Source organism: Vicia villosa, linkage group LG1, assembly GCF_029867415.1.
Source record: "Vicia villosa cultivar HV-30 ecotype Madison, WI linkage group LG1, Vvil1.0, whole genome shotgun sequence".
Classification (NCBI taxonomy): domain Eukaryota; kingdom Viridiplantae; phylum Streptophyta; class Magnoliopsida; order Fabales; family Fabaceae; genus Vicia; species Vicia villosa.
The window spans coordinates 244,265,750-244,337,838 of NC_081180.1; the positions used below are offsets into that span (position 1 = coordinate 244,265,750).

The 72,089-nt window shown below is 36.2% G+C and overlaps 2 protein-coding genes across 2 annotated transcripts; both read left to right on the top strand.

Moving 5' to 3' along the window:
* Positions 1-3,109: 3,109 nt before the first annotated feature.
* Positions 3,110-4,000, top strand: LOC131598189 (uncharacterized). The gene has a single exon (XM_058870815.1). It carries the CDS (start codon positions 3,110-3,112, stop codon positions 3,998-4,000), a length of 891 nt encoding a protein of 296 aa, XP_058726798.1.
* Positions 4,001-14,706: 10,706 nt separating this feature from the next.
* Positions 14,707-41,744, top strand: LOC131624853 (MADS-box transcription factor 23-like). The gene is made up of 6 exons (XM_058895778.1): positions 14,707-14,914; positions 40,750-40,828; positions 40,908-40,969; positions 41,116-41,215; positions 41,309-41,350; positions 41,436-41,744. The coding sequence occupies exons 1-6, from the start codon at positions 14,733-14,735 to the stop codon at positions 41,721-41,723; spliced, it is 753 nt and encodes a 250-aa protein (XP_058751761.1). The 5' UTR covers positions 14,707-14,732; the 3' UTR covers positions 41,724-41,744.
* The last annotated feature ends 30,345 nt before the right edge of the window (positions 41,745-72,089 follow it).

Sequence of the window (72,089 nt, forward strand, 5' to 3'; positions counted from 1 at the left end):
ACTTTTAGAGATTTGAAGCGAGCCAAAGCATTAAGACACGATTCCAAAGATTATCCCCTATACCCAAAACCACCCCTAACCAGCCGGAAATTACCCTCCAAATCTCTTTAGCAAAGAAACAGGAAAGCAAAACACGCTCAAGAGATTCCTCACAATTGTTACAAAAAACACGGAGGAGCTCAGATTGAGAAGAGAAAAGACCTCTGATAAACTGCAAACTTTTCGTCGGTAACTTGTTAATAAGACATCTCCATAAAAAAGCTTTTATCCTAAATGAAATCGATGATTTCCACATCAATTCAATAGCCTTCTCGCAATCCCTCTTGAAAACCGGCTGAGTCGCGTCTTCAATAAGGTAACCGTAACAACTTCTGACCGAGAATACCTCTTCCACAATAGGAATCCACAAGACCGAATCCTGCTGTGCTATAGAAGGCGCGACAGAAGACAGAAGAGAGCGAAGGTTCTGCACGAATAGCTAGTCCGCCAATCCCTCCACAGCCTATACCCCGAAATCTCCCCAAATCCATAAATCATTGTTCCAATGCCCTATTTATTTCACTAACTGATGTTTATACACAGAGGCTGCAAACAGGCTAGGAAAAAAGCTTTTAAAATTGACATTACCAAACCAAGTATTATGCCAAAACAGAATATCCTTGCCAAAACCGAAATAGTAGCAACATCTAGCCTCAAACTCGCCTACAGTATATTGTTACTCCACATTGATAATCTCTTTCCACCACGAAGACGCGCCCCTGCTAACCCTCCCAAAATTTCCAAAATTGATCAATAAAATCAAATTACCGTTTCTAGCGGATAAAACCTTCGTCCACATCGAAACCTCCCCTTTGTAAAATATTTCACCTCCACTTTAGAAGTAGCGCGACATTGAACTCTTCAACCAACTTGAGACCAACCCACCCTTCTCCTTTGGTAAGCACATTGTCTCCCATTTCACCCAATGGATTTTCTTACTATGATCAGCTCCTCCCCAAAGGAATTGCTCTGAATTCTCATTATTTGATTACAAACGGATACCGGTGCCCGATAGAAAGACATATTGAAGATATATAAGCTATTGAGGACCGATTTCAGAAGGGTAATTCTCCCCACTAGACTAAGGAATCTACCTTTCCAGTGACTTAGTATGTTCTGAAGCTTGTCCACCAACGGCTGCCAAAAAGATATTTTCTTAGAATTGGATCCGATTTGAATCCCCAAAAATATAAACAGATTATCTTCTATCCTGCACAATAAAAAAATGATAAAACGATTCTCCCTCAAGACTAAGAAATATACTTTCTTATTTATAATAATTTTAACATGATATTTATTCAAAAATGTTTTAATTAAACATTCATATTTTATTTTAAAAGTAATTAAATTAGATATATTTTGACTATTTGATTTTAATATGATATGGTTTTATCCGCCTTCGGGTTAAAAAAATCGTGTTTTTTCTTTAGGGTATGTTTCGTTCGTGGTAGAGCGATGGGAGGGGAGGGAATATTTATAATGAAATGTGTTTGGTTCAAGTTTTAGGAGGGGAGGGGAGATGAGCAAAATCCCTCCAAATGACACTTTTTGCATCCCCCGAATCGGAGGGATTCGGAGGGGATGGAATCTGAGTTTTAATATTAAATAAATTAATATATTTACTAAAATATCCTCAATTTTATTTTATTATTTTAAAATTATTTTTTCTTTCATGTTCCTGTTTTTTTGTGATTTTTTCTCTATTGCCTCCATCAACTTATTATAATTATTCTTCATCTTCAAATTATTTTTTATTTTTTTTTATTTAATAAAAATTATAATTACTATAATTTTTTGTTTTTTATTATAATTTATTTTATGTATTCACAAGTTGTTATCAACGCATAGTTTATTTTGTGTTGAGAGCTATAATACGAATCAAGTGTACTCAATTTTTTTAATGTTATGTGATAAGTTACGACTTTTTAATCACCTAATTATACAAATATTATTTCCAAAAAAATATTTATAAAATTTTCACCTTTGAATATCATATAACTTATATAAAATTACAAGGATAAAATTGTAAATTATTATTAAAATCCCTCCCCTCCCCTCGTGAATCAAACATATTTTTAAACGAAATTCCTCCCCTCTCCTCTCCTCGTTTGAACCAAACATATATATAATTACAAAAAATCTCTCTCCTCCCCTCCTCTCCCCCTCATTTGAAGCAAACAAACCTTAAATGTTTAGCTATATATGGTTAAGGATTAGCCCAAATAAAGAATGGGTAACCAACTCTATATGAAAGTTTTGTATTAGGATGCTTGTGAACATTAATGTCTAAATTTATTTAACGATGAACATCAATGTGGAGCATCAATGCCTCCACTTGCTCACTAATGATGATTAGTGTGTTTTATATATATATATATATATATATATATATATATATATATATATATATATATATATATATATATATATATATATATATATAATCTCAATGCACCGTTTGAAACTCTTAGACACTTGACGAAATTTCAATTATGCCCCCTGCTTCCGTAGATGCACATTTGGAAGCACTTTTTCTTTTTTTACAAAATTTGGTTTTTTTGGAAGGTGCATATATGGAAGCATTTTTAACTAGTGAAGATTGAGAAAACTTTAAACTATTTCAGTTCATGGATTTTTCCGTAGGTACATCTACGAAATGGCTTTGCTCTAGAATTTCCCGTAGATGTACCTACAAAACTATCTCATATAGTTTGAACCAGCATGATCACTCCCTCATTGTTGTTTTTCTTCTTCAATACTCACCTCCACAACCTAAAAACCCTACTTCATTAATATCATTTTTCACTCTAAAACTCTAACTTTTTGGTGCAACATTTCAAAAGGAGCAATAGGAGACAGAATTTTAGGTAAGCATTCACCTTTATCTGTTGCATTGCTCACATTATGAATCAAATTTATGTAAGAAATGTAACGTTCCTTTTGGAGATACATCTACGAAACGTGTTGAAGATGAACAAGTTTCGTAGGTACATCCACGCAACATGTTTGTGTTGTTTTTTTCATCAGTCTTGTGATTTTGTGTTATTTGTGTTATTGTTTACAAATAGGTATGGTGCACCCCAATAATATCTCAGGAGAATTAGTTCCTTTAGACGGTGTTTTCCCAAATGTTGAAGGGGTAGTCGTAAAGGAGGTAGATGTCGGTGGTGACTTTAATAACAATCAAGAGTTTGATGATTGTGAAAGCATGCTCACATGGATTCGCGGGAGTGCAACTAACCTTGGTTTTGATGTGGTAATAGGAATATCGGATAATGGCTCTGAAAGAAGAAATGCTTTCATAACAATGTTGTGCGAAAGAACCAGGAAATACCATCCTCCTCTAAGGAAGTTTAAAAGAGACGACATGGGTAGTAGAAAATGTGAGTGTCCATTTAAAATTCGTTGTTATATGTTGGCTAGAAAGAAGTGGAGATTTAGTGTTATTTGTGGTTTGCATAACCATGATTCGTGCTCAAAGTTACAAGGACATCCTAGTGTATGTCAGCTCAAACCGAATGAGAAGACATGTATTAGTGACATGTCCTTGAATCTAGTCCAACCAAAAAATATACTTTCCACATTGAAACGGAAGGAACCCGACAACGTATCAAATATAAGGCAAGTGTATAACATCTGGTACCGCAAAAATAAGGAGATTAGGGGAGATAGAAGTGAGATGCAACAACTGTTGAAATTGTTGGATGATAACAAATACGTGTCACGGTACAGAACTTGCGACAATGGAGTTACGATTCGAGATATTTTTTTGGCTTATCTGGATTCGATAAAGTTGTTAAATATGTTTTTGACATTGCTCATTCTCGATTCTACCTACAAGACCAACAAGTATATAATTTCGTTATTTGAGATGGTCAGTGTTACATCTACTAAGAAGACATACGGTGTTGGTTCTGATTTTTTGGAGTGCGAAAAGAGGATAATTTTACAAGCTCATTAGAGGTGTGTTGGTCACTTTTGAAGGAACAAGTCGAGATGCCTAAGGCAATTGTTACGGGCCGCGATATCGTGTTGATGAATACGGTGGCAAAGGTATTTCCTTATTCTAATGCATTACTTTGTCAATATCACATAACATGTAATGTGAGAAGTAAGGTTTAACTCGTCGTAGGGACGAAACAAGTAGAGATCGAAGGTGGAAAATCAGTGAAGCCCAATGTGATTGTTGAACAAATAATGGATGCATGGATTCTTATTGTAAATTCTTCGACAAAAGAATTATACGCCAATTCCGTCATTCAATTTCGAAAAGTGTGTGAAAAGTATCCTGATTTAGTGAAATATGTTGAGAGCACCATTCTTGATAAGGTGAAGGAGAAGTTTGTCTGTGCATGGACTGATAATGTCCGACACCTTGGAAATACAACCACCAACAAAGTTGAGTCGGCACATGCTAGTTTGAAAATTTGGTTGGCTAATAGCAAGGGTGACTTGTATCGAGATTGGGACACTGTAAATCTCATGATTAAAAACCAACATAATGAGATATAAACCACATTTGGTCGAAGCATTACGGTGTTGGAACATCTATTTAAGGACAACATTCTTTATTCTCAATTGATCGGCAATATGTCTCGGTCTGGCTTGAACTATATTTTTCATGAGGCTAAACGAGGAAAAACCGTGGGTTCCGATAGCGCAAAATATGGTGTCATATTTCTAAAACATATGGTCTCCTGTTTTCTTGTGTTATTTCTAAGAATATGAAACTAGGTGAGCCAATAAGAATGGACGAAGTTAGCCTTAATTGGAAAAGACTTAGTTTTTATGATGATGGTTGCATCGAAGGAGAAAAATCGAATATCTCTATTGGAAGCGATACAAGATAGATTATCAAAGGCCGATGACAACATGAAACTCAATATCAAAGAACAATTGCGGAAGATTGGATATCCCAAAACAACAAACATGAAACCGTCTTCTCAATCGGTTATGACAAAGGATGCTCCGAAGAAAGTGAAGCCTACATCGAATGACAACTCGACTACATGGGCTCCTTCTTATTGTGAGCACGTCGATAAACTTTTTTCCGACTCACCGACTCCTAAATCTCAAAAATCTCAAAAAAGTTTAAACAAATGAGCTCGCATAAGCAAACCGCCTCCGTCACCTATTCCACCGAAAATTCCATTCATTGAAGAGATTCCTATTCCACCGGAAATTCCATTCATCAAAGATATAACGGTTTTTATGCACAAATACATCGAGCGAATCGTCAATGTTGCGGGAGATAGTAATTGTGGTTAACGGGTCGTCTTAGCGTTAATTGGTAATGGAGAGGATAGCCATACACTTGTCTGTCATCAACTTATCCAAGAGTTGAAGACGCATAAAGACTCGTACACGCGGTTATATGGAGAGAAAGTTAAATTTGAAGAGGTGCACGAAGCTCTTGTTCCTTGGCTGGGCGCTTACGCACCGGTGTCAAAATGGATGAGATTCCCAGAAATGGGATATCTTATTGCATGCGCATATGATAGGGTGTGCATTTACTTGACGCGTACGAGATTTCCCATACTTATAAATCCAAATGATCTCATCATGTGTATTGAATGACTTGTAAAATCGAATCATTTTGTGCAAGTTTACTTGAAACCGGGATGCCCCATACCACCTACGTCGTCAAAATGGGTGCTTCATCATATCGAAGATGCCGAGACGTAGTCGGATCTTTTTTTTGATAAGATGCATGAATTCGAAAGATTGAACAACATTGAAAAGGAATTGAATAAGGAAAAGTCAAAATTGGAACCAACAATATATTTAGCCGATGACAGTTCTTTTGACTTGTTTCAGCAGACTGAATTTCAGAAAAACCATCTAACCAACCTTCAACGGTGGTAAACAGAAGTTGAGTTGTTCCTTTTTGACAAAGTCTGCAGGAGCTGAAGGCCCAACATGATAATCATTTCAAGTACCAACATAATAATACATGTATTACTTAAACTTTACTGATACAAAGCAAAAACTGGTTTATCAGTAGTAGTACGATACTCAGATACTTTGGTCCCCAACTCAGACAATGTTGACATGGCTAATTAATTATCAAGATCAGTATCATACTCTCTTAAGATTTGGACTTTAGATTTGGATTTGTCTTGATTCCTCATCCTCGTATGAACTTGCCGCCTATCAACATGGGTCTGTTGGTTCAAATGAGGGGGATGGGGGGGAAGGGGAGGGGAGATGAGGGGATTTTTTTAATCAGATAGGTGTTTGGTTGAAACGAGGGGAGGGGAGGGGAAGAGAGGGATTTTAATTAAAAATATGTTTGGTTCAGAAGGGGAGGGATTTTATTAATAATTTACATTTTTATCCTTATTATCTTATATAAGTGATACAATATGATATTCAAATGTGAAAAATTTATACATATTTTTTTGTTCGTAAAATTTCTAATATTGAGTGACTAAAAAGTTATAATTTACAAAAAATTGAGTTCACTTAATTCGAATAAAATATTCAAAAAAACAAATTAAACTATATGTTGATAACAACTTTTAAATCGTAATGAATTATTTAACACATCAAATACATAAATGGTTTAAATGTTTTAATAAAATAAATAAAAATTTTAAAATGAAAGATTTAAAGTTTGATATAAAAGAAAACATGATAGGATACATAACAAAATTAGAAAAAAAATATATAAATAAACATAAAAGAGTTATAAAAAAATAAAAAAGGTACAATGATTATAAAATAATTTGAAGGTGGAGAATAATTATAATAAGTTGATAGAAGCAATCGAAAAAATCACACAGAAGAGAACAGTAATACAAAAGAAAATGAATAATTTTGAAATACTAAAATAAAACTGAGGATATTATAGTAATTATAATAAGTTTTAAAATATCAATGTTCAGATTCCCTCCCCTCCCCTCCAAATCCCCTCGATTTGGGGGGACGCAAAAAGTGTGTTTTGGAGGGGTTTTGCTCCCCTCTTCCCTCATAAAATTTGAACCAAACACATGTAATTAGAACTATTCCCTCTCATCCCCTCCCCTCTTCTCCCCTCCATCTTCCTCAAACCAAACACACCCTAAGGAAAGTTAAGCGCATAAACAATTTAATAAAAAAAAAGAACAACCAGGGAACCCAAAAGTATGAGATATGCTTACTTTGTTATTATAAAAATTCATAAGTTTTCATATTAAACTTTCTTTTTTCCAGTCTTGGCTTCATATGGAGGTTTTTCCTTTACATTCAAAAGAGGAAATTTAGAACAACACATTATGAATTATAAGCCAGAAAATAAAAAGAAGCTATAAGATAGTGAGAAACACACACACACACACACACACACACACACACACACACACACACATACACACACATATATATAAACAGGAAGACAAAGAAAGCGATGGGAAGCCTTTTTCGACGGAGACCTTTCATCGAACAAGTGGTGAGCAAAGCGTAAATCAGATAACAAACAATATAACAATCCTTCACCAATTAACAAACCACAATCTAAGCATTAGTCAACAACAACAACAGCAAATCAACGCAACAACGAATCTGTAACATAAATTAGACAAAAAAAGAAGAAGATGATGATGAACATTCAATAAAATGATAAATGAAAAGTAGTATTAAAAAGCAGAATGACAAACCAGAAATAACGAAAAAAATAAAGATGATGAAGATGAACAAAGCCAAGAAACATAAGATATAAATGTGGAACGAATTTCACATTAAATAAAGAAAAAATGGAGAAGGATGTTAAATATGAAAACTGTGAAATATGTAAGGAAGGTGACAAGAGAAAAAATGAGGTTGAGACAACATCTTACCTTAGAGGAAATGGGAAGATCTTTGAACAGGTGAGATGAAAATCACAGGTGATAAACCAAAATTCCACGGAAGATTCAACATATCATTTTCAATGGAGAGAACAGGGGTGGCAGCTAGGGTTGGGGGAAAGAAAGACGAGAATAAAGAACAACGGAGAGAGAAAAGAAGAGGGGAAAATAAAGTTTTAATTTCTCTCTCCCCAAATGATAATATGAAAGGCTTATAACTTTGTTTTATCCGGGTAAAAGGAGTATCTATGTGATTTGAGTGCTTTTTTGAATTTTGAAAAAGAAAAGAGAGGGAAACATTGAAAATGAGATGTAGTTGTCACTTGGCATAATCCTTGGGTTTTATTAGACAACAAATGTGTACTTAGTCAATTACATAAAAAGACATTAATTAGTGTAAATGAAAATTGAGTTAAAGGGTAATATATGGTGTTTGGTGGTATGTCTCAATTTTAGTTAGGTAGTTGAAGTTCAAATTTTAGAAGTATTAGAGTATAGCTACTCTATCAAGTATTAATTATATTGGGTACTCTATAAATAATTGACAATAAGTATGTATTATTTACAAGATTTTATTGGGGTTACAAGACCTATCTACAATATAATAATCTTTTTATTTTTGATATCTCTAAAAACAATTTTTATATACATGAAAGTCCAACTAATTTTACAAAAGACGTGATTCTAATAAACGGAAAAAAATTAGTGTTGATCCAAATATTTTTATAAATAATCTCAAAGCAAAATTAATCCTTACATACGGGAAAATATACGGTTGATCCAGATATTTGTATATATGGAAAAACTATATTTATGCTCCAAATATTAATAAAAATATGTTTTTTTAAAAAATAATAATTTTTGTTGGTTAAATAATTTTGTCTTTCTATTTATTCATTCTTATTACATTTTAGAAACAAATGCGCGTAACACACTAGTACCCGTATGAACGCAAGGGTATTCATACTAGAAGTCGTGTCAACCCACGGGTAATTATAATTTTTTGTACGATTAAAGAAAATAAAAATAAAATATTTAAAATAATATATGAATCCAAACACAGGTAAAATGTGTTGTATTTTAATTATTTATGTTACTAATATTTTATTTTGAAATTATTTTAATTTAAGATACAATGTTTTTTAAGTTAATTTATAAAAAAGTTAGCTATATATTATTGACTTAATTATTTCACTAATATATGTTATTAATGACAAATTTTATTTTTAAATTAATGAGTGAATCTTAATTTATTTATTTTTGTAATTGGGAACAAGTTTTTTTTATCTAAATATTTTTATAAATAATATCAAAACAAAAATAATATTACATATAAGAAAATATATTGTTCATCCTAATATTTTTATATATCAAACATTATACCTCAGTTATATTTTAAAAATAATATTACATTCTTGTTATATTTTAAAAACAAATGCGTGTAATATACTAGTACCTTTGCGACACACGGATATTCCACTAGTTTTTTAAACAAAAAATAAAACATGGTGCGTCTTGAAATTATACCTCAGTTTTTTGTTGGGTGAGGTGAAAGCTTTGTCATGAAATATATTATTTATAGTAGTGGAGATTGAAAACAAGCCTCAGATCAACCACAAATTTGGCTCCCCCTTCAGCAACAGTGTCAGTCAAATTTGACCAAGAGAAATATTGTCAGTCAGTGGTTCACATGATTATGAAAATGGAGCTTTTGTATCGGTGTGGTGTGGAGATGATAAAGCTTTTCGTTGTTGTATTACTGTATTTTAGTCAAGATTTATTCCAATTTATGAAAGCACAAAAGCTTATGATGTTTGCCTTTGTGGGATTTTAAAAAGAAAAAACTGAAAAGTTTTCTTTCCCAATATTGTCTAACCGTGTGCCTGATCAGAGATGATTGAACTTCATGTCAAAACATGAGTTACATACGCATAACATCACATTTTGTAGACAACAATTGGACATTGAACAAGAATACTTTTAATTTTATTCAAGTCTTAAGTCATTCGAGAGAGAGAGAGAGAGAGAGAGAGAGAGAGAGAGAGAGAGAGAGAGAGAGAGAGAGAGAGAGAGAGAGAGAGAGAGAGGTAATGCTAAATATAATTACACAATGATTAAAAAATTCGGGTTTGAACAATGTTTTGAGTGTGACAGTTGACCAGTCGTCGTCAAATGATCGGGGGATCTAAAATCTCAAAAGGAGGATTAGGTTGAGGAAGAATGTGGTTTTGAATGAAGGTTATTACCATACGAGATTATGTGCACATCTCATGCATTTAGTGGTTAAAGCGGGTCTGATAGAAATTGACAATTCTGTTGTTAGAATCCAGGGTTCTCTTAAGTACTCCCTCTGTCTCATAAAAAGTGTCATGTTTGAACAATGCACGGTTCTTAAGAAAATAATTAGATTTGTTGGTTTTGGTGATAAAATTAATATCATGTATTAAAATACCTCTATTAATAGAGTAGTTGAAAAAAGTGAAAAATAATAGATAGGGGTATAATAGAGAATAATAATAATAAACATTACATCGATATTGTAAAAAGACAATTATTGTGAGATAGAAAAAAAATACAAATGAATTACTTTTTATGAGATTGAGGGAATATGTTAAGTTTTCTCCAAGTCGAGAATATAAGTTTTTGACATATTTTAGAGGTAGACAGATTGAATACAAGGATAATGTTCAATTAGAATTCAACATAGGACTTATTGAAGAATTCTCTGCAACTTGAAATGACATTTGTTGATTTTGGGATTATCTATAGCAATCTTGTGAAAAAAATTGAAAATTGAGAATGAGATAGACATTCCTAGTAATTTAGATACTTGAAAAGTTTTGTGACTTTACGACTCATTTAAAATTAGGGTGTTACTAACCAGTGTCTTCAAGACACTCTTTAAGCATACTAAATAAAAACAATATTTTAAGAAAAAATCAATATTTCAATTTTCAATGCATTTTTAATTAATTCAATACTCACATTTTTAAAAAAGTTTACCACTTTAATCAATTAAAGAATATTCTAAAAACACTGGTTAGTATTTTCCTTAAAATTATGACATCAATTCATTATCATATATTTAAGAAATTCATTTATCTATTCTTTAAGAAAATGAAGTTATTTATCTATGAATGGTAGTATCTGACATCATGTTAGTCAAAATTAATATACTTTTACTTAATCACCTAAGCTCATTTAAAGAAGTTTGTCCATTCCCTAAAACTAACAGTTGTTGCATTTAAGTACTTATTACTCCTATTAGCAGCAATCATAAAGCTTGGTCTTAAATATAAGAAAGCTTTTTTACTATATAAAGTATCAAATCCAACAATCATTCTCACCAATGTAATGAGATTACACCAAGTAATACCTACCTTCAAATAGACTCTGCAACATGTATTCTAATCATACAAAATAATTATTAATTTCCATTTTGGAAAAGCAGACCAAATATTAATTATATTCCCCCAAATTGAAAAGGACAAAATTTCCAACAGTGAAATATAAAAAACAATTTTTTTATGCAAACCTTAAAACAGGAAAAAATTTGCGCCCTCGGTTTTAGAAACTCCAGATGTCAATTCTCCATACGTCACATTTTTCACTAATTTTAATGTCCCCACGATTCCTGGATTCCAATGTTGTCATAATATGAACTATTTCACGCGCATGCTTACCACGTTTTCAGCACTCTCCCTGTCAATTCGAAACGTGCCCATTTTATGCAACACAATAAGCGAGTATAGAACACGCGCTTCTCTTTATGTACCTGGTTAAGATAAACTACACAAGAGGAAACCTTAAAACCATTAATATTGGAAAACCACTTTTAAGGTTTGCATCAGAAATCAACTTCACACAATCCCCATCTGCTGTATACAAAGACATAAAAAATTGTTTTTTTTAATTAATAAAAAATAAAATTTTTTAGTACCTATGAGCGCGTGTTTGGTTCCGCGGTGAAGAATTGATAATGTAAAATTGATTTTGAATAAAAGTGAGTTAAAGGTAAATGGATTTATGTTTGGAGAAATTCTTGCAAAAGTGAGTTGAACAATAAATTTTAATATAAAAATCACGTTTGATCAAAAGCTACAAATCATAACTTCAAGTAGAATCTTCAAAGCATAATCAATTCTATTTGAGATCAACCAAACACCTCAAAATCAATTCTAGGCGTCCAGAATCAATTCTGAATGTCTCAAATGTGAAGCCAAACATAGACTGGGTTTTAGTTGAGTACGAATACTTTTAGTGTAAATTAATTTTAATTTTAATCTTTTCTAAAATAAAATAAAATAAAAATATAATGTGGCATTGAGTATTATTATTTAATTAGATAAAAATATAATCTTTTCAAATTCCACAGCAAATGCAAAAAATTGAGTATCACTCACCTCTCTTTTGCTGATGATATCCTCTTATTCAGCAGAGGAGACAAGTCCATTGATATCATGCTTGATGCTTTTCAGATGTTTTCTAACTCAACTGGCCTCATTATGAATCCTAAGAAATGCAAGGCTTTCTTTGGGGGTTTGGATGATAATACAAAATCTGCAATTTTGCTTAACACAGGGTTTACTGAAGGGCATTTTCCCATAAGGTATCTGGGCATTCCTTTAGCCAGTAAGAGACTTAACATCCATCATTATTTGCCTCTCATAGATAAGATTGTGTGTCGAATCCGGCACTGGACTGCTTATCTCCTCAGCACTGCAGGTCGTATTCAATTGGTGAAGAGCATTGTTGTTGCTATCACTCAATATTGGATGCATTGTCTTCCTCTTCCTAAAGCTGTGCTAAAGAAAATTGATTCGATTTGCAGGAGCTTCATCTGGACAGGTAAAGCTACTATTGGAAAGAAGAGTCCTGTTGCTTGGAAACAGGTTTGTCAACCAATGAGAGCAGGTGGTATGGACATCCTTAATCTCCATATCTGGAACAGAGTGGCTTTACTGAAAAATCTGTGGACTATTTGTATGAAGGGTGACAACCTTTGGGTCAAATGGGTTCACACTTTTTTCCTGAAGGGCAAGGAACCCTTGGCTGATATGCAGACTTGGAATTGTTCATGGATACTGAAGCATATCTTTGAATGCAAACTGGAAATCCCTAACATTCTATTACTTTGGAACCAGATGAAAGCCCAAGGTGTGTTTCATATGACAAAAGTCAATAGTTCCCTTGTAGGTGTGTCTGTGAGTGTTGATTGGTATCATGTGATGTGCCATAACATCGCGCGACCTCGAGCAAAAGTTGTGCTATGGATGGCTTTTCAGAATAGATTGGCGACGAATCAACGGTTGTTCAGACTCGGGCTTGTGCAGCATCAATTGTGTGAGCTATGTGGAAAAGAGGAAGAAAGCCTTGATCACCTGTTATTTGCCTGCCCCCATACTGCAGGAATCTGGAATGCTATCTTGTGCTGGATGGGAATTAGCGATTTCAAGAATTTGAATTTCGATTGGATAAAGCAAAAAACCAAAGGTAAAGGTCCTAGAATGAGTCTGCTTAAAGCTGTGGTTGCAAAGGTGATCTATGGCATTTGGATGTTTAGAAATAGAAGAATTTTTGACAACTTGGGTCAGCATAGTGACATTGATTGTATAGTTAGAAGTATACAAAATATAATTGTATATAGAGGATGGGTGAAACCCATCTATAGAAAGGTTTTAGTTGACATGCTTATGTAACTAGTTACTCTTATATATGGCCTTTTGGCCCTGCTTGTATTTGTCTTTTGAAATAATACCATCTTTTATTTCAAAAAAGTACCGGTACCCACTAAATTCAAGAGTACCACATTGTTCACCTTTATATATAATAACTATTAAAAATTCACAATGTAAGATATGAATTAAATTTATTTAACTAGAGATTTTTTATTTGAATCGAACTTTGAAATGTTTCATTGTTAAATTTTTTTGAATTCGAAAAAATTAGTCTCTGTGATATGCACATTTAATTTAAAAAAAACACATATATGTTAGAGTTTAAAGATAGTGCATTGTCAATGTAAAACAGTTTTACATATACAATATATCAAAATGCTTTAATTTGTTATGTAATTTCAGTTTTTTAAAATTAAAAATGAGATTTATTCTAATGCATGTCTCTCATTGATTGATAGTGTAAAAATACTTTACACTGTCAGCATATTTCTTTTTTTTCTAAATATTAATACTATTATTTTAGATATTATCACTCGAAATTGAACTGTAACCTGAAAGTTATAAAATTTACTCAAATTATTATAAGTTCTCAATTTTTTTAATTTTTAAATCGATACACAAATAAATTTATAACCATAATAAACTCACACATAAAATAAGACTCGAGTCCAAAATATAATATCTGATTCTATATTATTGGTAATTTCTTTTTTTTTTTGACAAATATTATTGGTAATTTCTTAGAATGTACTATTAAAACATAATACACTTATCACCTCTCTATTCTAACGGGTTCTTTTTTTTATTGGATTCCTATAAATAGAAAAAATTGAAAATTATATAAATATGGTAGTGACTTTTGTCTTAAAGCTCCTTAGTGTTTCCATATAAAGAATAAAACTGCATCAAATACCTCTTTCTACAAATCTACACCAACATCTATAAACTGTTTCTCAACCTTCTTCATCTTCTTCTTCTTTTCCTCCTTACAACTCACAGCACTCAAGTAAGTCACTTTTTCTTCTCTTTTTTATCTTCCATAGTTTTTCCCCTATTATTTTTTTTTTCGAAAAAAATATTGAATATATATTAGTCAAAGAATATTGAATATGGTCATGGATCTTAATAAGAAGAAGAATATTTGACTACTGATCTAGCAGGTGAAAGAAACCCTAATTCATATATTGAGATGGGAAGAGGAAAGATTGCGATTCGAAGGATTGATAATTCAACAAGCAGGCAAGTAACTTTCTCAAAAAGAAGAAATGGATTATTGAAGAAAGCCAAAGAGTTATCCATTCTCTGTGATGCTGAAGTTGGATTGATTGTTTTTTCAAGCACTGGAAGGCTTTATGATTACTCAAGCACAAGGTATTAATTTATTCTAATTATTATTATTATTATTATTATTATTATTATTATTATTATTATTATTATTATTATTATTATTATTATTTATTCTAATAAATATATATAATTTATATGGTGGAAAATTAAATAAAAATAATTATATATGTTTGTTGAGAGAGATTCATAAGTTTTATTTCATCCTGATCTGCACCTTAACTATAATTAGTAGTTACCATTTCAACTTCTAAAATGAGAATAATCATATACTTAGGACTATATATTATATATGTATCTATAGGTTATGGTAGATTAAAGTGGCACAAAATCTTATATTGTACTATAAATATTAATATATGTATATATAGGTTAAGGTAATGAAGTATAGTTTGGGAATCTGTTTTCTGCACTGAACACTATCACCAGAACGCAGGTGCATATCTTTTCTTTTGAAATTTTCAAAGCAATGGTTAATATTGTTACTGTAAAATAGTGTAGTAGAATAATAAAACTTTAATGTATGTTTTTCTTATCCACGCATGCATTGTCCCTAAATGAGAAGTACAAAATCTACATATTTTAACATGATATTGAAGATGAATAATCACATGTGATATAGTGCACTAAACCAGTAAACTAACTTCTTTTGGAAGTTCATATCATTAAGTTATCAATATTTATGAGAGATGATTTTTGCACCTTAACTTGAAGAGAAATATTTCTTAGCTTTTTATCTTTGGTACTACAATTTTAAATCATGGTGCAAAGAAACAATTGGTGAGAAAAACTAAAAAATTGTGTTAAACTACAAATGTCAATTAAATCAGAATAATAATAAAAAAAATTAAATATCATGAATATGGTACTTATACTTGGTATAGGTACTTTATAATTTTAGAAGTACTCATATTTTGGAGGTTGATGTCCAAGTAGAAAAAAAGGCTTCTTATGACAGAAGTTGAGAATAAAATGGCTAAAAGAAAGGTTAACCTAATTTGAAAATAATAATCTTAGCTTGGTTATAAAATAAAACAAGTTAGATGAACAAGATTGTTTTTGTTTGAATGTTATCAATCAAGGGCTACCTTGGACAAGGAGCTGTAGACATGTTTATGAAGAAAAAGAAACACATCTTGGTGGCTTGGAAAACATACTTATTACTTTTCTTATAAACAACAAAATATTATAAAAGGATAATACAAGAAACTATCCAACCTAAATAAGAAAAACTGTAAAATTGGCGCGACATGAACAAGAAATCATAGAAAAGCATTTACAAGTTTTAGAATGATACTCCATCTTCTTGAATGAATTTTGTCTATTCTTCCACTGTTTCTACTTTTGCAACAGCAGGTGGTCTCGATGATGCTTTCACAAAGATTGGTAAGCCTTCCTTCTGAGGAATTTCGAGTTCCTCTGAAGATGAAAAAATGCGTGACAAGCATGGTTTTAAATTGCGGTTGCGGCTGCGGATGCGGTTGCGGTTGCAGTCACTGCGGTTGCGGCTATTGCGGGTGTTGCGATGCGGAATGCGGTCGTTGCGGCGTGAATTCATATTTATGAATATAAAAAATGATATTTTATTATTTATTTTCGATTTCACATATCTTCGATTTCCTCTCTAAATTTTCATATATATCTTATTAATAATTCGTCACCCTTTTGAATATAACTAATCCTTTTAAAATATATCTTAAATCTATGATATAATAAAAAAGAAGGTAGACCAAATAATTTTTGCGAGCATTGCATAATCTCTTGTGGCCTGATGCGGTCTGATGCGGCTTGATGCGGCCGATGCGGTGTTATGATGCGGCCGATGCGGTGTTATGATGCGGTTTTTATTGTGATTTGCAATCACACCGCAATTGCGGCCTGATGCGGATGCGGACACTACCGCAACCGCAATATTGCGGCCGCATCAGGTGATGCGGTCCGCAATTTAAAACCATGGTGACAAGTATGGTGACTGCGCAATACCCTTCTACGAGTGCATTTTCTCTGTCATGGGCCTTTGTCTTCCCTTTACTACCTTTGAGATAGAGGTTTTGAAACACCTAGTCATGGCTCCTTTACAACTTCATCCTACATGTTGGGCATACATGAAGGTATACTAGTATTAGTGCGAGTATTTGAATAGGAAGCCTTCTCTGATCCTTTTATTTCATCTCTTCAAACGTCGTCATGATCCGACAACCTCGAAAAGGAAAAAGGATTAATTTACCTGAAATCGACTCTTCATGGTTTTGGACCTCTTTAAGATCTGCAGCTTTTTGAGGATCGGTTCTTTTTGCTGACCCCCGTCAGACCTAAATCTCATGTTGTCGTTTGCGACATTATTGGGGGAATGGATGACATATGTGACGGTGTGTTCTTCAAGTATTGGACTGAGGGTCATTTTTTGCCGGGGAACAGTCTTTATGTATATAGGGAGAAGGATCTCCCCGATGAGGCTCGGTACCAGAAGGGCCAATTAATGAACTTTATCAATAATTTAGGATATATATATATATATATATATATATATATATATATATATATATGAGGAGGTATTCTAGTGGAGAAGGTCAACAATAGACGCTTGAAGCGCCTTATTAACGCCCGGTTGTTAATAGGGGCTCGCTCTCAAGAAGAGAGAAATACCATCTTTGGTAAGTTCTGGAACCTTCGAGGCTTTTAATATTTTTAATCTGTATATCCCTAATGTATTTCCTTCAACCATATTTTGTATGCAATATATGAATAATGAAGTGCAGCCCCGACTTCAAAAGCGACGATACAGTCAATTAGGAGTGACGTTGGTGTGGATGCCTTGCCGACTTTACGGAAGGCCACGAACCTGACTGCCCCACCACTTACTAACGAGATTTGGCTCTTGTCATGCCGAGGATCGCCAAGTTCCTCTTTTGGACGATAATTGTTCCTATTTGGCTAACCTTTATGAGCCCACTTTAGAGGAAGAACTGACTACTATGGCTCTATATGTCCGACGTGCCTATGTTGCTTTGGCCCTTGGTGGTTCCATTCACTAGGAGACTTTTTTATGACTGGCATCATGCTGAGAAGCAAAGGATGGAAGAGAGCGTCACGATCTAAAGCTTCAACGGGATAAATACTTGCAGGAAGTAAATAAAGCTTTTATCTATCTTACCGGGGTGGATAATGCTTTGCTTCCTCTAAAGCTTGTTCATTCTCTCCCCAACCAGGTGGCTCATATGGTGAAGATTATGGCGATGAAAGACCAAGCTCTGGCTTCTGTTTAAGGAAGTTTATAATTTACTCATACAGAATTAGAACTCTTGCATCCTCATAATGCTTTGTTTACCCAACATTTGGCCTATTGTACGAGTTCTACCCTTAAGATGGTTTCACTGTCATTTGAAAATGCTTTGCAGAAAGTGGAACACTTCCACCACCATTTGACGCTTTATAGGGAGTGAATTCGGTCGGATCAAGCAGTCATAGATAGTGAAAACGTTTCTCTGTGGAAGTAGATCTGGTGAGGCATTATGTTCCTTTTTTTGTATTGTTTCATAGTACCTTGTAATTGAAGAGTATGTAAATATACTTTTATATGGAATAAAATGCTTTTCGTTATGTGTTTAAGGTATATTTGTATCATCCTGCGTGTATAGTTCCGAATCTTTGAGAACATATTAGGTCTTCCCTCAATGTTAATTGGACGTCATTGAGATCTTTCCCGGACAAAGGTCGGTTCCCTTCCCCCCTACAAGATGAAAACCTGGTCAGAGGTAATTGTGTGGCCAACCCACTGTGGCATCTAGAATGGCTAACAACTAGACAAGGGTTGGTCGTGATTGCCCATGGGGAATTGATTCTTTTAGTCGAACATGCAAAGTGTCTCCGGAAGAATCCCTGACTTTAGGTAGAGAATTGATTGCTTTAGTAGGACGTACAAAGAGTCTTTGATAACACCCATGACTTTAGGTGGGGAACTGATGTCCTAAGGATGTCGAGACAATGATCTCTAAACAACACACAATGACAAGGTATATAAAAGTGCAGTGCATAATCTTAAAGAATACAAGTAATTGTTCAACCAGTTAGGTATAAAAAATACCTACTTTGGGGGCTACCAAGCCAAGGATAAGTTTACTATGATAGTATCATTTTGAAGTATTATGCAAACAACCTCCGGTTCACACGTAAATAACCTCCGGTTTATTTCCTTCTCGCCTAATCACTACCCTTTCTATACTTCTACCTAAGAATCACCTAGGTATGAGGCCCTCCTCAATCCCCCTCAATCACAACCGTGATAACAATTACAAACTTTAGAAGACACACTTCCAAGATATAGTCATTCAATTCTTAAAAGCTTATGAATGAACAATGAACTTACAACTCAATGGAAATGTCCAACTCTTCTATCAAGATGATATTAGAGAGGCTCACAAAATACAAGAATGCATAAACCCTAACACAAACTACAATGTAAGTTCCACAAAATATTCTGCACCTGTAAATAAAACAGACTTCAACCGATACAACTGTTACTTAACAGACACGATGTCGAATGGATCATGGACATGACATGTTTCTCGACATGTCTTCTTCAGTTGAAGTGAATAGAACATCTTGTTCAACATGTTCCCATAAGTAGTTTTACCAAACATAATGCCAATCATAAAATAGAGAATTAAGATATTTCTTTAATCAGACGTTCAAAATGTCTCTGACAGCACCTTTGACTTTAGGTGGGGAATTGATTGCTTTAGTCGTACGTGCAAAACATCCCCGACAATACCTCTGACTTTATAAGAGCACTAGGCATTGATCTCTTTAGTTGTACCCCAGATTTCATGTCGCTATGGATAGTCATAAAGAAAATAATGTTTTAGAAAACATCTCTTTCATTTACTATTGTCAAATGTACATGTATACGAGGATGTAAATGGTACATGTACAACATTTAATATGATTAGACATAAGAAACATAACCAGACAGGTTATCCGCTGCTTATTCCTTTAATCTTCTTAGTCGGATCAACCAATTTTTAGAGGACGGATACCCATCATATTTAGTTGCCTAGTGAGGGAAGCGAGATTGATCTTCATAGCTACTTCTTTTCCCTTATCGTTTTGCAGAGCCTAGTATATTCTCTTTACTTTCTCTAGGTCAGTGTTGATGGTGGCTGGTTCTCCATGTAGGTTGTAATATTTAAGCTTTAGGTACACCAGTGAAGCAACAACATCCAGCGTGGCTGCAAAGGACCATCCCAAGATGCGGTTGTAAATGCTCCGGCAAGGAACAACAAGTAATTAAGAATTTACTTCCCGAATTTCCTTTTTGTCACCTACAGTAACCATTAATTCCACGTATCCCCAGAAATGGGTAGTGGTTTCATTGAATCCCTGGAGACCTGAGCCTTCGTATGGAAGCAAGCCAGTTTTTTCTTGCCCTATCTTCTCGAAAAACTCCGAGTACATAATTTCATATGAGCTACCGCTGTTAATGAGAATATGGGGAACATTGAATTGTCCAATTTAAGCATTAATTATAAGGGGAAATATCTCGTTAGGAATGCCTCTGATCTTCTCTGAATCCCATAATCCCAAAATACGACAGTCGGGGACTTTTGGTGAAATGCATCCTTTCTTGCGGTGGGCGATAATCATTTCTGCGATCTTGTTCTTCATAGTGCCTTTGGAGGGGAGGTATTCTCGGGGTGCTCCTCTGGTTATGGCGGCGATGTAGGGCCGCTTTCCCTTACTTGCCTCCTTGCTCTCCCCGTTCGTTCCGGATGCCACGTTATTTGAGGGAGATTTACTCTTAAGGGCTCGTCTCTATCTGACTTTCCCCTTGACATACTCAGCTAGTTGTCCCCTCTTGATGAGCACTTGGATGGCATCTTTCAATTGGATGTTATCTTCAGTGCTGTGGATTTTGTGGAAGTGGCAATATTTTGATTTATCAGTCTAAGGTGTCTCTCTGACGGGGTAAGGAGGTCAGGTTCCTAATTCTCAAAATTTAGTATTTACACAATCTTAATAAAATTTCTCACGGGAGACTGTCAATGGGTGTACTTGTTGTACTTTCCCATTATACCTCGATCAGAGTCATCCTGACATTTGTGAGATTCCTTCCCGGTCGGGTAATTGGAGTGAGACTCGCTAGATGCAGGGTTATCAAAATGCATGGCCAACTTCTCTCTCATCTAGGAGCATGTAGGGTTCAACCATGGTTAACAACAGCTCGTGGATGATTTTCATTTTCTTCTTTCCTAACTTCTACATGAATGAGTGGTTCCTCAAAAGGTCATTCTCAAATATTCAGCATTGAAGACCTTCTTGGGCCATTTCCACCTTGATGACAACCTGAGTGAATAAGTCAATGTAAGACCATAAGCTTTCTTTCTTCCCTTGGGTGATCCCACTCATGGCGGTTAAAGTTATAGGCCTTTGCTTCAGAGCTATAAAATGCACATAAAATATCTCATGAAAATCCTCCCAAGAATCAATGCTTTCGTTGGGCAAACCGTTGAACCACGATTGGGAATGTCCAACCAGATTTAGTGCAAACAACTTGCACTTGGACGTATCATCGGTGCTGAAATAAATAAGGCACTCGTTCACAATTTACACATGCTCATCAGGATCTCTTTTCCCGTCGTATTCACCCAATTTGGGCGGCTTCCCCATAGATTTCGACATCCGACTTTCTAAGACCTTTACTAATAGTGGGTACTTTGGCTGCTCCTTTTCTAGTCAAGTTTCTGCTTGAGGCGAAGAAGGAGCATGAATGTCCCAGTCTCCCCCGAAACTCTGAGGGAGAGTCTGGTGCTTTTGCTCATGCGTCAATCCTTTGATCGAGGAGCTTTAAAATTTTCAAACATGCTTCTTTACTTAAATTAGTTCTTAATTATTTCATGTATCCCTTTACAACTTCCTTATATTCTAGTAGTTTGTGTTTTATTTCATATTGTGTTATTTTTAAAAAAATTAAACTTGAGTTGTATTTAAGAATATGATATATTATTTTATATATATATATATATATATATATATTATAGTACTGAAAAAGTTTGAAGATTATGAAGCTTTTATTTTAAAATTTTAAATAAAAATAAAGAAATAACTTATTTAGATTCGGGTAGCCCGTTACCCGTATACGGGTGTGTTTGGTTAACATAATTTGAGCCTAGAATAAAACCAATATTTTTAAAACTTATCCTATAAAGTTTACGACTCATTTGGACCGACTCTTCAGACCGACCTGTTTCGACAACTCTTAACTTTAAAATCAAAGATAGTAATCCACAAAGCTAGGAAAAGAAATCAATTTCCTAAGCAAAAAAACTCTTGTATCTATGTGAATTTCCCCTCATCTTGATGTCAATAACCAAGAATAATCTTAGGCATACCAGTTTTATCATGGTTATGCCTAGCTAAATATCATGTCAAGAGATAATACAGTATCATTTACCCATTTGTTTTGACAAAGTTCACATAAACCAATATAAGCCATAATCTCTACCACATCCTAAGAGACATAAGTCTTTTCATCATACTGAAGGAATGGTATATTATATTGTATCACATCCTCCAAAAACAGACTCATGGTGACCAACCTTCCATACTTCATAACCATAACATTATCCAATATTAAGAAAATGAAGAGGGCTATTAAATCCTATTTTTTAATTCCTTCCGGAATATTCATTTCTCTAGTTTGATAGTAATTAACTAGCTACAAGGGTGTCACATCATCATATAAACTTCACAAACAATTGTCCTCCTCCGTAACACGGGTATTTCAAATTTATTTAAAACTAAATTTCATTTATCATCACAACACAAGACAGATTATCTCACAGCGAAATTCACAATTTAAAACACCTTTAGTACTTTTCATAACACATCAATTAATCCTCATGGTTCATGAGTTATAACTCAAAACATCAGCATCAAAATCCTTTGAAATTTAATTCATCAAAATGCAATTCAAATTATCAAAAGCGAACATAAACGTTCTAAAACATAACGACCTCGAACCCGATGTTACACATTAGAGTAAGACTCCCTCCAGTCTAAACAAACGGTAAAAGGACGCCATGAAACTATCCTCAACTCCAACGGACTATTCCTGATTTCCTGCGTGTTACCCACGTGGAGGCAACATTTAAACAAAAAGGGTGAGTATTTCATAAATATTATATAAGACATAAGGAATAGATCTAGTAGTGGTATACAAATAGTCAATCATACACGTACCGATACAACATATCCCTCATATACGCATACTTACCCACACCTGCACATCATCGCCTATTCACAACATCACCTTATGATTCAATCACAATTATCACTTAGGTATTTCACATCACAAATAATCAAATATCATCAAATCACACAATGTCACAACAATGCAATGCAACAACAATGGACTCATAAAAATAAAGAAATAACTTATTTAGATTTGGGTAGCCCGTTACCCGTATACGGTTGTGTTTGGGTAACATAATTTGAGCCTAGAATAAAACCAAGTTTTTTAAAACTTATCCTATAAAGTTTACGACTCATTTGGACCGACTCTTCGGACCGACCTGTTTCGACAACTCTTAACTTTAAAATCAAAGATAGTAATCCACAAAGCTAGGAAAAGAAATCAATTTCCTAAGCAAAAAAAACTCTTGTATCTATGAGAGTTTCCCCTCATCTTGATGCCAATAACCAAGAATAATCTTAGGCATACCAGTTTTATCGTGGTTATGCCTAGCTAAATATCATGTCAAAAGATAATACAGTATCATTTACCCATTTGTTTTGACAAAGTTCACATAAACCAATATGAGCCATAATCTCTACCACATCCTAAGAGACATAAGTCTTTTCATCATACTGAAGAAATGGTATATTATATTGTATCAGATCCTCCAAATGCAGACTCATGGTGACCGACCTTCCATACTTCATAACCATAACATTATCCACTATTAAGAAAATGAAGAGGGCTATTAAATCCTATTTTTTAATTCCTGCCGGAATATTCATTTCTCTAGTTTGATAGAAATTAGCTAGCAACAAGGGTGTCACATCGTCATAAAAACTTCACAAACAATTGTCCTCCTCCGTAACACGGGTATTTAAAATTTATTTAAAACTAAATTTCATTTATCATCACAACACAAGACAGATTATCTCGCAGCGGAATTCACAATTTAAAACACCTTTAGTACTTTTCATAACACATCAATTAAACCTCATGGTTCATGAGTTATAACTCAAAACATCAGCATCAAAATCCTTTGAAAGTTAATTCATCAAAATGCAATTCAAATTCAAATTATCAAAAGCGAACATAAACGTTCTAAAACATAACGACCTCGAACCCGATGTTACACATCAGAGTAAGACTCCCTTCAATCTAAACAAACGGTAAAAGGACGCCATGAAACTATCCTCAACTCCAACGGACTATTCCTGATTACCTGCGTGTTACCCACGTGGAGGCAACTTTTAAACAAAAAGGGTGAGTGTTTCATAAATATTATATAAGACATAAGGAATAGATCTAGTAGTGGTATACAAATAGTCAATCATACATGTATCAATACAACATATCCCTCATATATGCATACTTACCCACACCTGCACATCATCGCCTATTCACAATATCACCTTATGATTCAATCACAATTATCACTTAGGTATTTCACATCACAATAAATCAAATATCATCAAATCACACAATGTCACAACAATGCAATGCAACAACAATGGACTCATGCATGTGGTACCAATTTATCACTGATGACTCAGTCATCGTTCTCCAAAGATTCCCACCATAGGAACGATTCCCGCTTGGAACCGGAGCACATCACAATATTGCACTCAATCCGCACAATGGGATTAAGGACCATCACTGGACCAATGGTTCTACAACATCACTGTAATATCGTCCTACAAATATGCTATGAATGCATGATGCTCAACGTCACAAAATCAACGACCACAACTAGTCAAATGACATCATCATTCATGTATTCATCAAAGTCATGTCATTATTCAAACATACAACTTCACAACATCTCGGTCAACTCAACACACAAACATCAATTAATCATAGTATTAATCAACACAACAACATATACCAAAGTCAAGTATAGATACATATGAAATCACAAAACTAATTTACATACAAAATGTCATATAAACATACCCAAACATGCATAGTAAATTTTAGAAAATTCTCAGAAATTATTATAAAATATAAGCTTCCCTATTCTTAAATCACTTTTCAAAAATAACAATTTTGTCCTAGGAACCCGTGCTAAGCGCCCCCTATACCGCGCTAAGCGTGATACCTACTGACTTGACTCTCTATTTATTTGCATTAGCGCGCTAAGTGGGCTCCACCGGACTAAGTTGGCTCTACGATTCTGCATAAAAATTTTGCGCGGCGTGCATCAGATTAATCTCAGACTTTTGCCCGAAAAATGATTTTAATCGATAATTTTCTTCAATTTAAGGTCTATGATCCTAGTTCTAACATTTATTAATCATTACAAACTCAAAACACAATTGTCCATCTCCATTCCAAGATTCATTATCAGACCCTAAACCTTCAAATCCTCAACAATGTTGGATTTGAAATCTAAATCATGTTATCACACACCATACAACAACCAATCATAGTAGACACAATAATCATATAATATCAACAATCCATCATCATCGTTCATCAATTTCATCAAAATATCACAAATTCCAACATACATTTATCAACCCCTTAAATCAAACATAATACTTATGATAACCCCCTTTACCTTAGATTATTAGCCAAACTGATTCCCTTTTTGAATTCCTACGGTTTTTGTCCTTCTTCTCCTCTTCTTGCCCTAACTCTCTCTTCTTTCACATTTTCTCCAAAATTCTACATTGAATGAATATTCTCTCATATTTCCTCTTTTTACCTAGTTAGTCTTAGGATCCTTATTATGAACTTCCTAATATGCCCTTACTAACTTATCATCATATTATCTCTTTATTTTATTTAGTTAATTAATAATGCTAATTAGAAATTATATTATTCTAACTAACACCTTAATTCCACTACCCCACACACACCAACATAAACGTCACACGTCACACACCTTCATCGATAAATCACCGTAACTCTTATAATCACATCAAAATATCAAATAATCAATTAAATAATGAAATTTAATTATCGGGGTGTTACAAACCTCTCCCACTTAAAGAATTTTTTCCCTCGAAAATTACCTGCCGGAAACAAAAACAGATAAGACTCTCTCATTTGGTCCTCCCGCTCTCACGTCAGACTTTCACCTGTTGGTCCACCCCACAACACCTTCACTAAGGCAATCTTTTTGCCTCGCAATTTCTACACTTCACGTCTTTCTATTCGCACTGGTGACGCTTCAATAGTCAGGTTATCTCTCACCTGAATATCATCCATTTGAATCACATGCGAAGGATCCGAAATATATCTCCACAAACTTATTCAAATACAAATGGAAAGTCCGATTCTTATATTCCATAAAAACACCTAGAGCATTCGACACACCGAATGGCATCAAAGTATATTGATAATGATCATACCTTGTTCGGAAAGCCGTCTTCGGAATATCATCTAGCTTAATGGGGATCTCATGATAACCCGATCTTAAATCAATCTTACTCAAAACATTAGCACCCACCAACTGATCCATCAAATCGTCAATCCTCGGAAGTGGATACTTATTCTTGATAGTCACTTTATTCAACTGCTTGTAGTCTCCACACAACCTCATACTTCTGTCTTTCTTCTTAGCTAACAACACAGGCGCACCCCACGGAGAAACACTCGATTGAACAAACTTCTTCTTGAGCATCTCTTCCAACTGCTTCTTCAATTCATTCAGCTCGAAAGTTGACATTCTATAAGGAGCCATCGATACTGGACTCGTACCTGGAACCAATTCTATAAAAATATATACTTCAAGTTCTGGAGGAAAATCACTTATATTGTCTAGAAACACTTCAAATTCCCAAACAACCGGAAGTTCAACACTTGCAGCTTCATGGTCATTTTGCAACGACGCAAACATTGCAAACATCACAACTTCATCTCTAAGGCTTTCACTCACTTGCTTAACAGTCAACAACATTAGTTCTCTGTTATCACCAAACATGGGGAACCTTAACGTCTTATTATAACAATTAATATGAACATAGTTAAACTCTAACTAGTTCATACCAAGAAACACATCGGTTTGGTGCAAGGGTAGACACACCAAATCCATCAAAAAACTCTTATCAAAGATAGTTAAAGGACATCACTTACAAACAAAAGTAGTAGTAACATAACCACTAGCAGGAGTGTTTATTACCATACTACCATTCATATAAGACAATTGCAATCCCAATGTAGTAGCACAATCAAGTGAAATAAACGAATGAGTAGCACCAATATCAATAATAGTAACCAATTCGATATTGTTAATAAAACAAGTACCTTGAATCAAGTTGTCCTTCTTAGAATCCTCAGTTCCATTTAAAGCAAACACTCTACCATTAGTCTTAGCAGCACTAGCATCCTTCTTCGGCTTCTGGCATTAGGTGCTGATATGAACCTGTTCACCACAATTAAAACAAATCGGACCATCGTCTTTGCAGTCAGGATCACGATGATCGGTCTTACTACATCTGTAACATCTAAGCACCTTGTTCTCACACTTATTGGAATGGTGACCTTGCTCACCACACCTATAACATCTGACAGTAGTAGGTAGGGATGTCAATGGGGTGGGGCGGGGGCGGGGGATACATTCTCATCACAATCCCCGCCCTCGAATCTATTCTCCATCCCCGCTACAGGGAGATTTTGTCCCTCATCCTCGTCCCCACGGATCCTCGCGGGTCCCCACTGATCCTCAAGGTTAATGCAGAGATCCATAAACATGATTTTTTTTATTATTATTTTAAACCAAATTAATAGAAAAAGCTTCAAAAGCTAACCACAAGAAATTTAGAAATAATTCCTTAATGATAAATATATTGTTTTAACAATATTTAATCTATTATATTGAGTGTCATGACCACCAAAATTTCAAACTAAAAAAAAATGAAATAATCATTTAGATCTCACTATTTTACTAACAATACATATATATTATAAATTTGTGTATAAGATTAATTATATGAAATGACAAATAAACTTACATAATAATTTGAAAATTATATATAAATTAATGACATTATGATATTTTAGGCAGGGCGGGGGATATGTACACCACCCCCGTCCTCGAAGTGCTTTCGGGGAGACTTTGTTTCCCATCCCCGTACCTACGGGGGAAAAATTCCCCATCTTTGGGGATCCAAACGGGGAATCCCCATGGGGATCCCTCTAACGAGGCAAGTTGACATCCCTAGTCGTAGGAGCTCCTCCCCCACTTGTCTTCTTCCCATTGGTAACCTTTTGTTTCCCTTTGTCAGCATGAGCATTGTAAGGCTTCTTACGATCATGATGCGATTTTCCTCTCTTCTCGTTCAGACTCTTGTAGTGAGCCGAATGTGCAATATTGTCCTCTTCATAAATCCGACAGTTGTTCACCAATTCCGCAAACCTACGAATCTGCTGATATCCAATCGCCTGTTTAATCTCCGGACGCAGTCCATTTTAAAATTTGATACACTTGGAAAACTCAGCCGTCTCCGTACTATAGTGTGGAAAAAACTTCACAAGCTCCACAAACTTATCAACATACTCAATGACAGTTGAATTTCCTTGTTTCAACGCAAGGAACTCCATCTCTTTCTTTCCCTGGACATCTTCGGGAAAATACTTCCTCAGGAACTCCCTCGTAAACACAACCCAAGTAATCACTTCACCAATAGCCTCCAATCTTTGACGAGTGCCAACCCACCAGTCATCAGCTTCTCCAGCAAGCATATGAGTACCATAGCGTACCTTCTGCGCCGCAAAATAATCCATCACCCTGAAGATCCTCTCGATCTCCTTGAGCCACTTTTGTGCCCCATCGGGATCGTACCGACCACAGAAAGTAGGCGGATTTCCATCTGGAACGTACTCAAGCTACGTGACTTGTCAATCATCCCAGTATTAGGTTGATTTTGCATGGCTTGAGCAACAACCTCCAAAGCAGCAACAACAATTACAGCGTTGTTTCTTCCATTCATACTCTGTTCACACAAAAAATTAGCATCAAAGTTAGAATTAACTACAGACAGTAATCCAATTGTCACACAATAGACTCAATAACCTGGTAGGATGGACCGACCAGCTCTAATACCACTAATGTAACACCCTTCTAACCTACAAGAAATATTCGCAATATAATACAAATTAAAACAATTAAAATCACCAACAAGGGTGTCACATCATTATTAAAACTTCACAAACAATTGTGCTGCTCCATAACACGGGTTCTTAACATTAATTTGAAACTAAATTTCATTTATCATCACAACACAAGACAGATTATCTTGCAGCGGAATTCACAATTTAAAACACCTTTAGTACTCTTCATAACACATCAATTAAACTTCATGGTTCATGAGCTATAACTCAAAACATCACTATAACACCCAAATTCTACCCGGAAAATATAACAAAAAATCAGAGTATTTTAAAATTTCATACTGCACGTGGGATGTCACATTTCAACATTAACAACACAACTAGATCAGATACATAACACTTTTAATTTCGGAGGATCACATAACAACTTACAACAGCTTTCAAACAAAATAACCTTCTTATTACTAAGCAGCAGAATTCATCCACTTAAAACAATTGATCATCTTCATCCACTTAAGACAACTTGAAACATCATGGTACTTTTAATATTTTTCAACTTAAAAATACAACAGTAATAACAACAACTAAAACGACATAGACAAAACATCCCCCCCGAATGCTACGTATCAGAGCAAGACCCTATTGACTTATCAAAAGGCAACTTAACGACTTCATAAAAATACTTCAACATCCACAACTATACTTGAGCACCTGTCCATTTCCCATGGTAGGGGAAACATCAGCAGAAGGGGTAAGATATCTAATAATATAAACAGAAGTATGATAATCAATATGTATTAGATGAGAATCATACAATTTTACTACTATTACAACAATGACAAGGAATCACCAAACAACAACATAATAACAACAACTTTATCACGACAACAACTTAACAACAACAATTTATACAACCACAACAACTTAATAGTAACAACAAAATAACATACAACTCGTTATGCGACTCAACTGTGCATATGCATGTGGTACCATAGGAGCATAACTCCCAACTTAAAACATGTCAGGTTATCGAGAAATCAACAAGGCATAAGCCTTCAACTTAATTTTTTCAGTCCAGGCCAACATGATGAGCATTAGCTCCAACTTAAAAATTGTCAATCCAGGCCAACTTAGTATGAAAATGCAATGAATGCAACAATCACGACAACGACAACAATCAACATCACTACACAACAACTTATCAACACTGTACCAATAAAAGGGTACTCAACATCGCTTCAACACTGGCCAGAGGCCTACAACTTAATCAACAACAACACAACAACAACTACATAACAACAACAACATCTCAACGCAATTCAACAATTCATAGCAACGACATATTCACCATATATTCACTAGGATTCAAGCCATAAGGCTACCCACAGAAACAATCAACACAACCAACACAACATTGGTCATAGGACCTATAATCAACAAATGTCCATAAACCGGACGAATCGACTTACCCACCTGTACCTACAAGTCAGTATATCCCACATGATTTCAACAAAGCAACACAACCACAATCATCTACTAATTAATCTTCGTTACCCCGTCAGTTTTCACTAATTTCCGGACAACTAAGTATACCACATAATTCGGCTAACTCGACCAAACGGGACTGTTATCAACTTCTGTTATTACTAATATTAATTTCTTTTCTTCTAAGAAGTTACTTACTGATACAATATTATTTGCTACTAATTTTCCCAGCCAGTTAACAACTTTGCTACTTTTGTTAATTATACCTACTGTTACCAACTTAACTCTCTTGCTATAACAACCAAAATCTCTATCATTAAAATTCTAGTCTTTGTCAAACTACCAGTTTCTGCTAAAATATTAAAACATGTATTACATTGCCTCTAATACCACTTCACTATTAGTACCTATTATTCATCTGCACCATTATAATTGAGTATACTCGTGTTGAAATTAACTACTGATCTGCTAAAGTATACTTTACTCTTCCAATTCATAACCTACAGGTAATTACTATTGACTCTGTTTAATTCACTGAGTCATGTTATAATTACACTACTACTTTCAAGTCTCAAGTATCCATTCAATATAAAGTTATGACAATTGTATTAACTATGATCCAAGTTGTTTTTAACACGTGCCAACCAAACAAAATGGATCAAGTGGGGCCTCCATGGCCAAGGAGGCGCCCACCTCCTCTTCCTCATGCCCTTGAGGCGCCCGTCTCCACCCTTATGTGGGGTGCCAAAAGCCTTTCTCCCTTTTTGGAAACGATTGTCCTAATTTCCAGTCCTTCTTCATATTTCCTTCATTATATCACCACCATAAATCTCTTATAATTTCTCCTCGGTCTACTTATAATTTCCAGATTTTTGTTTCAATTCAGTACCAAATTCTCATCTTATGCAACACACATTGAATTCCCAGAAGGCAACTATACTATTAGCAGCAACATACAAAATTTGTTCAATACAATTTCAACAACGACGGCCAGAAATTTTATTCAGAATCAAACACTACGATTTCAACACAAACATAGTAGGAAAATCAATAACCCCAATCCCACATACCAACTATCATAATCCCGGTTATAAGATTCGAACCCCACCCTTACCTTGGATTTGGAGATCGCCTCTAATATCCGATCAAGTGCAAGCCTTTGCCATCTTTGCCTTTTCCCAGCAAATCCTCGATCGATTCCTTTTCTGCTCAAAACCTCGTTCCTCTTTGTCGGCAACTTCGTTTCACGATCTGTTTTCCAACAATTTCCAAACCCTTGTTTCTTTGTGCTCAGCAAAACCTAATAATTTTCCTTTTAATCCAATAAATCAAATAATAATATAATTACTATTATTTCTTAATGGGCCTACTAATCGTACACCTCCACCTCGCTATATATATACCACACCACAACTAAACCAAATCAAATAATAATATTATTACTAATCTTATTTCTTCAAAAAAAATCAACTTTATTAATTCTCCGATTAACCGACTAAATAATCCAACTTTAACTTAATAATTCCGATCGACATATCAATCCAATTAGCCTCTTAAAATAATACCGATAACATCCAATTTCGACTAATTCCAATAAATAAATCCTTAATAATTTAATTAAATAATTAATTAAATCTAAGGTGTTACAATCACCATCAAAATCCTTTGAAAGATAATTCATCAAAATGCAATTCAAATTCAAATAGTCAAAAGCGAACAGAAACATTCTAAAATATAACGACCCTGACACAGATGTTACGTATCAGAAAAAGACTCCCTTTAATATAAATAAACGGTAAAAGAACGCCATGAAGCAATCCTCAACTCCAACAGACTACTCCTGATTACCTGCGCATTACCCACATGGAGGAAACATTCAAACAGAAAGGGAGAGTATTTCATAAATATTATATAAGACATAAGGAATGGATATAGTAGTGGTATACAAATAGTCAATCATACATGTAGCGATACAACATATCACTCATATACTAATACTTACTCACACCTGCACATCATCTCACAACATCACCTTATGATTCAATCACAATTATCACTTAGGTATTTCACATCACAAATATTCAAAGATCATCAAACCACACAATGTCACAACAATGCAATGTAATAACAATGGAGTCATGCATGTGGTACCAATTCATCACTGATGACTTTGTCATCATTCTCCAAAGATCCCCACAATAGGATCGATTCCCGCTTGGAATCAAAATACATCATAATATTGCACTCAATCTGCACAATGGGATTAAGGGCCATTACTGGACCAATGGTCCTACAACATCGCTGGACTATCGTCCTACAAATATGCTATGAATGCATGATGCTCAACGTCACAAAATCAACGACCACGACTAGTGAAAATGGCATCATCATTCATGTATTCTTCAAAGTCATGTCATTATTAAAGATACAACTTCACAACATCTCGGTCAACTCAACATACAAACATCAATTAATCATGGTATCAATCAACACAACAACATTCACCAAAGTCAAGTATAGAAACACAAGAATTCACAAAACCAAGTTACATACAAAATGTCATCTAAACCTACCTAAACATACACAATAAATTCTAGAAAATTCTCAGATATTATTATAAAATATAAGCTTTGCATATTATGAAATCATTTTTCAAAAATAACAATTTTTGTCCCAAGAACCCGCACTAAGCACCCCCTATACCGCACAAAGCGCGATACCTACTGACTTGACTCTCTTTTTACTTTCAATAGCGCGCTAAGCGGGCTCTGTGATTCTGCAGAAAATTCTTGTACGACCAGCATCAGACCAGTCCCAAACTTTTGCCGAAAAACTTATTTTAATTGATAATTTTCTGCGATTTAAGGTTTATGATCCTAGTTCTAACATGTATTAATCAATACAAACTCAAAACACAATTGTTCATCTTCATTCCAAAGTTCATTATCAAACCCTAAATCTTCAAATCCTCAATGGTGGATTTGAAATCTAAATAATGTTATTACACACTAATACAACAACCAATCATAGCAGACATCACAAAAATCATATAATCTCAACAATCCATCATCATCGTTCATCAAAATATCACAAAATATCACAAATTCCAACATACATTTATCAACCCCTTAAATCAAACATAATACTCATGATAACCCTCTTACCTTCGATTATTAGCCGAACTGATTCCCTTTTCGAATTCCTAAGGTTGATCCCTTTCTTCTCCTCTTCTTGCCCTAGTTCTCTCTTCTTTCACGTTTTCTCAAAATTTCTACATTGAATGAATATTCTCTCCTATTTACTCATTTTACCTAGTTAGCATTAGGACCCTTATTATGAACTTCCTAATATGCCCTTACTAACTTCTCTTCATATTATCTCTTTATTTTATTTAATTAATTAATAATGCTAATTAGAAATTATATTATTCTATTATTTTAACTAACACCTTAATTGCACTACCCCACATACACCAACGTAAATGACACACGCCACACACCTTCACTAATAAATCACCGTGACTCTTATAATCACATCAAATAATCAATTAAATAATAAAATTTAATTATCGGATGTTACATCTACAATCTAGAAAATTTACATATCTCTTCATCACTTAAGATTTTAAGGAATACTTTGACCTATCATATATCACATTGGCCACTACTAACTTGTATAGGTATCCAAGAAGATAAATTGGACGAAAATGACCAGAGAAATTATGATGATTAATCTTTGACACCAAAGTTAAAATATTGAACCCATACGGGATCAAACTTTTATCATCATCTTATTTAAAACCCACCTTTTCAGTTTCCTACCAAACAAATGAGCTAGACAATCATGTATCATCCCTCTCAAGAAGAATGTAATAATTTTCCTAATTAGATTGATGCCCGTAACAATCAATTATTTGTCAACAATATGATCCTCTAGTTATTCATTCTTACTCAGTCCAATAGCCTAGGTAACTCCCCTAGCACCTATATCCCTCACTTTATTGCTCCGACATCTAAGTCTCAAGATTCCAATGGCTCTTGTATGGCTTATTCTATCTTTGGCATATCTAATTGTAGAAGTGGATGTCACGGTCATGGTCGTGGAAAGTTCATTCAAATGTAATGCCAAATGTGCTTCAAGTTTGGTCACTTAGCTGCCTTGTGTCTTCAGTGTTTCAATCAACTCTTTCAAGCATTTATCATTAGTATTAATCTACATAATTTCATCTAATAATTTCTCTTGTATATACCAACAATTTGATAAATATTTCGGATGTGCTTGTTTTCCATTATGCATTCCCTACAAATCTCACAAGTTGGATTTAAGATCTAACGAATATCTTTTTATAGGGTACTTCATTAGTCACGAGGGTTATAAATGTTTGTCAACTAATGGTAGACTCAATATTTCTAAGGATGTCAGGTTTAATGAGTCTAGATTTCCCTATCCTTTCTTGTTTGATTCTCCTGTCATAATTACTCAGTCTAGTTCTACCTAGGGTTATTTATGGTATGGTTTAGTGAAGAAATTAAATCGAACCGAACCATAATGAAAATGGATTCGAACTGAACCGAACTGTTTAAATTTACTCAGAACCGAACCATAATAATTGGTTTGGTATACCGTTTTGAAATTCCGAACCGTACCAAACCGTTAAAAGTTAAATTTTTTCCAAACCGAACAGTTTATTAAAGAACCGAACCATTAAACTGTTTTAAATTTTTTATATAATTTTTTAACACTTTTTGTTTTTTTTTTATTTTCCATTTTTGGTTTCGGTTTGGTTCGGTTAAAGTTTATAGCCAACCCTATAGACTCCCAATGGCAAGCAATAAAAAGGGTTTTCATATATTTACTGCACTCTTCATCTTCATCTTGGCCTCCAACTTCATTCAGCTGACACTTAGCAGGCTTTTAACTTCATTCAGCTGACACTTAGTAGGCTTTTATATATATAGCTTAAAGGTACTGCACTGTCAATGTAAATTTTTTTACACTGTCAGTGCATCACAACCCTTGAAAATAAATACTTTAGGAAATTTCCTTACCCACCTCCTTACTTTCTTGGTCACCCCTGGTGAAATCTCCAAAATACCCCCTGTTTCGGAAATGCATTTTCGAAGTCACTTATTTTATGAGAAAAAAGGTGGTTTCGGAAATGTACTTCCGAAAACGTGTTTTTTTTATGAAAAAAACTAATTTCGGAAATGTACATCCGAAATAATGTTTTTTTCCAGAAAATAGGTGAATTCGGAAGTGCATCTCCGAATTCACCCCCTTGGAAGAATTCAGAAATGTACTTCCGAAATAAGGTCTGGACAGAAGAAAAATAACAAACAACAACGATTCGATTTATTTAACGGATGAAGATTACATCGATCACATTACATAAGATTAAAGTTACATATTGTTAAACACGGATAGGTGAGGATGAGTCAACATTTTGATAACGTCGGCCCCCGATCTTTGAAGTTTCGCATCCAACTCGATCGGACCCTTCGAAGAAAATCGGTCGAAAGTTGCCCACAAAACCGCTAAATCTTCGTCGTTCTTGACCTCGAATGGTGTGAACTCAACGTCTCCGTCGTCGTTAAGCGAAGGCGAGCGGTACTCAAGCTTGACAACCTTCCGATTTTCCGGATATTGCAATAGCGTGTTGAGCGACGTTATCAAGTCCGCAAACGGCGTGTCGCGCGAGAAGTGAAATTGGAACGGCATCGGGTAGCCACTGGTGAAGTAGACGAATGCTAGGTGGGGGTAGGTTTGTGTCATTTGTGTTTTATGGTGTGAAGAGGATGAAGAAGAGTGTGTTGTATTTATAGACTTATTGGAGTAATAATGGCCCAACAAACCTTATCCTGCATTCAGTGGAAGTTTCGGAAATGAACTGCCGAAATTGGTCTGAAAACATGTATAATTCGGAAGTTCACTTCCGAATTATGCAGAAACAGAGGTGAATTTTGCATTTTGTGCATTGCATTCTGTTTTGGGTTAACAATACCAAAAGCATACAAAATAGGCATAAAATAGGCAATGACAACATAAAACATACTTATATTATATATGTATTGAATCGGTCCGATTTTACATGGTAAACGACAATACATACAAAAAAAAGACACGCACCGGTCATTACAAACAAAAAACGGCACGGTAAAAACTAAAATTCGCCGAACCAATCGGTGGCGCCTAAATCTAAAATCGGTATGTTCTTCGACCGCTCTGTATTTTGCTCACGCTCTTGGCTCATCATTTCTTCAAACTCCGCCTTTCTTGAAACGAAAGGATCCGGCCAAGTCTCCGCCTCATTTGAATGATGTGCCGTCCATTGACAAGAAGTAGCCGGTATAGGACACTCCGGTTTCAAAAAAACTTGCACGAAGTGGCGCGATCTTAGATACCCGATACATATGATGTGGCTCGACGCGTCCAATGGCGGGCGACTATGAAGTGGAAAGAATGTCTCACATAGTCCAAATCTCGTCAAATTGACACACACCCGATCGTATGCACTTGCTATTAAAAGGCCCGTATCGGGGAATGACATCCACTTCGAAACCGGGGCGATACCGCTAAGTGATGGAACAAGTGAATCATGAAGTTTCTCAAAGTTTTCTTGATTTTCATAGAGTCGGGCGTAGATGTCCCGATGCGAAGTCAACTTCGAAAGAAGTTCCCGTCGAATTAAAATGTGATTTTCTTCCCCTTTTCCGAGCAAACCCGCAATGGTCTGATATCCACAATTGTCGTCGCCTCCAACATCAACTATGTTATCGATATATTTGTTCATAAAAAGTGGAATCTCATCAATGTAGATCATGGGTGATTTTTTGATCGGCGGTGCGCGAGGCGGCTTCGAAATACGGCTCCTTTGTTACCACTACACTTGGACTTTGGTGTCGGTGAATCCGGGAACAATGCATCAACATGTTCAAAGTAGGAAGGAGATCGTTTTGTTGATGTGTCTTCTTGTGTATTTTTCGACTTTTTCGGAGCACCTTTCGTTTTAACTTGTTGAGATGGCGGTTTCAAATCGGTGGTCTCCGGAAATGCAATTTTTCGTAATTGTTCTTTTATGTGCATTTTCATTGTGTCATCTGCTTTAGCAACCTTATCCATTATCACTTCCAACTCGTCAGAGATGGTGATTTTGGAATCATTTTCTATCTACGGGTCAAAATCATCAAAACGGAGCTTCTTCCAATGGTCGATTACCTCGTCCATGCGTATCGGTGAATTCAAATTCATTTTTTTAGAAAGTATACAAGCACATGGAAGGCCGTATGTCTTTCTAATGATGCACCCACATTTAGAACTATCCGGACCCGTTGTCTCCGCCCGCTTTGCTTCATGAAACATAAAATTCAAACTCGAACGGGATATGTTGTAAATCAATTGCGAGAATAGATTTTTGCCCTTAAACTGGTGTTCCATAACCGTCTTGCTCCGACCGAACGATGTTTGAATTTCATTGTGTTGATTTTGGAGCATTTGGTTCACGGTGTCCCATCCCCGACATAAATCTCCCTTGCTATCACCTAACCATCTCTTCAACACCGCATGTGCGGATTCAACTCGGTTAGTCATGGTGCAACCAAGATGTCTTACTCGATCCGTCCAAGCACAAACAACTTTTTCCTTTACTTTGTCAAGGATAGTGGATTCGACATAATGACAAAAAGTCTTAATGGAAACGCACAAAGACCTAAAGTGTACCAATTTCTCGGTATACAACTCTTCGGTGTGTGCATCTAAAATCTCAGTCCATGCGGCCATAATCCTATCCACCACAACATCGGCTTTGATGACTTTACCGTTTTCATCCGACCTATCTTTCGTGCCAACCGCGGGTTTGAGCTTACTTCTCACGTTGCACGTTATGTGATACCGGCAAAGTAATGCAGTCGATGTCGGGAAGAGGGTATCAACCGCATTCATCAAAGCATTGTCTCGGTCGGTAACAATGACACTTGGCATAACCTTTTGATCAACCAACAAAGACTTGCATATTCCCGAAGCCCATGTAAAGTTATCTTCTTTTTCACATTCCAAAAAAGAAAATCCGACCGAATATGTCTTGTCCATTGAGGTCACACCGACAATCTCTAGAAGAGGAAGCCTATACTTGTTGGTCTTGTACGTCGAATCCATCACAAGAACGGTTGGAAATATGTTGAACAATTTGATACTTTCGGGATGAGTCCAAAAAATGTCACGCACCGTAACTTTGTCCTCAGACGTTCGGAAGCTTGACACGTATTGGTTATCGCCTAATAGTTTCAAAAGTTGTTGCATTTCCGACCGAGGGCCCATTTTCAAGACTTTAAGATTGTGTCATTCATTGTAAACTTGCTTGATATTTGAAACGCTATCCGGTTTTTTCCGCTTCAAATCGGCAAGTATGTTGCGAGGCGCCACTTTGACTATCGATAAATCCGAAATAACATTCTTCTCTTCGCGGGACAAACGACACGCCATTGGATGCCCGTGTAACTTGGCATCCAAGGCATGATTATGAATTCCACAAATGACGCTTAAACGCCACAAATCATCAACCCTCCGAGTCACGCGCAACTTAAACGGACACCCACACTTTCTCGATCCCGTGTCTTCGTGTTTTAACACCCGGTTTGTTGATACATAACTCCCACCCCTCTCACAATTCAAAATGACAAAAGCTTTCCGTCTACTATTTCTATTGTCGGACCTTAAAATAACAATGCCAAATCCAAGTTTACTAGCTTCGCTACGAACCCAATCAAGCAATTGTTCACGACTAGCGAAGCTCCGATCATTTGTAAATTATTGTCGTACATCTACCGCATCGATCATAGATTTAACGTCGATAACCGGATCGTTATTAACGTTGACAACTTCCGAAACTACTACGTCATTGTCGACACTGTTGTCCGGATACACCATACCTAACATATGCAAAAATTAGCAAAATTGGCCAAAACTGTTTTTTTTTTACTGCCAGGGATGATTTCGGAAGTACATTTCCGAAATTTGTTAGGTAACTTATTTCGGAAATGTACTTCCGAACCATCGTAGTTTTCAGCACAGATTTCTTCAATCAATGTAGTGAAATAGGGGATGAAATGAGAGATGTTTACCTCAAATTGTAGCTTTCTATGCTCCCTTTAACGTGATCAACGGTTTGAAACTTGATTTTGAGACGAAAAATGGTTTGATTTTGATGGAAGTTTTGGAGAAAAATGATGAAATAGTGAAGGAGGGAAAATGGTATATGAACACTTTTTTTCGGAAATGAACTTTCGAAATATTACCTGATTGTAAAAAACAACGTATTTTTTGAATTTTCATGCATTTCGGAAATGCATCTCCGAAAACACCAATTTTTTGGTGTTTTCAGAAATGCATTTCCGAAGTCTAAAAAAATCTAAAAAAAAATTACTTCGGAGATGCATCTCCGAAGCACGGGTAAGTTGGGGATTTCGCTGGGGGTGACCCTCATAGGGAGGTGGATAAAGGAATTTTCATACTTTAACTGTTATTTAAATAAAAAGTCAAATATTTATAAAAGTTAACGGTTTGAATTTCACTGACAGTGTAAAACTGCTTTACACTGTCGGTGTATTTCCATTAAATATATATATATATATATATATATATATATATATATATATATATATATATATATATATATATATATATATATATATATATATATATATATATATATATATATATATATATATATATATATATATATATATATATATATATATATATATATATATATATATATATATATATATAATCGAATTTTTGGAGTAAATGATTCAATTCTCTCTCCTTTCTCTTCACTTAGAATAGGTAGCATTATGTATGCTATGGTATGTTCTAAATATTCTAATGTTGTAAGTGTCAGTAGCACCGTTATGAAAAAAATCTGAGAAGGTTTATTAGGAGGGGTGCTGAGATGTATGAAAAGCACCCTAAACATTGTTTGGTGTAATATATTCATTACACATAACTAATTAAACAATTTATCATATTCGCAGACCTATTTTAATCATAAATAGTTGCCAATGCTTTTTATTAACTTTGTATATGATGGCAGCATGAAGGCTGTTATCGAGCGCTATAGCAAACAGAAAGAAGAACAACATCAGCTAATGAATCCTGCTTCAGAAGTCAAGGTAATCATTACTATGCTGTTCATTATGTTGCATTTTAAACTGTTTATACATATTTGATATCTGTGTTTCTACTTGCTAGTTTTGGCAGACAGAGGCAGCTGGACTAAGACAACAACTGCAGTACCTGCAAGAAAGCCATAGGTAAATTAAATAATGAGCACTTAGCAGTTGCATAATTGTAACCTTTTTGGTAAAAGAAAAAATTGATTTTTCCAGTTTCTGTTATCAGTAAAACCAACTAATTTCATATGAAAATGTATGTTGTACTTTCTTTCGGGTAAAAGCAGGCAATTGATGGGTGAAGGACTTTCTGGTTTGGGTATTAAAGAACTACAAAATCTGGAAAATCAACTGGAAATTAGTCTCAAGGGTGTTCGCATGAAAAAGGTATGTCGGGTCAATTCAAATCTCATCCAATCGGTTTGAAGTTTTTTTACACCAAATAATTGACGGGTTACGCTGTCGTCTATTTCCCTGTAGGATCACATTTTGACTAATGAGATTAAAGAACTACACCAAAAGGTACCGGGAGTCTGGTTTTCTCGCTGTATTTAACTAGCAGGCTTTCTCGCAAATTTCTGACCAATTTCTGTTAATGCCATTGTAGGGAACTCTTGTTCATCAAGAAAATGTCGAACTCCATAAAAAAATGGACTTCATCCAAAAAGAAAATGCAGAGCTACAGAAGAAGGTAAATGAAGAAAATGTGGCATCGAATCTTTCATTTACTATCAGAAATGGATATGAATTACATGCGCCGATCAGTCTCCAGCTAAGCCAGCCACAGGCTCAATACAGTGAACCAGTAACAAAAGCCATGAAATTAGGGTATTCTCTTGAACTAATAATGTATTTCATATATATCCGATCTACGCTATTTTTGTTTAGAAACTAAACACTTAAATTCTACACCAGATTACAGCTGCATTCCTAACAAGCAGTCATGAAGCAGTTCAAATATATAATCATGCTGCTATATGTGTGGGATCTTGTAGTTCAACAGCCACGTTGTTCAATCCAACAGAATAGAGTGCTCACAGCTCACTCTTTTGTAACCAAAAATAAAATAGAGTGCTCGCTCTTTCATCTTCTTTTGCAGAATTTAATTCCTCTTTTCAGTGTATGTTCGTTATCAAGTTCACCTTCTGTATCTTGTATATCTTCCATTTCATACATTGAAACTAATATATAAAAACGTTACCATTTTTTTTATTCTCTATCTAATATTTCTTTATGACATATGTAGTTGTTTAGATTTGAAGTTTCTTTGATCTCAATTTTCAAGCATGTGTTTGGATCAAAAGACTATAATTAATAATGATGTTTGTTTAGTTAAATAGGTTACAAAAATCAACGTTGGGTGATTTAAATTTTCCATCACAAGGTTGAATTGTTTCCTTATGACGTATGTTGTTGTTTGGAGTTGGATTTCCTCCGATCAAATTTTCATAATATATGTTTGGTACAAAGGAATACAATGCTCACTAATTTCTTATAATGAAGGCCTGCTTAGTGGAATAAGTTGCCAAAAACTAAAATTTGGTGATTCAAAGTTGTTAGAATCTGGAATATAAGAAAATTAATGGACGTGAAAAAGTCTAAAAATTTTTTATTTAATTTTTTGCCACGACACTAAAATTGTATTTATTTGGTTTTTACACAATAAAGTTCTTTAATTTTATTATTAAAACAATACAACCATCATATTTTATCAAACTTACCAAATCTCTTTCTATTCTCTATTTTTTTCTCTTTCATCACTTTCTAACTTCTTATTTCCAAAAAAAATCTATTATTGATCTACATATTTTTATAACGAAAAATGGTATTTAAATCCAAATAATTTTTATTCAAAAATGGTATACGGAAAAATTTATTCAAAAAACATACTATTGATCTAAATAATTTTATATACGAAATTTATTATTGATACAAATATTTTTATAAATGATACCTAAACAAATATAAAGTCTGTATATGAGAAAAAAATCTATTATTGATCTATATATTTTTATATACGAGAAATGATATTTAGGATCAAATATTTTTTATCCAAAAATAGTATACGGGAAAAAAATCTATTATTGATCTAAATATTTTATATATGAAAATTTAATATTAATCTAAATATTTTTGTAAATGATGATACCTAAACAAAAATAATATTTGTATACGGAAAAAATCTATTATTTACGAAAAATAGTGTTTATGATCCAAATATTTTTTATTAAAAAATGGTATACGGGAAAAAATCTACTATTGATCTAAATATTTTTATTTACGAAATTTACTATTGATCCAAATATTTTTGTAAATGATACCTAAAAAAATGAAGTTTGTATACGGGAAAAAATCTATTATTGATCTAAATATTTTTATATACGAGAAATGGTATTTATGATCAAATATTTTTTATCCAAAAATAGTATACGGAAAAAAATCTATTATTGATCTAAATATTTTTATATACGATAATCAATTATTTATCTAAATATTTTTTTCTTTTTAACATTTTATTTAAAATAAATGATGTATCCAGATGCATGTAACAGAACCCATGTGTATGCACGAGTTTGTTACTAGTTGTTTTCTTATGACATTGTGGTAGTTTAGCATTGGAATTTCACCGATCGAAACTTTCGAGTATGTTTTTAATCAAAATGTACAATATTCTAATATTTTCCCAATAAGGACGTCCATTTCATGAATTTTTTAATATATAGGAGGCTTATTCTTACTCAAAGATTAAGTTATTATATTTTACTCCACATCCTCACCATTAATTCATTTCAATTCAATGGTTAAAAATAATAAGTAAATAAATGTGGAAAGAGAAAATTATTACTTATTATTTTTAACCATTCGATTGAGAATAACTAATGGTCAGGATGTGGAGTAAATTGTAATAACTTACTCTTGAACCAAAGACGTTGATCTTGAATCAACATTGTTAATAGATGTCGGTCTTTAATTGCAGTTGCTAATCTCTACAATTAGAAAATTAAGAAGAACCAAAGTTTGAAGAAGTTTTTAAAATAAACTAAAATGAAATTTTATATATTTTGACAAAAAAAGGGTGCAACAAGGGGTCTTATTATCTCTGTTACTATTTTGTATTGTGGAAGACGTCCTCAATAGTGTATTATCCAAAGTGGCTAATAAAGGCTTTATTAAACCCTTACGTGCTTTATGTTGATGATATCGTGTTATCATGTCAAGGAAACAAGAGAGCTCTTTTAGGCTATGTTTGGGAGTTTGAAGGGGAAGGGAGGGGAGGGCTTTGAAAAATAGGAAGAATTGGGTGAAAAGGATAAAAAGATTTTGGGTAGGAGGGTTTTGGAGGGTTTGAGTTTATTCATAACACCAAAAACCCCATAAAATGGGGGAACTCAAAAATTGTATTGTAGGAGGGTTTTGGAGGGTTTTGAAGGGCTTACATAAATTTTCCAAATATGTTTTAGGTTGTTATACTATTCTGAAAATTAAAAATTTATTAATGATAATGACTCTTTTATCATTCTAAAGAAAATCATCTTTTCCAAAAATGTCAAATATTTTCCTATATTTTTTTTAAATTTTATTTTTGGAAGCCTTCCCCTCCCCTCCCCTCCAAACTCCCAAACATAGCCTTAGTGATTATGAAGATCTTCAAGGACTATGAAGAGGCATCAAGACAATTGATTAATTCTTACAAGAGCAGGTTTTATGTGGGAGCCGTGTATTTACAACGTGCTGGCAGCATCCAAACCTGGTCGGGATTTAGCCATGGGTTAATTTGTTTTGAGTATTTGAGGTGTTCAATTTTCAAGGCTAAACCGAGGCAAATTCACTTCCATAAACTTGCTCACGAAATTCAGACGAGACTGGCATCATGGAAAGGTGCGTTGATATCTATTAGGTGGAGATTTCACCTTACTAAATGAGTCTTACAGAGCATGTTGGTGCACTTATTTTGTATTTATAGATAGCGAGATAAAATGTTGGCTCAAACGCATAGGTGGTTCAAAAAATTTATCTGGAGTGAGATATTCTTATTCAGAAAATTTGCACAATGTCTTGGTACATTGTGTGCAGAACCGTAGATCAGGGAGGTTTGGGGTTGAAATCTACTTGGCAGGAAAATGAGGCCTTAACTCTGAAGCTTACCTGTGATTTTTTTACTTCTACGAAGGAGTGGGTGACTATTTGTAGAGCTACATGTTTTTGAATTGAGAACCTTGTTGGTACTAGATTAAGTTCTTTATCTGGATAGGGATATCTCGACACCTAATAGGACTAATGGAGGATTATCATTTGGTCATAAGAAAGGGGGAAACATCAACTTCTGGAATGGAATTTGGTTGGGCGGCCCGATTAGTAAGATTTTGGAAGTCCCTTGGGAATTTAGGAAATTCTTGTTTATAAAGGTTGAGGATCTTATTGAAGGAAATAGATGGATCATTTTAAATTTTATAACACAAAATTACCCAAAGATAGTCGAATTCATTAACTAGATACATATTCTACAAGGGAATTTTCATTTTATTTAGTTTGGACTTACTCAAGCATTGGTATGTTAACGACAAAAGACACACACAAATATATGGGTGAAAATCATGACACTGTTGAGTGAGTGAAGTTAATTTTGCAGTTATTCATCCCCTTCGGCTTCCTTAATTATGTGGAGATTGCTTCACAAAAAATCTCATACAATGACAATCTGGTGAAAATGAGTTGTTGTATGGCTTCTATGTGGGGTCTACGTAACATGAAAACGGAAATTGCACTCCATATCTTCTTTGAATGTCAATTTACCTAGAAATCTAGAGGGGGATAACAGATACATTTTAGATCACTAATATACCTAAAACTTCAAAGGATATCTTAAGAATCGCTATGTTAGGGTGGCACCCAAAGCTTCAAGACACTGTCAAGTATGCCCTGATTCACACTATTCATCAAATATGGCAACAAGGAATGACAAGAGGTTCAACAACTCTAAACCGTGTGCTTAGGTAGTTGTGGGGAAAATTTTGGCTTTTATGAAGATAAGCTCCTCTTTGTCTAAAGGTTGGATTGCCCAACATCGGATAAAGCATGAAATTTTAGATAACCTGCTGATCGGAAAAATAGCAAGTATACTATTTTCACCGATGTAGTAATAGTGGGTTTTACCCCAAGTATCGATCACGAGGATTGCGTGGGAAATGTAAGTTATTGTCACTAGTCAATTAAACAAAATAGCATATGGGTATTTGTCTTATATTGAAATAACTGAATATATAAGCTGAAAGTAAAGTTAAGCTTTTGTGTATAAATTTAGAGTAATGCCAAGGTAGGTGTATGATTTGCCTTATAATGACTCTGTAAAAAGATCTCTTCAACAAGTTCATGAGGTGCAACTATTTGTTCTTAAGAGTGTTTTCCTAAGTCCTTAGTGAAAACCTTTTGGTTTGCAATCCTATTGCCTAAGTCCTTAGAAACAAAGGTTTGTGAACCAAAGATATAAATGATCAAGAATATTCAAATAACCTTACGGTATCCCTAGTCCTAGGAGATATCTCAGATTCAATTGTCTAAAAACCTTAACAATCATAGTCCTACAAATTGTTAACCGGAGATCGCACTTTGTTTGTCCAACAGAGAAAGCATAAAAACATTAGACAATTAAATTGCAAAACATGAATACTTGATTAAAGAAATACGTAGATCATAGTCATTACAATTAAAATCAGGGACACCCCCCTGGCATTGGGGGCTTTAGCCTCTCATAGTATTCAAGAAACCAAAATTAAAAAGTTTAGACATTTACAAAGATTAGGAGAACCCTGATCATCAATGGTGTCCACCGTTGAATCTCTTCGTCTTCCAAAACCTTGATAAAGCTATCTTGCCCTCTTCTGGAATTCTATCGTACGATCAAAAGTGCCTTCTCCTTGTCTCTCAATCCTCTTTTAATTCCTCTAGGTTTTCAGATCTCAGCCGGAATACCCAAACTGCCCCCAGAACTTTAAAAATTGTAAAAACCAAAAATTCAGAAATTCTGTCCGCACAGCTGACCCGGTCGTGTCACTTGACACGGGCAGACCGTGTTAGCTTATGGTCTTAGGAGTGCAGTTCTTCAGGAGGCCTAACACGGACGTGTCAGGTGACACGGTCAGACCGTGTCCGCCTCTGCCTCCTTGCTCCTTTTTGCTTCTTGCTTCCTTTTTGCGCACCTTTTGAACATGCGATCTTCCATCAATCCGAAGCTAACCTGAAACCATTACCAAACGAGATCAAAAGCACATAATTGACAATGAGAACGGTACAAAAAAAAATTTCAAACAAATAAACTATAACTAGATAAATTCAAGAAAACATTGGAAAACAAACACAAAGTGTTACCAAACATGACTATCGTGTGTCAAATTCATGATGAAATTGAGTGTAAAATGGTGACTGATCACAACCCTAAACTTATCTCATTGCTTGTCCTCAAGCGATGCAAGTGAGCAAACAAAGGTCACCTTGAATTTCCTTTTGTACCACAACATAGCCGATATCATTCGCAACTTGAATCTCTTCCTTGAGTCAGCTTTCGGGACTTATCGCGCCTTGTTGCCCATCAAACTTCATATCAAGATGTGTTTCACCTGCAAACTTGTCATACTTCTCACAAATTCTCTCGTGGTTAAAGTGTTTTTCGCTCAAATCATAATATGCGATATCAACCCTTGACTTTGCGAACATCCTACTTCCACTACACAAAAAGGAATCACACAATTTGAGGACTTTTTGGGTTGTAATGGGGCTGAGGTGGAGGTTGGATAAACAAGGAAAGGGTACACAATGGGTTTTTCTGCACTTATGTTACTTTTCTCGTTTTTTTTATGTATGTGTGGGGGTTTCTTCTTAGACTCTCTGTTTTCACCGAAATTTCGAGTGTTATAATCACCAAGTCTTTCACTTCTTTTTGGGCAAGTGTGTTAAACTCCTTTTTCTTTTTCTCCTTTTTTTTTCTTTTTGTGTGTGGTTTACCCACTTCTCTTTTTTCTTTTGTTTATTTTTCTGCACACTTGCCCCTTTACTTTCATACATACATATAAACCACCCAAACTTACAATTTCACACGGTTTTGAGATAAGAAAAAAAACGATAAGTGCTACCCGGAAATGGTAATCATGACGGATGGAGATACAACAAAACAAAACAAGGGGGAATAGCTCAACGGGGTAGACGAGGGATATGACACAATAAACAACACAACAATGGCGGAAAACAAGGATAGGGGAAAGAAAAAAAAACAAACAACTGCCTCTTGTGTGACTTCACAATTGTATTATGTTGGCAGGACAAACGCAAAATTAGGGAGATAAAGACATACCTGATTTTACTCTTATGGTGATCTCTGTAAGTGTTTGGCCTTTTATAATCCTCACCAGGTAGGTTAAGTTTGCAGCTTCCGCACACCCTTCATGTCGTGTGACCTCTCTTTCCGGCTTGATTTTGTCACTCAACTGCTCAATTCCATTCACCATGTTGCGTCCAAAATTTTCGGCTACATCTACTTCCAAAGTGCCTTGAGACATTAGCTTTTGGTTGTGTCGTCCCTCCATTCACCACTCATCAACTCATGCCTTCGACACCAATCTTCATCCTGTTACACTTTTGATACAACTAAAAAGAAAACTTTAGACAATAACAAATTAAAATCAAATACTAAAACAAGAAAATAATACTGATAAAATCCCTCCCCCACTTGCACTAAACATTGTCCCCAATGTTTTCGTACTCGCCGGAGAGGACTTACAGAACATCCTACTGAGGAGGAGGAGGATGAGGAAAATGCAACATCAATTGTTGCATAATGCTATGCATCTCCGTCATCATCACGCCTTGACGGGTTTGTTCAGCCTCTTGACGGTGTAACTCCAAACCTTGGCGCGCTTGCTCACCTTTGAGATCGGCGAATTCGCCGTGTATCCAATTCCATTCTTCACTTGTGAAAGATGAAGATTGGTTACCACCTTGTGATGATTGACCTGTCTCTCCTTGTAGGTGTTCACTCTCTTCATTCCGCTGGAATTGATAATTGCTCCTAAAAATTTCTCGATAGCGCCAATTCTCCTCGCTAAGGGTGGACGTTCGGTCAGGGTTTGGAAGAGTCATGACCACCGTTTTCCCAACTTTGTACTCGTAAGTAGTACCATTCATTTGTATCACAAGTTGGTTAATCAAAGCAAGCATATCTAATTTAGTCATACCTGCGACGGGCTCATGATGATGCTCCACCGGGTCATAGCCGAGGAATTTAGCTATTTGAGTGATGATACCCCCAACACAAATGTCACCAGAAACCGCTTTTCCCACTTTGCTTAAATGTGCAGCCACAAACGCCTCCACATTAACCGGAGTGTCCGAGATTATAGAGGACATAAGAAAAAGTTCAGTTTGTGAAATAACGCCCTGACTGTCACCCCTGCCAAACATAGAATAAGCCAAGCATTTTTGCACATAACGAAAACATGGATTATGAATCCGGGAGGCTTTCGCGTCTTTAGCGATATATTCTGTTCCTGTGATCTTACCCCAAAACCTTCCTGGTTCAAAATCACTAGGCAATTTTCCTGGTCCATCAACGGGTATACCATGGATAGCACCTAATTCCTCTAGAGTTAACCAGTGCTGAGTCTGAAACAACTGAAAAGTGATTGCACCGGTACATATAGGGAGTGTTCTTTCCCAGTCCGTATGAACCTCGTACTCCATGGTACTCAAGAACTCCAATGTTACCCGTTCATAAGTGGGTGTTGTACGCAACATAAAATCTAACAGCCCTATTTTATTCAGCAGTCTATGAACATCCTCAGACAAACCTAATTCAGCTAAAGTAGAGGGACACATATACCTGTTCGGAATTAACCGTCGATCCTTAAGTTTTGCATACCGGACTTCATGGGCGGGGTGGGTGAAGGTGATCCCATGAGCAATCTCGTTACCCGGCTCAGCTGCCGGTTCAACATTCCTCCTTGGTCGAGTTGGAGGTCTCGAAGGTCCATCCTCGGTTGGCCTTCGTCTGGAAACATTCTTCGGGGGAATTTTGGGTACCTGAAAATTTCACAAATACTAAAATTGCGAGTTAGCGAAAACGGCCACTGTAGGTAGATGGAGGGTGACGAGTGGAACACTTTTTGTGAAGTGGGTGTGGGGAAAAAACGAATATTTGAAGTGGTGGAGGAAGGTTTATGTGGGAGGTTTAATGGAGGGGGGAAGTTTTTGTGGGAGAAGAAAGAAGAAGAAAGAGGAAGAAAGAGAAAAGTGAAGGAAAAGAAGGGAAAAAAATAGGGTTTAGTTGTGTGGGGCGCGCGGGACCCACAAGCAAGACAAAAAAAATTCAAAATCTGACTCGCTGACACGGCCGTGTCATCCAACACGATCAGACCGTGTCCGAGTCTGGAAAGCCACCTCTATTTCTCAAAAAAATATACCCTGCGTGACACTGCCGTGTCAGCCAACACAGTCAGACCGTGTCCGGGTCTGGAAAACCAATTTTTCTTCAAAAATTTTTGATCAGTGTAACACGGCCGTGTCAGCCAACACAGTCAGACCGTGTCAGGCACTGTGCTCAGAAAATCTTGTCCGTTTTGGATTCTCTGCTCTTTCCACTCCTTGATAGCCGTGTTTCAACAACAACCTACAAAACAAAAACACTAAACAAAGAAAACTGTTAAGAACAAAAATAGTGGGTTGCCTCCCACTAAGCGCTTCGTTTAACGTCGCATGGCTCGACGGACGTCCACCTCATTAGGTGAGACGCAAATGATCAATTGATCCAGCTTCCTGCCCAGCATAATAGGGCTTCAATCTCTGTTCATTTACTTTGAATATGTCCCCATTGGCTTGGTTTTTAATTTCAATCGCACCATGTGGGAATACTTTGTGCACAACGAGCGGCCCTGACCATCTTGACTTCAATTTTCCAGGGAACAGCTTCAGCCTCGAGTTAAACAACAACACTAGTTGTCCTTCCCAAAAGTCCTTCTTGATGATTCTTTGGTCATGCCACTTCTTTGTTTATTCTTTGTACATCTTTGCATTTTCATAAGCTTGATCTCGAAATTCCTCTAACTCATGTAATTGAAGGATACGGGACTCATCGGCTTTTACAATATCGTAGTTGAGGAATTTAGAAGCCCAAAACGCCTTGTGTTCAAGCTCGAGTGGCAAATGGAAAGCTTTACCATAAACCAACTGATAGGGTGACATGCCTATGGGTGTTTTAAATGCAGTCCTGTATGCCCATAATGCATCTTCAAGCTTCATAGCCCAATCTTTTCTTGAGGCGCTCACAGTCTTTTCGAGAATCTGCTTGATTTGCCTGTTAGATACCTCTACCTGACCACTAGTCTGAGGGTGGTAAGCTGTTGCAATCTTGTGCTTCACATTATACTTCTTCAGCAGATTCTCCAACAACTTATTCAAGAAATGAGTACCTTCATCGCTTATGAGTGTTCGGGGGACACCGAATCTGGAGAAAATGTTGTTCTTGAGGAAATTCACCACCACCTTGGCATCATTTGTAGGAAGAGCAACTGCTTCAACCTATTTAGAGACGTAGTCCACCGCTACAAGGATGTAGTTCTTCCCATGGGATGGTGGAAAAGGTCCCATGAAATCAATACCCCACACATCAAACAACTCCACTTCTAGTATACCCTTCTGAGGCATCTGATTTCTTTTTGAAATATTCCCCGTTCTCTGACACCTGTCGCATTCTTTCACAATGCTTTGAGCGTCTTTGAATAATGTGGGCCAATATAAACCAGATTGTAAGACCTTTGCAGCCGTTCTATCACCACTGAAATGCCCGCCATATTCTGAGTCATGGCATGCTTTTAGCACATCCCGTTGTTCCTCCTCGGGTACACATCTTCTAACCAAACCATCGAGACCCTTCTTGTATAAGAAAGGATCATCCCACAAGTAGAACCTGCAATCATGTAAAAACTTTTTTCTACGGTTATAGTCAAAATCATCAGGGATAATACCACCTACCAAATAGTTCGCATAGTCGGCAAACCAAGGTACACCAATAACAGCGAGGATATGTTCATCTGCGAACTCATCCTTTATTGGGCGCGTAGCTTCTGTCTCTTCAATAGGTGACATTCGAGACAAGTGATCGGCCACAGTGTTTTCAGACCCTTTCTTGTCATGAATTTCTACATCAAACTCTTGAAGGAGTAAGATCCATCTTAGCAGTCTTGGCTTAGAGTCCTGTTTAGCAAAAAGATACTTCAAGGCAGCATGGTCAGTATAAACAATGACTCTAGAACCCAACAGATATTGCCTGAATTTATCAAAGGCATAAACAACCGCTAACAACTCCTTTTCAGTAGTTGCATAGTTCATCTGTGCAGGGTTCAACACATGACTAGCGTAGTAAATAACATGTAACAATTTTTCTCTACGCTGTCCCAGAACCGCCCCCACTGCAATATCACTTGCATCACACATGATCTCAAAAGGTAGAGACCAATCCGGGGCTACAACAATTGGTGCCGACACTAATTTTTGCTTTATTGTATCAAATGCTACGGCACATTCTTTGTCGAAAATAAAAGCTTTGTCCTTAACTAAAAGTGTAGTTAAAGGTTTTGCTATTTTTGAGAAGTCTCTTATGAACCTACGGTAAAAACCCGCATGCCCTAAGAAACTTCGGATACCTTTTTCATTCAGGGGAGGAGGCAATTTTGCTATGACTTCTATCTTGGCTTGGTCAACTTCTATTCCCTTATGAGAAATTTTGTGGCCCAAAACTATACCTTCACGCACCATGAAGTGACACTTCTCCCAGTTGAGGATTAAGTTGGTCCGTTGGCATCTTTCTAAAACAAGAGCAAGGTTACTTAAGCAATTATCAAAAGACTTACCAAAAACCGAGAAGTCATCCATGAATACTTCCATATGCTTCTCAAGCATATCGGAAAAAATGGATTGCACGCATCGTTGAAATGTTGTCGGTGCATTACATAACCCGAATGACATCCTTCTGTAGGCAAAAATACCAAAAGGGCATGTGAAAGCGGTCTTCTCTTGGTCTTCTGGTGCAACAGCTATCTGATTATACCCCGAGTAGCCATCGAGGAAACAATAGTAGTCATGACCCGCTAACCTTTCTAACATCTGATCGATGAAGGGTAACGGGAAGTGATCTTTTCTTATTGCCAGATTTAGTCTTCGGTAGTCAATACAGACTCTCCACCCCGTAACTGTCCTTGTGGGAATCAACTCATTCTTCTCATTCTTAATCACTGTAGTTCCACCTTTCTTTGGTACCACATGAACTGGACTCACCCACGAACTGTCAGATATTGGATAGATCATCCCGGCGTCCAAAAGTTTTACAACTTCCTTTCTAACCACTTCCTTCATCGCTGGATTGAGTCGTCGTTGTGGTTGGACAACCGGTTTGTGATCATCTTCCATTAGGATTTTGTGCATGCAAATTGTTGGACTTATTCCCTTCAGATCTTCAATGGACCATCCAAGAGCACTCTTATGCTTTTTAAGAACTTTGACAAGCTTATCTTCTTGAAGGAATTCAAGGTGGGAACTTATGATGGCCGGGCACTTACTCTCAGTGTCTAAAAAGACATATTTGAGGTTGTCCGGCAATTGTTTGAGTTCAGCCCCCTTCTTTGGCTCATCTTTACTTTCCTCCACTAAAGGTTGCCTTAGCTCCTCCCATCGATTGTGGCGAGAATTTTCGACAAGTGATGTTGTTTCCATCATGGCTAATACTTCCCTATCTTTTTCATCAACTATCTCCTCTTCTTTAAAGATTGATAGACTCAACAGTCTCTCCAAAGGTAACTTTTGTTTTGTTAAAGAATTTCCTTCATCACAAATTTGATCAATTACCTCAATGTGTTGACTTGTGGCAATGTCATCTTTGTACTTGATAAGTGCCAAAATGTCGATGTTTTGAGTATGTAAATAGTGGCACTTATCGATACTTTTGTTAATACCGTTTGAATAATTCCCCGTTTTGTGTATAAATATGTATACTTTGTGAATAATTGTATTTTCATATACTTTTATACCATTTGATAGTTTTTCCTTTGTTTTTATAGGTATTCATGCTTATTGGAGCCTTGAGGAATAAAGTGTCAAAGGCACGGCTTCGATTTCGCAATTTTGGTGAAAGCCCGCTTAGCCACCGTCAAGCGGACTTCCAAAGGCTCAAAATAAGGATGACCAAAATCATCATTTTGGTTTCCATTCGTTCATTATTGGATAGAGCATTGAATAAGCTTTCCAACGCTTTGAACCGGGCGCAATTCGGAGTTACGGTTCTCGAGTTATGGCGAAAACAAAATCTGATTTTTAGCAGACTCCGCTAAGCGGAGGGGGTCCGCTAAGCGGACCTGCTAAGACAGCAGCTCGTTAAAAGGGGCAAAATCACATTTTTAGGTAATGGGTTGGGTATTTTTGAGTCCCAACACCATCAACTTCATTCTTAGATCAAAATTAGCTTAGAAAACAACTTCGGAGGTTGCATAAGGATGATCGGGGGTGGATTGAGCGTCGAACGGAGCTGACAAATCGGGAGATCTTCGGTTCATTTCTCTTATTCTTTGTGTATTTCTCTTTGGGTTGTTTTGTTTGTATATTTACTTGAATCTTATGTATATTTACCGATTATAATGTTATATTTAACTTGCTTTACAAATCTGTGTTGATGTTATCCTGGATTTTTGCTCTATGCTGGGGATTTGGAGTGCTTTAGAGATAAACTTCTTGAATCCTTATCTAGGATGATAATCTGTTGGTTCTGAACTCTAGAGATAGATTTAGAGCTAGCATTCACTGTTTGTATCTGTTCTTAATGCTTTCGTGTTTGAGCGGCGCGCGAGAGATCGCCGACGCGAGAATACGGATGTTCTCGTGACTTTGCGTTAGAGATAACCTTAGTTGTGAGATGATCTCGTTTGTGCTCCAGAGATGGACGCTTATGTGAGAGATACGTGATAACATAGATGAGTATCGTAGGTTGAGTATAACGGGTTGGTAAGTGTATGTTTGTGTAGAGTGAATATATTTACATTCCTGATAAGTTATTTCTCTTCTAAGAATGTGTTTATTCTTTTACTGTCTATATCTTTGTTTACTTTTTGCTCATTCAAACCCAAGCTCGAAACCATAGAAACTGTTGAATGGCATCTCTCCATCTCTGAGGACGATAATTCCCGGATCAATATTTCCAAATCTTTTTCGTTGCTTGCCCTATACTGCATTCAACAGTACTTCATGGTGTTTCGCACATCAATCTTTAGTTCCTCATCATAGACTTTCAAGGTCATTGTACCTTCCTCTATGTCGATCAAGCATCTCCCGGTCTCTAAAAATGGTCTCCCCAAAATGATTGGTATCTCTTCATCTTCGGGCATTTCTAGAATAACAAAATCTACAGGGAATACGAACTTGTCGATTTTGACCAACACGTCTTCTATCACTCCGTATGGTCTTTTCACCGATTGGCCAGTAAACTGAAGTGTCATTCGTGTATCCTGTACTTTACCTATTCCCAATCTTTTGTAGATGGATAATGGCATAAGACTTACACTTGCTCCCAAATCAATAAGAGCTTTCTTGAAAGACCTATCACCGATGGTGCATGGAATAGTCACTGAACCTCGATCTTTCTTTTTAACCGGAATCTTCATGCCCTGCTGTCGCGGGAAAAATCGTTGTCTTTTTTCGGGATGAGACACCTGATGCCTTCTTTGGGCTCGAGTGCTCAAAAAATGATTTTTCTTTTGTTCCGACCAAACTTTTTATTATTTCCAAAGGAGGAAAAGGAAAAAAACTGCAATAACCTAAAAGTGGGGGGAGAGATCTTGGGTAAGAGGGTTGGTTATACGAAGGGAAGGTATTAGCACCCAACGTATCTATAGTACTCTATAGGTTTCTTTGCTTTGTTTTTCATTCCATGTTATTGAGAGGTTCTTGTGAAATAGGTGGGACCTAAGGTGTTTGTTTGATTATGCTCGCAAAGATCATCGCGATGCTCTGCATACATATCCCTTAGAGGGAATCAGAGCATCTGTAGCTCGGGGTCTACGGGTGCTAAGGTTTGAATGGTTTGAGGGAGAAGTTTTGCTCGCCAAGGAATAAGACCTTGTGCCTACGTATTCTCAAAGGGATGTTGAGAAAGTCAGAGCAATCGTAGTTCCCACTTATGCTAGTGGATGAAAAGGATAAGAGACAAATGTCATCTAAATGTTCGATGTATCTAATCTATATCATCACATACATCTGTTTGATTTTGTTTGAAAATCTTTTCATTATAAGCCCTGGGCCATGCCACTTATGGCGCTTAGAATGATAAAGATGTTTTTTAGCCAGCCTTGTGGCAAAAACTTTCAATGAAGTCAGCCTTGTGACAAAAAGTTTTGATTAATCAGCCAGCCTTGTGGCAAAAGTTTCAATGAAGTCAGCCTTGTGACAAAAACTTTGATTAATCAGCCAGTATGGTGGCAAAAAAGGTTTGATTGATTAGCCAGCCTTGTGGCAAAAAAGTTATTTGATTGATTGATTGATTGTTTGTGATGATATAGATGAGATACTCCTATCATAGGGATGATAAATGTCTAATCTCCTAGGGTTTTTGATTTGGATATTGGGGATGCTTATAAGAAGCCCGTGGGTCCTTGTACGAAGCCCAAGAGGAGGCTATCCAAGGGTCCTTGCATTGTAAGCCCAAGAGGAGGCTATGGGAGGGACAATCCAGGGTCCTTGCATTGTAAGCCCAAGAGGAGGCTATGGGAGGGTCACTCATTTGTACAAAGCCCAAGGGGAGGCATGGTATAGTTGGTTTGAGCTCTTAGAGCGATTTCACCGGGAAACCATACTCTATGTCCTAACCTAAACTAGAGAGATTCTTTGCACGAAACCCAATAGGAGGCTATGGGGAACCTAGTGTTGTACTAAGTTGAACAAGCATACATATCACACATATGAACAAACATGAACAAGTATGAACAAACATGAACAGGTATGAACAAATTGTATATATGACAAAGTGTGTGTATATAATGGAGTTTATGAAGGAAATATACCTGTAAGCATGATCCATTTGTATACACAGGGGCTCGGGACTTATACTCGAGGAGAGGTCCACTTGAGTTTATTCAAAGCTATGTAAACAGGTATTTACAAAAGGGCTTGGGACTTATACCTACATGGAGGCCCATGGTATTTTTTTTGGAAGATTTAAAGAAAAACCTTCATTTTTGATTTGTTATTCAAAATTAAAAATCAAATTGATCGAGATATGTACAAAAAGGTGAATGTACAATGAAATACCTAATTTCATGTACGGGAATGAGACTTATACCTATGTGGAGGCCCATGTTTTATTTTATAAAACATGGTTGATTGTTTATTTACAGACGCGTCGTTTGAAAAACTGTTTGAAAGTTTGTTATTTTGAAGAAGTTTTATTGTTTAAAAAAACTGTACAAAAAGAAAAGAAATGGGACTTACACTCTCTAATATTCGAGAGGCCCCACTTCGTTTTGAAAATCAATTGATCAATTAAAAAGATTTAATCAATAGTTCCAAAAAGAAATGGTTTATCGTTTTTGAAAAGAATCGTGATCGCTTGTTTTAAAATGGTTTGAATTTTGAAAGGAGTCAAATTAATCAAGATAAACAAAAAGATTATCTTCAATTAACACTTAGATGATCAGGGTTTGCTCAAAAAATATTTACAAGTGATTAAGTTTGAAAATCAAATGAAAAATAATATTTAAGTATTAAAAATACTTAAAAACAAGTCATTTTAAACCTATTTAAAAATGTATCAAATAAATATTTTTTTGATGATCTTTTTTTATATTCTTAAAATATATGTGTTAAACAAGAAGTGTGTAAAAAATGAATGAAAAATGAATTAATTTGATGTGCTAAATAATTAAATGAAGTTGTTAAAAAAAATGAAGAAAATAAGTGGTAAAAAATTGGGTTTTGTCTTCACAAGGGTTTGAACCCACGCCCTTATACTTACCAGCCAAAACAACAACCAACTGAGCTGCGCGTGCAGCTTGTTATTCACACGCGTCCATTCAATTATATTTTAAAACAAATATTTGAAAACTTTGAACAAAATCTGGCGCCAAGAACACACCCTAACTGGATTTTGAAATTCTTTGAAACTGAACCAAATTGATCAGGTGAAGGGTCTATCTTGCTCGGTTTTGGACGAGGAACATGATGGTAGCGTTTAATTTCATTTATTTTAACTCTAGGGCTATCAATTTTTTGATGAACACGAAGAACCCTAATATGACAAATCATTGTGAAATCGTGTATGATCATGATATGATGCAATTGATTGAGGGTTAATGATCCTCATAGGTGCAGAAACAAGATGGTATATCAATATTTCATTTATGATGCGTGCATGATAGAGTTTGAAGTTCATGAGCACTTACCTCAAAAACGGCCAAACTGAGAATTGAATTTTGATCTGGAGGTGTTACAGATGTTGTTGCTCGATCTGAACAGCTTCAATGGACCTTATAGAACATGTCTGGATGCTTGGAGTGAATTGAAAACCTCTGGACCAGTTGGTGATGCTCGATCTGCAGTAGGACTCAAGTGAGGATCAAGCTTGTTGATTTTGATGTTTCAGATCATGGATGATGGTTGGAATAGTTCATATATGGTATATGGAATGTGTTTGGATGATTAGCTTGGACAGAATTGGCCTGGAATTGATTTTGGCATGATAAGGTTCAATATATGCAAATATGGAAGTGAGGTAGTGATTTTGTGATTTGAGGTGTTTTGGGGTGTATGAGTGATTCAAACACATCCCATATGATGTTTATGAGTTGTGGGAAACATCACTTTGCTCAGAACATGCAAGGTTTAGAGGTTGAGAATTTTACCTCTTTTTGAAACTTGAAACTTGCACTCTAAGAAAGAAGAGAGAAAACCTATAATTGTGAGGTTTTGGTGTGATTTGAAGAGTGTTTTGAACCTCTATTTATAGGCCATGAGTTCTGAATGCAGAACCTTTGCAAGTTGCCCAAAGTTTGATGACTTGGCTTAAGAGATAAACTAGCATCTTTTGCATTAAATGCAAATGGTTAAAAGTGACTTAACCATGGTTATTTTGCCAAGCTTCTTATCTCCTTCCTATCTGATCTTAAACCAGAAATATCTTCCAATTATTGCATCTATGTGTCATTATTTGGATCATTTGGCAAATTGGTTCATAACTTAGTGAAAATGGCATGAAATTTCAAGTGAAAAGTTCACTAATGTCAAAATTCAAAACCATGGCTACACTCCATATTTTTCCATGCTCTTGGACATTTTGGAAAGCTCATATTACACACTTCAAAACCCTAGTTGAAAGTTTCTTCAAGATCTATAAGGAAGTGGGTGAAAAAGATCCATGGACTTTGAAGAAAGTGCGATTTTAAGTGCATTTTTCAAAAGATGCCAACTTTGAAGCTCCATATCTCTTAAATGGTTGATCTTATGGAAAAAAATTATATGTGTCAAAGTTGTTTATTGGATCAAAATCTACAACTTTCATGTTGGAAGTTTTTTTCAGTTTGTAGGTGAAATTTTGAGAAATTCCCTTCCAAAGTTTGGAAAAAACCATTGAAAAACACTTAGAAAATTTTCTAAGTATGAAAGTCAAACTTTGACTTTTTGATTCTTGATTGATTTTCTTGATTTTTCTTGATCAAATGACTTCATATATCATATATTGATGATTCAAAACTTCAAAAGTCATGGTTGACCAAAATTCTTCAAAAGTCAATGGTGATCTTGTACAGTTGACTTTTTCAGACGAATCGCGTTTCTGGGGATTTCAAATGAAACAGGCTATCCTCACCAAATGAATGGTATGAATGGATCTCATGGAAGCATTAGAGGATATTGAGCCATGGTTTGAGTTGTGGCACCATGTCCTGATTAAAAAGTCAGTTGTTCAGTGAATTAGGTCAAAAACCCTAATTGTCGATCTGATGAGATTGATGACTGTGGATCTTGAATTGAAATGTAATTTCCATTGGATTTTGTCATAGGGATTATTTGAGGATGATTGAAACCTTTGATTGACTCCCTGGGGATTTTTAGGGTTTCCCAAATGTGATCCCTGATTTTAGTCCCTGATAGTTCAAAACCTTAATCTGATGATTTGAAATCTCTCTGTTGATCAATCCTTGTGTAGGAGATGTCTTGAGCCAATGGATTAGGTCAAAATGATGCGCTTGGGGTCTTGAGGTCATGTCCCAAGTCATTAGATCAAATTCTGAGCAAAAGTCAGGAGTATGCTATCTTCAGTCAAAACCCTAACTTGGTTAGTTCAGAGCCTTTGAGATTGTTGAAATGAATCTCTGAGGACCAAATGTTGATTATTGATGAAGATAATTATTTTGAGATGAAGGGAGAACAAAACCCTAATTGATTTTTACTTGTACTGATGAGTGATTTCCTGATTAAATCCTGCTGAGTCACAAGTAGCAAACACAAGCTATGCAATTTTGTTAGAGATGCAAATGATGCATATGCAATGATATGAGGTGGTATCTTAGGTCAAAAATTGGGGTATGACAGGTGCCCCTATTTACGTTTCTTCAACCTGAGACATGAAGATTGAAAATCTTCGTTTTGATAGGGTGGAAGAGACTTAAATATCAGAAGACGCGAATTTTGGACCTAAGATACCAAAATTGCGAATGATGCAAGAATATCTTTACCGAGGGATATCAAGAACTGACTCCACTAGGGACAAGATATCGAGAAGGATGTCTCAATCCGTTTTAGGAAGAGAATCCGTTTTTCTTTTCGGGAAGGCAAGTGTATGCTTCACCGGGGAATGATAGCTTTGTAAGAAAAGCTTACCTATCGACATTACCGACTATCAGCACAGGGATAGACTTGTTAATAATGCGAAGGTGAAAGGTATGAAACTGTATTACCGACTATCAGCATGGTGATAGACTTGACAAGGTAAAAGAGTTTCAAAGGTTCGGTTAATATTACCGACTATCAGCCTTGTGATAGACATGTTAAATAGTATAACCAGAACAAGAAGGTTTCCGACTACCAGCCTCGTGATAGTGGTTTTGAAGACATGATCAATTATCAGCCGAGTGATAAAATGATCCTGGAGACTTTGTTAGGGAAATTACTGGTTACTCAGCCTTGTGAACAGTAATAAGGCCCTGATTGTCAAATGGTCTTCATGATTGATTTCCTAGAGAGGAAAATCTTTTGAAAGAGACATAAGCTGCTCGGATGATGAGGCTATTGCTTATGGTTCTACTTTTCACGACTCTGTTTGAGGAATCGGAATTTGAATTTCTGGTAAAGACCTGGTTCTATCCAAGAATGAATTGGAAAGAGACAGTCAAACAAGACTTTGTTCCTATGAGGAATGAACTCAACTGGGGATTTTTCTCCTTTGTTTTGAGAGGAGAAACTAAAGCAACCTTCTTCCACGAGGAATGATCTCTGTGGGGAACTGGAGAAAGAAAGGATGTTATTTCTGCTTATGGGTGACAACCTACTAGAGAGATGACACGCCCATACTTGTTTCTTTTTTTCTTTTCTTTTTTCTTTTTTTTTTTTTCTCTTTTTTGCTTTTTTTTCTTTTTTTCTTCTTCTTTTTTTTTTGGGATAGATATATCCTGAATGAATGATTTTGAAGCAATCATTGAAAAATGCAAGAATGCATAAATGATGCAAATATGTATGAATGATGAATGTCATGAATGTAGCATGCATGTTAACAATACTGACAGACAAAGAAGTATATACTGGAGATGGACCAACGTCGCAATACAACCAGATACTTGGCAGATGTTCTTCAACACGGTGTAGATAACACGGGTGATGAATGGTGCTGCGTGCTTTCAACTTCTCTGGGGAAGACAAGCGTCTTTTCTTATTGAGATGGAAGAACCTCTTCACTGGAGATGGAAAATCTTCGTCACTAGGGATGGAAAATCTTCGTCACTGGGGATAAAAGACCTTCTTCACTTGGGATAGAAGAGCTTCTTCACTGGGGATAGAAGAGCTTCTTCACTGGGGACAGAAGAGCTTTTCCTATCATAATCTTTGATTCATCCTATGGAGATAGCTGTTGATTGTTCCTTCTGTTGTTCACAACTCAAAGGAAAGTTTCGCTTTTATTTTGAAAAAGTGAAGTAAATTCATTTAAAACTTTTTTTCCTTTTTTTCAAAAGTAAATAACACAATTAAAGCGTCATTTTTGAAAGCTAAAAGAAATTAGAGATTGCAAACAAATGGGCACAAGGCTCAAATTTATTTAATAGGATGGAAATCAGCTAAAGGCGTGATTCCATAGAGTATTTACAAAAGTTGGAAATGGTAATTATGCGGAAAAGGCTACATTGAAAGCAATAACCACTATTCCCCCTAACAACTTTGAGTTCCAACTGTGCTTGTCGCTTCAGATTGGCGATGATTTGATTGAAGATCCTTTGATGAAAAAGACTCCTCAGATGACGAAGTATGGACTGATGCAGTTACTTTGTCATAAATCCCTAATTTTTGCCTAGATTGCCCTTTCAGGTTTTCAATCTACCAGGATGAATTTTTTTCTGTTTATTGTCTCTAATTTTTGCCTGGACCGCCCTTTCGGGTTTTCAGTCCACCGAGACGCTCATTTTTGCTTAAGTCGCCCTTTGCGGGTTTTCGACTTACCGAGCTGTTTTTTTTTTTTTTGTATTTTTTAGACAAAGTATTTCTTGACTGCATCAGCATTCACAGGATGCAGGAGTTCATCACCATCCATGGTTGCATGAGTCATGGCGCCGCCAGAAAATGTTCTTTTGACAACATACGGGCCTTCGTAATTAGGAGACCATTTGCCCCTAGAATCTGGTTGAAAAGACAAGATCTTTTTAAGCACGAGGTCGCCTTCTCGAAATTCACGAGGTCGAACCTTTTTGTTGAAAGCTTGTTTCATTCTTGCTTGGTATAACTGTCCATGGCATAGAGCAGTCATACGTTTTTCTTCGATTAAATTCAACTGATCATATCTGCTTTGACACCATTCAGCCTCTGATAACTTAGTCTCCATGAGGACTCTCATTGATGGGATTTCAACTTCTACGGGGAGCACAGCTTCCATGCCGTATACTAGAGAAAAGGGAGTTGCCCCTGTTGAAGTACGCACTGAAGTACGGTACCCGTGTAAAGCAAATGGCAGCATTTCGTGCCAATCTTTGTAAGTGACGACCATTTTCTAGACGATCTTCTTAATGTTCTTGTTGGCGGCTTCGACGGCGCCGTTCATTTTTGGTCTGTAAGGAGAAGAGTTATGATGCTCAATCTTAAATTCCTCACATAATTCTTTCATCATCTTGTTGTTCAAGTTTGAACCATTGTCAGTAATGATCTTGCTGGGAATACCATATCGGCAAATGATGTTATTCTTGATAAACCTCACAACCACTTGTCTTGTAACATTGGCATAAGATGCTGCTTCGACCCATTTGGTGAAGTAATCAATGGCTACCAAGATGAAACGATGACCGTTTGAAGCTTTCGGTTCGATCATTCCAATCATGTCGATACCCCACATGGAGAAAGGCCACGGAGATGAGAGAACGTTGAGTAGAGTTGGTGGCACATGGATCTTATCTGCGTAGATCTGGCACTTGTGACATCTCTTCGCGTGTTTGTAACAGTCAGATTCCATTGTCAACCAATAGTATCCTGCTCTTAAGATCTTTTTGGACATTGCATGCCCATTTGAATGAGTTCCAAAGGACCCTTCATGCACTTCATGCATTAACATGTCTGCTTCGTGTCTATCCACGCATCTGAGCAAAACCATGTCGAAATTTCTTTTGTATAGCACATCTCCGTTAAGGAAGAAACTGCCAGAAAGCCTCCTTAGAGTTTTCTTATCTTTGTTTGATGCCCCAAGTGGGTACTCTTGAGTTTGAAGGAAGCGTTTGATGTCGTGGAACCACGGTTTATCATCGATGACCACTTCAGTTGAAAACACATAGGCGGGCCTTTCCAGGCGCGTAATTCTGACTGTAGGCATATCATTCCAATGATTGACTTTGAACATGGAAGATAAAGTAGCTAAGGCGTCTGCCATTCGATTCTGATCTCGAGGTATATGATGCAATTCAACCTTGTTGAAGAAAGTCAACAGACATCTTGCATAATCTCTGTAAGGAATCAAGCCAGGGTGGTAAGTTTCCCACTTGTCTTTGATTTGGTTGATCACGAGGGCTGAATCTCCATATATGTCTAGGATCTTGATCCTTAAGTCAATGGCTTCTTCGAGACCCATGATACAAGCTTCATATTCTGCGATGTTGTTGGTGCAATCAAATAGCAATCTGGCGGAGAATGGGATATGAGTACCCTTGGGAGTGATGATGATTGCCCCAATTCCATTGCCAAAAGCGTTTACTGCTCCATCAAAAATTAGGCCCCATCTTGATCCAGGCTCAGGACCTTCTTCAGGTAACGGTTCATCACAATCTTTCATCTTCAAGTACATGACGTCTTCATCAGGAAAGTCAAACTTGAGAGATTGATGTTCATTAATTGGTTGATGCGCCAAGTGATCGGCGAGAATGCTTCCTTTGACCGCTTTTTGAGCACGGTATTCAATGTCATACTCAGATAACAGCATTTGCCACCAGGCAATCCTTCCTGTTAATGCAGGCTTTTCAAAGACGTACTTGATCGGATCCATTTTGGAGATTAACCAAGTAGTATTGTTGATCATGTATTGGCGGAGACGTTTTGAAGCCCAAGCCAAAGCACAACATGTTTTTTCGAGCATGGAGTAACGAGACTCACAGTCTGTGAATTTCTTACTCAAGTAATAGATGGCATGCTCCTTCTTACCGGTTTCATCTTGCTGTCCAAGCATACAACCCATGGATTCTTCCAACACGGTAAGGTACATGATTAATGGTCTTCCTTCAACTGGAGGAATCAATATTGGTGGTTCTAACAGATATTCTTTGATACTGTCGAACAATTTCTGGCAATCTTCAGTCCATACAACCCCTTGATCTTTGCGGAGAAGCTTGAAAATCGGCCCACAAGTAGCAGTCATTTGAGAGATAAATCTGGAGATGTAGTTCAATCGTCCGAGAAATCCTCTTACTTGCTTTTCAGTTTTTGGTGCAGGCATCTCTTGAATAGCTCTGACTTTGTCAGGATCTACTTCGATACCTCTTTGGCTGACAATGAAACCTAAGAGTTTTCCAGATCTAACCCCAAAAGTACATTTATTAGGATTCAAGCGAAGCTGATATTTCCTTAGTCGTTGAAACAACTTCAAAAGGTATTCAATATGTTCTTCTTCTGTGCTGGACTTGGCTATCATGTCGTCCACATAAACTTCAATTTCTTTATGCATCATGTCATGAAAGAGAGTAGTCATTGCCCTTTGGTAAGTTGCGCCTGCATTCTTCAATCCAAACGGCACCACTTTGTAGCAAAAGGTACCCCATGGGGTGATGAAAGATGTCTTCTCCATGTCTTCAGGAGCCATTTTGATCTGATTATAACCGGAGAACCCGTTCATGAAGGAAAAGATGTTGAACTTAGCGGTGTTATCAACCAGCATGTCAATATGTGGTAATGGAAAGTCATCTTTTGGACTGGCCTTGTTCAAATCACGGTAATCAACACACATTCTGACTTTTCCATCTTTCTTCGGAACTGGCACTATGTTGGCCAACCATTGAGGATATTCTGAGGTGACAAGAAAACCTGCGTCGAGCTGTTTTTGAACTTCCACTTTGATCTTGTTAGCCATATCAGGGTGAGTCCTTCGCAATTTCTGCTTAACCGGCGGACATTCTGGCTTCAATGGCAAGTAATGCTGAACAATATTGGTATCCAACCCAGGCATGTCTTGGTAGGACCAGGCAAACACGTCAACATATTCTTTGAGAAGGTCTGTCAACTTACTCTTGACATTAGTATCAAGCAGCGATCCAATGGTCACTTCTTTTTTGTCTTCTTCAGAACCCAAGTTGATCTTTTCTAAAGGCTCTTTGTGAGGCAGAATGGCTCTTTCCTCGTGCTTAAGTAATCGAGAGATCTCGTCCGGGATCTCCTCTTCGTCCTCTTCTTCGGCTTCGAACACAGGAAACTCAAAGTTGGGAGAGGGCATAGGGTTATTGCATTCAATGGGTTTATCAATAGTAAATTTGCACATGTGATTTATATTTATTTCAGAAAATTTATGAATGCAAGAGTGTATGCAGATTTTATTTGAAAAAGTTTTTTTGTTTTTTTTTTTTTTGGTTTTTTAGGATTACCATTTCCAGAAAAAAGCAAAAATAAAACATATAATGTAGGGAATTCAAAATGACACTTTATTTATGATTCATTTTTGAAACAAAGCCCTAAACACAAACTCATTTGTCTTGGGCAGGACAAAGAGGGAAACTTTTAAAACAAAGCCCTATACACAAAGTTATTTGGGCGAAACATTTAAAAGCAAAGCCCTATAAAACATCTCTCTGCTTTGGGCAAGACAGGAGGTCAAAATAACAGCGAGGTGATTACTTTGAGCGGCGAACAACATTCGGAACGTCGACAGCCTTCCAGTAGCAACGAACTCCTCTGTGTATTATGTATTCAGGAAAATTCTCCCCAGAGTGATCTTCAGTATTGACATTGACCGCTGGTCGAGCAGGATTTGAAGGTCTTGGTTTGTCAACCTTGTTCTTTGTAGAGTTGAAACGGTCTTCTTCTTCTTCTTGAAGAGCATAAGATGAGTCACAATCTTCAGAATTTTCAGGATGTATTTCCCAGTCTTCAGGATGAAGAGACTCATTGTCAGCGAAACTTTCTGAGTCAGTTGCGGGACCATCTTCCCCTTCATCTTCAAAAATGGCATTTATGTGATAATAACCATCTTCAGGATTATCAATCTTGGTAGATGCGTTGAATCCGAAATCTTCAGTAATTTCAGGCTGCTGAGAAAATTGACAGGACTGATAAGCCTCTTCTGGTTGACTATTATATTCAAAAGAATCTCCCCATCCAGTTGGTTGGATATCTTCAATCGCAATCTTTGAACTTTCAGGTGCAGTATACTTCACCATATAATCAAATTTGCCACTTGGTTGTCCCAAGGTATCCCAGATTTCTGCAGGAATAGGCTCAGTTTCTTTGCCTTTGGGTTTCTCCGAAGGAGGATATGGTTCTTCCTGAGATATGTATCCTGAGTCATTGAGATAACATTTCCATTCTTCTTCAGGATCGGGTAAACCTTCTTCGATGCATTCTTCAATAAGGACATTAACCTCTTGAGGAATTGGGTTAAGGAATCCTCCACTAATGAATGTTTCTTTGATCGGACGAAGGGTTTCATCCTTCTTGGTGCAGTTTGAGAATGTTGGTGAACATCCGAGACCTGCTCTAGTTTCATTCTTGGTAGGGATCACAAATTGCCCCCAGCCAGTGGTAGTTCCATCCTTTACTACTTTCACTGCCTCTTTGTAAGAAGAGATCGATGCTTTCTTCTTGGAAGATTCGTCTTCTAAAGAGAGACCTTGGAACTGCGTTCCTTCCACATCATCAGCACCAATGAAAGAGAAATTGGATAAATGGCTCACCATCAAGGCTTGCTCTCCACTTATTGTTACAAATTTTCCATTTGTTACAAATTTTAACTTTTGGTGGAGCGTAGAAGTTACTGCCCCTGCTTCATGGATCCATGGTCGTCCTAACAGACAGCTATAAGCAGCTTGAATGTCCATGACCTGGAAGGTGATTTGAAATGTATGTGGACCAATTGTCATGGGAAGATTGACTTCGCCGATAACAGATTTTCGCGATCCATCAAATGCTTTGACAACTACACCACTGAACTTCATAGGCATTCCTTGGTAAGACAAGCGAGCAAGAGTCGTCTTTGGCATCACATTCAAGGAAGATCCGGTGTCTACCAACACATTGGACAAAGAGTCTGACTGACAGTTCATAGAAATGTGCAAAGCAAGATTGTGATTTCTGCCCTCCTCGGGGAGTTCTTCATCACAGAAGCTTAAATTGTTACAAGCTGTTATGTTGGCTATTATCCCATCAAAGTGATCAACAGTCACATCATGATCTACAAAAGCTTGATCCAAAACTCTCATCAGGGCTTCCCTGTGTGCTTCAGAGTTCAACAGCAATGAAAGTATTGAGATCTTTGAAGGAGTCTGCATAAGCTGATCCACAATCTTGTATTCACTTCTTTTGATAAGTTTCAAAATTTCATCAAAGTCAGGATTCACATTGGTTCCACTGGACTGACCAACATCAGTGTTTGTATTACTGACAGGAGTTTCTACAGGACTCCCCACTGGTGTATTGACAGGATTTTGTCCGGTTGCAGGAGCAACAGGTTGCTTTGAAGGTAGTGGAGTATACACACGTCCACTTCTTGTTACTCGACTCACATCAGCGATGTTCACGACAGATGAAAGAGTAGGTAAAGGAACTTCTTGTCCATTCTTTATCATTGTAGCATTGTAGTTGTATGTGTCGCGGGGAAAAATCGTTGTCTTTTTTTGATGAGACACCTGATGCCTTCTTTGGGCTCGAGTGCTCAAAAAATGATTTTTCTTTTGTACCGACCAAACTTTTTATTATTTCCAAAGTAGGAAAAGGAAAAAAGCTGCAATAACCTAAAAGTGGGGGGAGAGATCTTGGGTAAGAGGGTTGGTTATACGAAGGGAAGGTATTAGCACCCAACGTATCTATAGTACTCTATAGGTTTCTTTGCTTTGTTTTTCATTCCATGTTATTGAGAGGTTCTTGTGAAATAGGTGGGACCTAAGGTGTTTGTTTGATTATGCTCGCAAAGATCATCGCGATCCTCTGCATACATATCCCCTAGAGGGAATCAGAGCATCTGTAGCTCGGGGTCTACGGGTGCTAAGGTTTGAATGGTTTTTTTTGTTTTATTTTGCTCGCCAAGGATCGACCTTGTGCCTACGTATTCTCAAAGGGATGTTGAGAAAGTCAGAGCAATCGTAGTTCCCACTTATGCTAGTGGAAGCAAAGGATAAGAGACAAATGTCATCTAAATGTTCGATGTATCTAATCTATATCATCACATACATCTGTTTGTTTTTGTTTGAAAATCTTTTCATTATAAGCCCTGGGCCATGCCACTTAGGGTGCTTAGAATGATAAAGATGTTTTTGTTGTTTAACCAGCCTTGTGGCAAAAACTTTCAATGAAGTCAGCCTTGTGACAAAAAGTTTTGATTAATCAGCCAGCCTCGTGGCAAAAGTTTCAATGAAGTCAGCCTTGTGACAAAAACTTTGATTAATCAGCCAGTATGGTGGCAAAACGGTTTGATTGATTAGCCAGCCTTGTGGCAAAAAAAAGTTTGATTGATTAGCCAGCCTTGTGGCAAAAAAAAAGTTTGATTTATTGATTGTTTGTGATGATATAGAAGAGATACTCCTATCATAGAGATGATAAATGTCTAATCTCCTAGGGTATTTGATTTGGATATTGGGGATGCTTATAAGAAGCCCGTGGGTCCTTGTACGAAGCCCAAGAGGAGGCTATCCGAGGGTCCTTGCATTGTAAGCCCAAGAGGAGGCTATGGGAGGGACAATCCAGGGTCCTTGCATTGTAAGCCCAAGAGGAGGCTATGGGAGGGTCACTCGTTTGTACAAAGCCCAAGGGGAGGCATGGTATAGTTGGTCTGAGCTCTTAGAGCGATTTCACCGGGAAACCATACTCTATGTCCTAACCTAAACTAGTGGAGATTCTTTGCACGAAGCCCAATAGGAGGCTATGGGGAACCTAGTGTTGTACTAAGTTGAACAAGCACACATATCACACATATGAACAAACATGAACAAGTATGAACAAACATGAACAAACATGAACAATTATATATATGACAAAGTGTGTGTATATAATGGAGTTTATGAAGGAAATATACCTGTAAGCATGATCCATTTGTATACATAGGGCTCGGGACTCATACTCGGGGAGAGGTCCACTTGAATTTATTCAAAGCTATGTAAACAGGTATTTACAAAAGGGCTTGGGACTTATACCTACATGGAGGCCCATGGTATATTTTTGGGAAGATTTAAAGAAACCTTCATTTTTGGTTTGTTATTCAAAGTTAAAAATCAAACTGATTGAGATATGTACAAAACGGTGTGTGTACAATGAAATACCTAATTTCATGTACAGGAATGGGTATGTACAAAAGGGCTTGGGACTTATACCTACGTGGAGGCCCGTGTTTTATTTACAAAACATGGTTGATTGTTTATTTACAGGACGCGAGGTTTCGCTTTTGAAAAACTGTTTGAAGATTTGTTTGAAAAGTTTATTCTGTTTGAAGAAAAACTGTACAAAAAAGAAAAGAAATGGGACTTACACTCTCTAATATTCGAGAGGCCCCTGTTTTATTTTCATAAAACAGGGTGGGTGGTTTTGAAAAAAAGATGTGAGATTTATTGTTTTTGAAAAAACAGTTTGAAAAAGCATTGTTTTGAAAAAGTTTTCTGTACAAAGAAAAACTGTAAAAGGAAAAAAGAAAAGAGTGGGTCTTATACTCTCTAATATTCGAGAGGCCCCACATCGTTTTGAAAATCAATTGATCAATTAAAAAGATTTAATCAATAGTTCAAAAAGAAATGGTTTATCGTTTTTGAAAAGAATCGCGATCGCTCGTTTTAAAACGATTTGAATTTGAAAGAAATCAACTTAATTAAGTTTAAAACAAGTTTTAATGCTTAATTAGGATCTAAGTGATTAGGGTTTGATCACAAAAATATTTACAAGTGATTAGGTTTGAAAAAATCAAATAAAACAATATTTAAAGTATTTGAAAATACCTAAAAACATGTCATTTTAAACCTAATTAAAAACACATTAAATAAATATTTTTTTGTGATTTTTTTTGATATTGTCAAAATATGTATATTAAATAAGAAGTGTGTAAAAAATGAAGGGAAAATAAATTAATTTGAATGGTTAAATTAATTGGTGAAGTTGTGAAGAAATTGAAGAAAAATAGTGATAAAAAAAAATGGTTTTGGTCCCTAAGGGTGTTGAACCCACGACCTGGAGGTTGTTTCTCAAAACAAAAGCCAACTGAGCCACGCTTGTGGCTTGTAACATATACGCGTCCATTTAGTTATATTAACAAACAAGAATTTGAAATTTCTGAACCAAAAAAACGCGCCAAGAACACCAACCCCATTTGAATTTGAAAATCTTCAAAACTGAACCAAATTGATCAAGTGAAGGGTGTATCTTACTCGTTTTTTCATAAGGAACATGATGGTACCATTTAATTCCATTTATTTTCACTCTAGGGTGATCAATTTTCTGATGAACACGAAGAACCCTAATATGACAACTCTTTGTGAAATCGTGTATGATCATGATATGATGCAATTGATTGAGGGTTAATGATCCTCATAGGTGCAGAAACAAGATGGCAAAGCAATATTTCATTTATGATGCATGATTCATAGAGTTTGAAGTTCATGAGCACTTACCTCAAAAACGGCCAAGCTGGGATTTGAATTCTGCAATAGAGGTGTTACAGAAGTTGTTTCTTGATCTGGATAGCTTCAATGGACCATATGGAAGGTGTCTGGATGCTTGGAGTGGATTGAAAACATCTGGATCAGTTGGTGGAACCCGATCTGCAGTAGGAGCAAGTGAGAATCGAGCTTGATGATTCTGATGTTTCAGGTTGATGATGAGTGTTTGGATAGTTCATATGAAGTATATGGATGGTGTTTGAAGTGTTAGTTTGGACAGAAATGACCTGGAATTGATTTTGGCATGATAAGGCTTAGGTTATGCATATTTGGAGGTGAGATGATGATTCTGAGTTTTGGGTGTTTTTGGGGTGTGTGGATGGATCAAACACTTCACATTTGATGTTTATGGGATGTTAGAACCCTCAATTTGCTTAGAAATTGCAAGAGATGGAAATTGCAATTCTCCCTCTTTGAAACTCATGAAACTTGTAACTTAAGAAAGAAGAGAGAAAACCTATGATTATGAGGTTTTGGTGTGAATTTGAATGAAGTTTGGACCTCTATTTATAGGCCAAGGATTCTGAACTCCAAGCTTTGCAAGTTGATCAAAGAATGGTGATTTGGCACTTAAGAGATAAAATGGCATCTTTTGCATTTAATGCATATGGTTAAAAGTAACTAAACCATGGTTATTTTCCAAGCTTCTTATCTCTTTCCATTCTGAT

Coding starts and splice junctions, on each gene's coding strand:
- LOC131624853 (XM_058895778.1), top strand. CDS start 14,733: ATGGGAAGAGGAAAGATTGCGATTCGAAGGATTGATAATTCAACAAGC. Junction 14,915..40,749: donor TATGATTACTCAAGCACAAG/GTATTAATTTAT, acceptor ATATGATGGCAG/CATGAAGGCTGTTATCGAGC. Junction 40,970..41,115: donor TACCTGCAAGAAAGCCATAG/GTAAATTAAATA, acceptor GGGTAAAAGCAG/GCAATTGATGGGTGAAGGAC.
- LOC131598189 (XM_058870815.1), top strand. CDS start 3,110: ATGGTGCACCCCAATAATATCTCAGGAGAATTAGTTCCTTTAGACGGT.